The 72,089-nt window shown below is 38.3% G+C and overlaps 1 protein-coding gene across 12 annotated transcripts; it reads left to right on the top strand.

The window, feature by feature from the left end:
* Positions 1-14,316: 14,316 nt before the first annotated feature.
* On the top strand, positions 14,317-66,094 carry RBM46 (RNA binding motif protein 46). 12 transcript variants are annotated; one of them, XM_084973933.1, is made up of 6 exons: positions 14,317-14,817; positions 33,120-33,281; positions 34,159-34,626; positions 35,203-35,985; positions 57,459-57,518; positions 64,068-66,094. In XM_084973933.1, the coding sequence occupies exons 2-5, from the start codon at positions 33,131-33,133 to the stop codon at positions 57,512-57,514; spliced, it is 1,458 nt and encodes a 485-aa protein (XP_084830059.1). In that variant the 5' UTR covers positions 14,317-14,817; positions 33,120-33,130; the 3' UTR covers positions 57,515-57,518; positions 64,068-66,094. The 12 variants fall into 12 exon arrangements, 11 of the variants coding, with proteins under 11 accessions (XP_084830059.1, XP_084830062.1, XP_084830057.1 ...); XM_084973936.1 differs by having other exon boundaries at positions 14,323-14,817; positions 65,268-66,094; XM_084973934.1 differs by lacking the exon at positions 14,317-14,817 and adding an exon at positions 20,372-20,524 and having other exon boundaries at positions 65,268-66,094.
* Positions 66,095-72,089: the final 5,995 nt, after the last annotated feature.

The raw sequence follows: 72,089 nt of genomic DNA, 5'->3' as shown, positions 1-72,089 counted from the left end.
TTCTGCAGAACAAAAACCCCCAACAAATGGAGGAACTACTTGATGAAGCATTCTTCATTCCCGGAAGAAGCCAGAACCAGTTCTGGGGCCACTTCACACCAGCTTTGAGAAACAATGCAAGCTTGCCTCTACCCTGATCCTTATCTACAAGCCCTGATCCTTATTCCACTCCCTACACTAGAAAACCACCTCCTAACCCCTTCCAAAGGGGTCTTTAAGGCATCAGCCTGCTGTGACCTTCTTTTTCCCGGCAAAGCAATAAACCCATCTTTTTCTCCTTTATCCAAAACTCTGTCTCTGTGTTTCAATTTGGCACCGGCAGACAGAGGCCGAATTTCAGCCACAGTGGTCTCTCAACATGAGAAAGAAACACATTTACTTTCCTAAGTCCTTAATCTGTGCTTTCTGGCCTTAGAGATTGAACTTGAACGCAATATGATAAATAGTTCTTGCAGACTTGTTGATGCCGAGGGGGAGGGGGGAGGAGTGAGGGGGAGGGAAGGTTTGGGAGTTTGGGATGAACAGATGCAAACTAGTATACAGAGGATGGACAAACCACAAGGTCCTACTGTAGAGCCCAGAGAGCTATATTCAATATCCTGAGATAAACCATGATGGGAAAGGATCTGAAAAAGAATGTGTATATATGTACAACTGAGTCACTTTGCTGTACAGCAGAAATTAACACATTATTGGTATCAACTCTATTTCAATAAAATTGAAACAAACAAAAATATGATGTAACAATTCTTCAGATCTTAAATCTACCTGCCCCCCGCCCAAGGAAGTGCAAAGGAAAGGTAAGGTGGTGCCTGCCCCCCTGGGATGCGAAAATTTAGCAGACACGGTGGATGTCTGGTTTTAGTTTTGTTGAAGTATCGGTGTAAATTGTGCCCAGTTATGCCACTGTTGAAGCTCAGTGGTCCTCTGATGGAGTTTATTTATGGGCTGACACCAGAGAACACTTTATTCTCGAATAAACTTTTTGCAGAGCAGCCTCCTTTTGGAAGCAATGGATGCCAAGGTGGTATTAAGATGAAACCAAAGCCCATCATAAAAATACTAGGTGTACCCCGACCATCTGGTTGTTGCTGCACACACAGAGATGCACAGCAGCTCCTAAGCTGCTCCTCTAGGGATGTGGGGAGGCGTTTCTGGGCAGGGAAATTCACAATCCAAGCCACTCCCTTGAACGCAACCCAGTGACCAGCGAACGAGACATCCTGGCGCTCCGCCAAAGGGGAACAGTGTGCAAACAAAAAGTGTAGGACTACTGTGGGTAGAGAGCTCACAGTGAGGGGCCTGGTTACAGACCGGAGGATGGTATTTACATGTGTGATGGGGCCAACATTGCTGACTCAGCAAAACTCTGTCTTGGCCATTTTCTGAGGGCAGGCAGGATTGACTATCCTCCCATGTGTATATATAGCTCTAAACATTTCCCCTCTAGTCTCTACCACTTGTGAACCAGGCCGGAATCCCTGCTGACATGGAGAAGCCAAGGCAGAGATGACAGTCAAATCTGAAGGGTGAGGCCCCACCACGGAAATTAGCCTCAGAGATGGGACAGAAGGCCAAGGTGGATGCAGATGGGACAAGGACTCAGGAAGACGAGGGCCTTGGCCTTGTCTCACAAAGACAGGTTTCCTGGCTTCATGAGGCCTGGCCAGGTGTCTGTCAAGTGCCAGATAGACCAAATGTTGGCAGCAGCGTGAGGAAATAAATACGAAGCTCACACCTGGGTGCCCTCTCCTGAGTGGGGGTGAACTGGTGGACGCAGGTGGGCAGCTCCCTTTATCTGTGACCCTAAAATGGGGCCTGAGGTTGGGGTGAGCTCAAAGGCCGAAACACCTCACGCTTCGGGTTTGAAGTCCCTGCACTGGCCTTGCTGACAGCACGCTGGTCTCTCTTCCCAACTGAACAACAAGCTCTTTGAAAGTATTTCTAAGTACCCAGGACAGTGCTCAATAAACTAAAGAAAGAGTGCTGGTTCTTCCTTCTAGCCACAGGCAGCCAAAGTAAGAAAGGTCTCCTGTTTCTTTTTTCTTTTCTTCTTCTTTTTTTTTTTTTTTGGTCTTTTTGCCATTTTTAGGGCCGCTTCTGTGGCATATGGAGGTTCCCAGGCTAGGGGTCGAATCAGAGCTGTAGCCGCCGGCCTAAGCCACAGCCACAGCAACATGGGATCCAAGCCATGTCTGGGACCTACACCACAGCTCACAGCAGCACTGGATCCTTAACCCACTGAGCAAGGGCAGGGATCAAACCCACAACCTCATGGTTCCTAGTCGGATTCATTAACCCCGGAGCCACGACGGGAACTCCTCTCCTGTTTCTAGTTTCTCAGCAGACTCACATGCAAACGTCTAAGCAACCATTCTTTTACTTTTTTTCTTTTTATCTTACTCGCTTCAGCAAATAGACACAGAACCCCACTTGGTGCAAGACAGACGCAGCACCCTGTTTGCTAGGATGTCAGAGCTTCCTCACCACCAGGGGACGGCCAAGGGCGGCTCGGTGTTGTCTCCGGGCGCCCGCCTGACAGAAGTGGCAGAAGTCATAGTTTGAATAGGCACCAATTTGATTGTTTTTTAACTGGCTCTGACAACAGCCTTCCAGGGTGTGGTTCCGCTGCCCACTTGGCTGCCAGGGTAAGCTCCCCCAACCCCTGCCTCCATGTAGGGGCCACGAGAGGCTACGTGACTCACTTCCAGGAATGCAAAAGCAACCTGTTCTACCTCACATGTTTTCCATCTAATTTAATGGGAGGTGGCCAAAATAATTTTATTCCTAGATTTCATAGGGATAATATCTATGTATAGATGTTGGAAATGAGGCTCTTGTTTAATCTTCCACTTTTCCTGTCTTTTTGTAAACATTATTACCTTAATTTGCTGTTCCTCCTAATTTGACATTTCCTCTGCGAGTGTATTCAGTCTTCATTAGGGAGAACTTATGAGAAAATGAAGAAGTCTACCTTGGGTCTTCCCTGGACCTGTTGGAGTTTCTGGCCAATTCTCTCTCTCTCTCTCTCTCTTTTTTTTTTTTTTTTTTAAGGGCTGCACCTGCAGCATATGGAAGTCCCCAGGCTAGGGGTCAAATTGGAGCTGCAGCTGCAAGCCTACACCACAGCCAAGCAAAGCTGGATCCTTAGCCCACTGAGTGAGGCCAGGGATCAAATCTGTGTCCTTATGGATACTGGTTTCCAATGAGCCAGGACGGGAACCTCCCAACTCTCATTCGTAATCTCCTCACTTGTAAATGGGGAACATATTACCCTCTCAAGATTATCACTCAGGTTAGACTATGTGGAGCCCCCAGTGGGTTGGCACGTTGATATGCTTTATAAATGTTAACTAGGGAGAGTTCCGGTCTATCTCAGTGGAAATGGATCTGACTAGCATCCATGATGAAGATTCGATCCCTGGCCTCGCTCAGTGGGTTAAGGATCCGACGTTGCCATGAGCTGTGGTGTAGGTCATAGATGCTGCTTGGATCTGGCATTGCTGTGGCTGTGGTGTAGGCTGGCAGCTGCAGCTCTGATTTGACCCCTAGCCTGGGAACTTCCATATGCCAGAGGTGCTGCCCTGAAAAGACAAAATAAAAAAAAAGTTAACTGAAGGGTCTTATATTAGTTTTGCTTCTTCCACACTCTGGGCAGTATTTCTAGGAGGCTTACAGTTCCTTCTGGTATCTGCACATGTTCTTTCTGCTAAAAGGGATTCTTCTGTTTGCAGGCTTCTGCACCACAACGTAGCTGAGAAGCAAGGAGGTGCCTGGACCTTCTGCCGCCCTGCTTTCGTGTGGGTAGGCCCAAGGCCCAGAGGGCCGTTTAGGCAATTCACCCATTTGAATGATGTGCCCTGACCTTTTGGAAATCCCAGTGAATAGCCAGACTGGCTTGGCTTACAGCAACTGGTTGTGTTGGTGCCTTTGAAGCAAGGACTTTATGAAGAGAAGGGCGACGGGCAGTGAAGAGATATTGTCATGATGAGCCTGGGTAGTGGGAAAGTTTGTTTGAAAGCAGCCAGGGAAAAGAGGAGGGAGGGAAAATGGAAGTGTGCCCTCAACACCGAGGCTGGGAATAGGAGCCCGAACTTGTATGGTACACGAACACTTCTTTTTCTAAACTAGAGCCTAGGAAAGCTGAAATAGCTGTGCAGTTGTAATTAGTAATTATGTTGATAACTCTGGGGGCTTACAGCATTCAAGATGCCACTTGAGGGGTAGATTTGACTGTGGTCAATCTGGGGTGTGTGTTTATTCTAAGTTGGAATAACAATTCAATATAATAATTTGGCAATACTTATCCGGCTAAAGTCTTCTTCTTAACAACCACACCTCACTTTCTAGCATTCTTCAGAAATAAATTTTCTTTTCAAGATATGCATTTCATTAGGCTGGATTGCCTCCATCAGATGGGACTGCTTTTTTTTAAATGATTCTTTTCCCATTATAGTTGGTTTACAGTGTTCTGTCAATTTTCTACTGTACAGCAAAGTGACTCAGTCACACCCCTCCACATACACACACATTCTTTTTCTCACATTATCGTCCATCATGTTCCATCACCAGTGACTAGATATAATTCCCCGTGCTATACACAGCAGGACTTCATTGCTTATCCACTCCAAATGCAATAGTTTGCATCTATTAACCCCAGATTCCCTGTCCATCCCACTCCCTCCCCTTCCCCCTGCTTTTGTTTTAACTTTAATATCAGCCAATTATCATTTTCTCTTATTCAGATTTCCCATGGCATCACAATCCCCAGGGAACTGGTCAAAATGGTAGGTTCCTGGACAACTTTTCACATGCAGGGAGCCGAGGTTACTAGTTACAACACCATTATCTCTTTCCTCATTAGTAACATGATCCTTGTTGAGTTGGGGTTAAACAGTACACATATTAGCATACTTCATTTCCTGGCCCTCTTTTCCCTATGGCAGCACTCTGACCTGTGCAATGGAAGCAGAAGTGCTGCGTAGGAATTCCAGGAAGGCACCTTGCGAGGGACAAGGGACAGAGTGCATTTTTTCTTTTCCTTTTTCTCTTGCAGCCAGCCTCAAAATGAACACAATGGCTGGAGCGCCAGCAGCCATCCTGGGGCATGAGTTGACTTTGTGAATGGAAGCCAGGTACCCAGAGTAGTGACACAAGAAGAAGGAAGCTTGGGTCCCTGTGGTGACACCTTATCAGGTTTAGGCTATCTTCCTCCAGAGGAAATAAGGCACTAATTCACTTAGGCAATGTAGAATGTTCTCTTCTATGCAGCTGACCTAATCCTGCCTGCTAAATCTGCTGATTCAAAATCTCTTGAAAAGTTGCATTTTTTGTGCCTATAGATTTTTAAAAAATTTTTATTGAAGTGTATAGTTGATTTACAATATGTTGTTAATTTCTGCTGTACAGCAAAGTGACTCAGTTATATACATATTCTTTTTCATATTCTTTTCCATTGTGGTTTATTATTACAGGATATTGAATAGAGTTCCCTGTGTTCTACAGTAGGACCTTGTTTTTTTAATCCATCCTCTATCCTAGTTTGCATCTGCTCATCCCAAAGTCTCCCTACTTCCCTTTCCCACCCTCCCTCCTCCTTGGAAACCACAAGTCTGTTCTCTAATTCTGCGAGTCTGTTTCTGTTTTGTAGATGGGGCTCATTTGTGCCATATTTTAGATTCTTTTTTAAAATATTATTTTCCATAATGGTCTATCCCAGGAGATTTGATATAATTCCCTGTACTGTATAGTAGGCCCTCATCACTTACCCATTCTAAATGTAGTAGTTTGCATCTACTAACCCCAAATTCTCACTCCATCCCACTCTCCCCTCCTCCCCCTTGACAGCCACAAGTCCTTTCTCTGCATCTGTGAGTCTGTTTCTGTTTTGCCGATAGGTTCATTTGCGCCTATTTTAGATTCCACAGTGATATCATATGGTATTTGTCTTTCTCTTTCTGACTTACTTTGCTTAGTATGATAAGCTCTAGGTCCATCAAAAAGCTGCATATTTAACAACTCTCTAAGATAATTCTTGAATACATTGGGATTTAGGAACCACCTTTGTTTGTATTGCCAGGGTATGGTACCATGACAAGAGTGGGAGATAGTCCATCAGAACCCACAGACTATGAAAATGGGTAAGAAAAATCTCCTGCTTCACCCCTAATTTTCTTCTCTTAGCTACCTGAGAAAGTGTATCTTAACTGTGGGTAGTTTTAAGAAACACATTGAAGATAGATCTCTTTCTACTGCTTTGAAAGTCTTAAAGTACACCAGCATACCTCAGCGCACTGACCAGTGACTGCACTGACACTGTAGTTTCTCAAATGTGGTGCCTTTGGAGCGCCCTCCAGAGTCTGCTGCCCAGGCAGCAGGAGTCCAGTAGTCCTCAGTCCGTTCATGCTGCTGGCCTCCGGGGAGCAAATCCAGTTTCCTCCTTCCTTCCCTCCTTCCTTCTTTCCTTCCTCCCTCCCTTCCTTTCCTCCTTCCTTCCTTCTCTCTCCCTCTCTCTCTCTCTTTCTTTCCTTCCTTCCTTCTTTCTTTCCTCCCTCCCTTCTTCCTTCTTTCTTCCTTTCTTTTTACAGCCACACCTGTGGCATATCCAAGTTCCTGGGCCAGGAGTTGAATCAAAGCTGCAGCTGCAGCCTACACCACGGTCAAGGCAATACCAGATCTGAGCTGCATCTGTGACCTACACCACAGCTTTCGGCAACACCAGGTCCTTAACCCGCTGAGCGAAGCTAGGGATTGAACCCGCATCCTCACAGAGATAACACTGTGTCCTTAACGCACTGAACCACAAATGGAACTCCCACAAACCCATTTCTAAACGTAAAGCAATTAAATGCTCACTCTATTGCTTTAATGATCCATATCTATATTCGTGTGTGTGTGTGTGTGTAGAGACAATATGGACAAACATATCATTTTATGAACAAAGTAAACCTCCAAGTTCCTGGGCATTTATACATCCTTGAACATCATGCCCATTAATAACTATGATGATCATGCTATTGAAAATACCAGCTCCAGGAATGAAAAGATGTCACACTTTCCATTTAGAATCGTGATGCTCAAAAGTCCAGGATGACGCATGTGAATGATCCACCGGATTCTCACCAAGAAGTTTGGAAATAATCCAACTCTATGTGTCAAGACATTGATTATCCAATATTTATGAAAAGGTATTTAAAAACCAGCTCTTTGTGAGTATTGGCATATGTTACTGAGAACTTGTGATAGAGATTCTAGAATTAGTATCATAGGGCAATGTTGCAGATGAAGTGATTACTACATACTACATACTATGAGCATCAACAGTGCTGAAGTTAGAAAAACAAAATAATCTAAGGTTTTTCAGTGTTAGTTTTCTTCCCTGCAAAATGGAGATAAAAATAGTGCCTTTTCATCAAGTTGTAGTGAATAATAAAGATAAGGCATTCAGGGTACAATGCCTATGCAAATGTTAGCTCTGATAGGTCATCTATTCTTCTACTAAATGTTTCAGCTTCTTTATGTGTCTGACTAGATGATAAAACATTGGTGAAACTTTATTAAATATAGTCTTTCAAATTTATTCTTTGAGGAGTTTTTTGGTGGCAATCTCCAAAATTGGAAAACCAACCCATCTCACCCCCAAGGAGAGCACTGTTGACTCTTCTCTGAATTTGGATCCTTGGATCCAAAAGCACCTTGGATCATTCCCAAGGAAACTGGCTCCTGGGCTAGTCTTTCCTCTTTCATTCAAGGGCTTTCTGTTCAGTGAGTGGGTCCTTATTGGTAGGAATGTTAATTTGCTAGAAATTATTGGGTAATGCATTCCACATTAAAAAAATATTGGATTAAGTGTGTTTTCCTTCTCCTTGTTATTATCATTATTGGCAAGAGAATAAATTATCATTGAAACCTTTTTTTAATTAAAAAAAGCACCATGTACAAAAAGGCTGGGTCTTCTCAATTTTTATTCTTTTTGAAATGACTTCTCTAACTATAGTTGTAATATGTGCTCATGTAGAAGATCTAGAGGCTTCAGAAGTATGTAATGAAATTTAAAATCACCATAACTCCATCAACCTGGAATTTTTAGCATATTGCCAGCTAGGCTTAACTACCTCCTTAGCTAGGCTGGGCTAGTGTCTCGGCTGCGCTGTTGTATGAAGTGGCACAGAGTAGCCTAGTGACTGCTAGATTTACAAAGAACAGAGCTTCTGCTAGAGCTGTGCTCCCAGAGTCAGACCTTGCTTGGACTCTTCTCCACCTGATGACACAATGACTGATGTCTGGACAGGGACTTCATGAGACGAGGCAGGTGAGAGATGCCAGCTGGAAGCATGGAAGAAAAGGAGTAAAGAAAGCAGCAAGACCAGTCGTATGCATGAAGGACCCTGTGCAACTTCCCATTCAGAGGGAGCTTCATCCCTTCTCTTACTGTGCTGTGCCAGACTCATACTGTTTTGATTACTGTAGCTTTGTAGTATAGTTTGAAAGCAGAGTGTGTGATACATCCAGGCTTGTTCTTTTTCCTCAAGATTGTTTTGGCTATTCAGAGTCTTTTGATTTTATACAAAATTTTTAAACTATTTGTTCTAGTTCTGTAATGATGCCTGGTATTTTCACAGAGATTGCACTGAATCTGTAGATTACCTTGGGTAGTATGGCAACTTTAACAATATTAATTCTTCTAATTCATGAACATGATATATATTTCCATCCATTTGTGTCATCTCCAACTTACTTCATCAATATCTTATAGTTTTCTGAATGTAGCTCTTTAACTTCCTAAGTCAGATTTATTCCTAGTGTTTTAATTTTGGAGGTATGATGGTAAATGGGATTCTTTCCTTATCTTTTTTGATAGCTCATTGTTAAAGTATAAAATGCAACAGATTTATTTATATTAATTTTGTATCCTACAACTTTACTGAATTCTCTGACGAGCTCTAGTAGTGGTTTTTGTTTGTTTGTTTGTTTGTGGCATCTTGAGGATATTCTAGGTAGAGTATCATGTCATCCGCAAACAACAACAGTTTTACTTATCCATTTGGACTCCTTTTATTTCTTTTCTTTTTCTGGTTGCTATGGACTTCCAATACTATGCTGAATACAAGTGGTGAGAATGGGCATCTTTGTCTTGTTCCTGATCTTAGAGAAAATGCCTTTAGTTTTTCACCCTTGACTATGTTGTGTACAGTGTTAGCTGGGGCTTATCATAGATAGTCTTTAGTATGTTGCAGTCTTTTTTTTTTTTTTTCTTGTAGTTGATTTCTGGTCTAATAGTGTTAGTTTGATATAGTCCCCCCCCCTTTTTTATGTTTTGTTTTTGCTTTTGGTGTCTCAGAGTTTTACAATAAAGGAAAAAACAATCATTTTCTTCAAATTTGGTCATTTTTTAACATTAAACTTAACATCACTTCTGACATCAAAATTAATAACCAAATGACAACATTGCCTATGTTTTTCCTATGTTTTTCAGTTTTGGGGGGCTAGGATCACAAGCCCAAATTCATAGCTAGCCAACTATAGCTATCATGACCACGGCAATGGACATGAAGTTCCAAAGATTTTCTTTTTCCTTTGGTCACACCGGTGACATGTGCAAGTTCCCAGGTCAGGGATCAAACCCGAGCCACAGCTATGACAATGCAGGATCATTAACTGTTAGGCCACCAGGGAACTCCTCCAAAGACTTTCTTAGCAAAGAGATAACCATAGATAGTCACACACTCTTTATTACAAGTCAGACTTTATCCCTAATCTCTTATCTGGTGTTTAAAATTGGTGAGCAAGTAAACCTCATAGTCTTATCCTTCAAGCTGAAATCCTGGATGCCTGGACTAGCAACCAGGCCAGTAGAGGCAGCTCCATGCACTTATCACTTGAAACCCCAACATGTCTGTTTCCTGGTCCTCCAGAACACCCCAGTTACATAACTGGGAAAAGAGAAGTCAAAGAAAGAGTAACAGAAATGGTTACAGAAAGTTAGGTTCCATTTATAAACTATTTACTATATCCATTAAACTTCCTTCAAAGGGATGGAGCCATCAAGAAGGAAGCCTTGAGATCTTCCTATAGGCTGGTCTATACCATGAACAGTAAATGACAGAATTAACTTGCTTGACTGAATAAATTGAAAGGGTGATCTTCATATACATAACCAAATGAATATTTCTATTATATCAAGAAAATTTGTTTTCTTTTTTCTGTTTTTGATTGATGACTTAGTTCAGGGCTTCTGATTCCTCATAAGACGACTCCCTTGCCTTGGCTGAAGGCACTTTCCCAGGAAACCCTGGAAATGTCATAATAACGAGAGAAATGTCAAAGGATCTATAAAACTACAAATAAAAACCCTGAAAAGACAAACTGGGGAAAAAAAACAGTAGCCCGGATAAAACACGATACCTGAAGTCTTGGGAAGAGTTTGTGATATTTATTCCTTCAGCTTCTACTGGGTGGGATAGGACCTTCTGCCTTGGCACCGTGAGGAAGAAAAATGGTGCCACTATTTTTATTTTTATTTTATTTATTTATTTTTATTTTTTATTTTTTTGTCTTTTGTCTTTTGAGGGCCGCACCTGCGACATATGGAGGTTCCCAGGCTAGGGGTCTAATCAGAGCTGTAGCTGCTGGCCTACGCCACAGCCACAGCAGCGTCAGATCTGAGCTGCATCTGAGACCTACACCATAGCTCATGGCAATGCTGGATCCTTAACCCACTGAGTGATGCCAGGGATCAAACCCGCAACCTCATGGTTCCTAGTCAGATTCGTTTCCGCTGCGCCATGACGGGAACTCTGGTGTCACCATTTTTAGGCACCAAAAATGGTGCCTAGTGGCACCAGGGCTGGTGCTGCTGGTGGTGAAGAGGAGATAACAATGGTGACAGACCCTGGAGTTATCCCCCCTCCTCCTTCATTCTGAGAGCACTGGGTGTGTATAACCAAAACATTAGGAGACTCTCTAGCCCCTGCCCAGCTTTCAACTCTTTAAACTCACCAGGGAAGATTCAGTAGAGCAACTGGGCTCTGCCCGCCAACCCTGTTCTTTTTACTAATAAAGCTTGTGGAAGTGACCACGAGCTCACAGGAACGCTAGTTAGGTGAGGAGCCCAACCGCTACAAAACAAATAAACAAGCCAGAGCAGATGAAGTTTGTTCTTTTTTCATTAAGGAATAGATTACAAATTTAAAATAAGCATAATACATATTCTCCAAGAAAGACAAGGGCTAATGTTAACATGAAATAAGATCTAGGGGTTATAAAGTAAAATCAAGAATAAATAGCTGAGTGTGAAAAAAACTTCATAGGAGAGAGAAATAGCAGAATAGAAGCAACCAATAAATTAACTAGGAGCAGAAAGAAGAGGCCAATGAATTCCACCAGCAGCACAGCAATAAGTAAAGGGAAGCCACAAGGCATTGTGATTAAAGTATGAATTCTGGGAGTTCTCGCCGTGGTGCAGTGGATAAAGAATCCAACTGCCACTGCTCAGATCACTGCAGAGGTGCGGGTTTGATCCCTGGCCTGGCATAGTGGGTTAAAGGATATGGCATTGCTGCACTTGAGGCATGCTGCAGGTGCGGGCCTGAAAGGAAACAAATAAATAAATAAAGTGAAAATTCTGGATCCAGATGCCTGGGCTCAAATCCTAGCTCTATCACTTACCAGTTGAAAGACTCTGACACTCTGGGCAAGTCTCTGCAACCATTTTCTCATCTGCGAAATGGATGTAGTGACCGTACCTATCCTGCAGGTTTACAGTGAGGATTGAATCAGTTGCTACATGCAGACTGCACAGAAGTCTTAGGCACACAGCCAACACTATCTAAAAGAAGTTATCATTATGAAGACATAAGATACATAGAAGAACACTTTATAGAAGAGAAGGAGAGAAGTACCCATGTCATCATTCCACGGGTCCTTGGAGAGAGAAACGATCACGAGGAAAGAAGAAAATATTTGAAGATTGTGAATATTCCAGAACAAAAGAAAAATGAAATATCTTTGATTGAAGGAGCTCACGAGGGCTAAACAAAATGGATGAGAAAAAACACGTTACAATACAATACACATCACAATGAAACAGAAGATCAAAGAGAGAGACATCTTAGAGACCAGGGGTAAATGCTTCCAGGAAGAAAAAAATAGAAAACCTTCAAAAGAACAAGATTTGATAAACATCAAATTTCTCTACAATAACAGTAAATGCAAAAAGATAATTAAGTACTGGTTGAGGTGTTGAAGTAAAAGAAGTAAAAGAACTGGGAAAGTAGAATTTTGTATCCAGCAAAACTATTATTTAAATGTGGTGGACCCGAGTTCCCATTGTGGTGCAGAGGAAACAAATCCGACTAGGAACCATGAGGCTGTGGGTTCGATCCCTGGCCTCGCTCAGTGAGTTAAGGATCCAACATTGCCGTGAGTTGTGGTGTAGGTTTGGATCTGGCGTTGCCGTGGCTGTGGTGTAGGCCGGCAGCAACAGCTCTGATTAGACCCCTAGCCTGGGAACCTCCATATGCCAAGGGTGCAGCCCTAAAAAGCAAGCAAACACACAAACACACAAAAATATGGTGGACCAAGAACGAGAGTGTTAGACATTCAAGGCTCAGAGGGTTTATATTCAAAGGTCAGCTTTGAAAAGACTATTAGAGGGAATATTCTAAGCAAAATAGAAATAAATCTAGGCAGTCACAATGAGATTTATGGGACTAAGGGGTGAGTAAGTAACTTATTAAATAATTTATAAGAATAAAAGTGTGTATGTGATGTATGCCTGTGTATGATAATCCCAAACTAAAATTCCATGTAACAGCAACCAAACATGTGTGCAATCTGGCTGGGGGAGCAGGTGAAGGAAAGAGGGAGCTAAGAGAGTTCAAACTCCTTGACTTAGAGAGAAAATACAAATGTTGAGAAGTATAGGTCTTAGTAATTTAGGCATATAGAATACATAATTTTCATATCAGCAGAAAAATAATCAATCTATCATAGAAGGTGGGGAAGGGAAGAAATAAAAGAATCCTATTCCTCAGCTTCTCCCCTGGCGTTAAATCCCTCTTCCTTTATTCTTAATTTTGTCATCCACAAGTAGAGTTAACAATTGGCCACCTGCTCAGTTTGCTTATTCCATTATCAGTATTAGAGCTAGATAATATACACAGACTCTAAGTTAGATACTAGTACATATAAAACCTCCTTCAATCATAATTAATTTGCTTACAAATTATTTAATAATCCATTGTATTCTGTGACACTGCTGACAGGGATGGGTTGAGGCTTAATTCCACAACAACTTAAGAAACTTAGGAGTGCACCCAAGATTACAAGAGAGAATATTTAAATTATTCCAGACACCATTTTAAGGATCCCAGGTATTTCCAAAGCAGCCCCTTCCATCATTTGCTTGCGAGGATGTGCAGGTAAATCACTCTTATGTAGTCATTTGATCTGTTCTCAAAAGAATTCTTTCAGTCAGTATTTTGTCACTTAATTTTCTGTTTAAAAATAAATACTGTCAGCCTGGACATATGAAACATTTGAATTTTTCTTAAATTAAAATCAAAGCTCCTTTCTCCTTTTTGATCTGAATGAATGAAGTAAATTTCTTTTTTATTTTTTCCCCTTGTCTTTTTAGGGCCACACCCTCAGAATATGGAAGTTCCCAGGCTATGGGTCGATTCAGATATGTAGCTGCCGGCAGATGCCACAGCCACAGCAATATGGGTTCCCAGCCCGGTCTTCGACCTACACTACAGCTCACAGCAGCACCGGATTCTTAACCCACTGAGCGAGGCCAGGGATCGAACCTGTGTCCTCATGGATCCTAATCAGATTTGTTTCCGCTGAGCCACCACGGGAACTCCAACAGTAAATTTCTACAGTAAGGAGAAATCCAGTATTCAATCTTTACTAAGTGCAACACAACCCTGGGGCCAGCCTCACAGGAACCTTGGGGACAGTGTCACCCCATCCACCGTAATTGTAAACAAATTTTTACACTTGCATATACCAGAGGGATGCGTTCAGACAAGATAAATGGTGCATAACTAAGTAACACATGCCTTGTTAAAAGGAACTACAACGCGTATTTCTTTGTCTTATTACTGTGCCGTGTGTGTGTGTGTGTGTGTGTGTGTGTGTGTGTGTGTGTGTGTGTGTGTGTGTCTTCTACGGCAGATGAAGCCTTGCTTTACTGAGTAATTGATCTACACAACTGCAGAGGCCAAGGAGATGGAAGGAGGGGACACTTTATTTCGTGGCTATGCTAGGGCGGCCTCCCGGAGCCCCGCCTTGGCAGGGAGTGGTCCCCAGGGCGCCTGCGTGTTTCCGGGGTTCGCCCTGAGGTCTGAGGCTGCTCACCCCAGAGCTTCCTGCGGCTGTTGTCCGCTTCAGCTGGGGATGGAGAGTCCCCGTGCTCCTGGACATACTCCCGTTGGCTTGCAGGAACAGGCGGGGGTCCGGCGGCGGTCACTCGCCTTAACCTGCTGTGTCCGCTGAGCAGCAGGCAGAGGGTTCTCATCCCGGCTCATCCAGCTCACTCTCTCGGACCTTCGAGGGCCCTTGTGCTTCCTTTGGCCCACCTGCCTGCCCTTTTGTGGCATCGCACCTGGGAAGGGACAGTCACAGGCTCGCGGGTGATCGATCAGCCCATCTTTAATCTGCTCAGGGTCTCCCAATGGGAGCTGGCAGTGGTTCTTCCTCTAGTCTCCTTGGTGTCCAACCAGACCTTCTTCTTGACACAGCGAGGACGCTGGCGGTGAGCCTCTTCTGAAGTCTGGGCATTCTCCTCACTGCCAGTCAAGCACTGAAAGAAAAGTAAGTTATCTGATTTTTTTTTTTTCCTCTTAAAAAATATATTAACCTTATTTTCTTTTCATAAAACAATTATATCACAATTTCACCGTGGCAAAATACAGTATTACCTGTAATCCTTGTTAATATTACAGAGGCACATTTTACTGTTAATACCAATGGGACTCTCCTTTTTCCATCAAAATCAGAGTAAGGAGTGTTTCCCATGGCATGAATATTCTTTTGTAACAGAACATGTAAGGACTATCAAGTTCTCCCCTGCATAGATGCCTTACAATTTATTTAATCAATTCCAGGATTTTTAACATTATTCTAACTGTGCAACCTTTCTTTTTCACAATGGTAAGTGAGCACAATACTTGGTGCCAGCTTTAAGGGTTGTTATGAGAATTAAATGAATGAACACATGCAAAGTCTTAGAACAGTACTGACTGTGAGCTCGTGGTCACTTCCACAAGCTTTATTTCAGGATCATGGAAGGCAAGAGTAAGGTCCCTGAGGCAGAAATTTATCTTGTGTAGGCCAGGAAGATTCAGAAAGTCAGTGTAGCTGGAATAAAGTAAAGGCAAGGATTTTTTCAGTCTTGTTTATCATGAATAATAGTCGTGGAAATTAGTATTGTGCCCAGCACATTGTAGGCACTCCATAAATTTGTGTTGAAAAAATAAAATGACCAATGGGCAAAGGGTATAAATGGGATTAGCACTGGTGGCTGAAGGGATTCTAATTTTATCATTCATGCGTTTCTATATCCTTTTGGGCCCTCACTCTTTTTTTCTTGACGAGTCTTGCTAAATGTTTATCAATTTGATTTATCTTTTCAAAGAACCAGCACATAATTTCATCAATCTTTTCTATCATTTTTCCTTTTCCACAGTAAGTCTATTTAACGTCTACCACTATAGATAGTTACAAGTTTTTCCTTGTGACGAGCACTTTTAAGATCTGCTCCTAGCAACTTTCAAGTATGCCAAATAATATGCATTATTAACTAGAGTCACTTTCTGTATATTATTTATTACACCCCCAGGACTTATTTATTTATAACTGGAAGTTTGTGTCTTTTGACTCTCTTCATCCTTTGCCCACTCTTCATCCCTTGCCTTTAGGAACCATTAGTGTTTCCTGTATCTATGAGCTTTTTCAGTTTCTTTTTTTTCTTCCTTTTTTCTTTTCTTTCTTTCCATATATAAGTAAGAGCATACAATGTTTGACTTTCTCTGTGTGAATTATTCACTTAGAATAATGCCCTCAAGTTCCAACCATGTTGTCACAAATGGCAGGATTTCATTCTTTTTTTATGGCTGAGTAGTATTCCGTGTGTGTATGTGTACCACATTTTCTTTGTCCATTCACCCATCACAAACATTTAGGTGGTTCTGTGTCTCCAGGCCTTAGCTATGGATATATTCCCTGAATAGACCAACAACCTATGTACAGAAATCGCTATTGTGATTTGCTGCTTTGAAAAAATTAGGTTATATTCTGACTGGATGTAAAGATGGCTTTTGGTGACCTATCACCAAAACTGAAAAAAAACACTCTTTCTACTTTATAATCATCTTGGTGCTGACACTCACATTACAGAGTCATGGAAAGTTCAAATTAATCTGTCAGACAGAAAGCAACTAATCAGGGTGTGAAAGTAAGTGCCACTGACTTGGAATAAAAATAACTACTGTAAGCATAAAGGAAGTGCCTATACTTCTTAAAAGTGTTTGGAGATATTTAGATTGGAGAGTCACCAAATTAAAGGAGGGTCCCTGGCTTGAAAGCTGTGTCCTGTAGTTCATTAATTCTATAAACATGCAAGTAGTTGCCATGTTTTTGGTGGATCTGTGCTATCCTTGCCAGATATGGGTGGACAAGGGCCATAGTGTATAAATTACATCCTTCCATATTGTACATACAAGCTGTATCTATCTCTGCTTTATAGTGCTTCTCACCATCTAACTCTCTATATTGTATTTATCTCGTTATCTTGTCTTCAACACATGGAAAACAAAGCAGACCATGGCATGACGCTCTTTTATGAAACTGTTCACTTTACATTTCCTTTCTTAGGACCAAGTTGGATTTTAAACATTTATAGGGACTTCTCATTGATTTCCCCCCCACTTTTGAGGTTTTTGTATTTTGTAGAAGGTATGTGAAGACAACTTCATCCCAAAAGCTAGCATTCAATATGGGGAAAAACACATATATGCAGTACCCAGATCTCTTTAATCAGCTGTATTTTGCATACCCCTTCTGATTTTTTATCGGTAATTTTTTTTTTCCATGTCCCACACTTACAGAGCTCCTTTTCTCTTTCCCCCTCACCAACAAGTATCTTTCAACTCTGGGCTTCTTTTTGGTCAAAAACACGTCTGCGCAGCTTATCTTTTCTTACTATTCATTAGAATCACCTGTCCCATAATCTTGAAAATTTGAAATCTTGAAAAGTAATTCAAGTTGGTAAAAGTAAAAGATCCTCTTTTCTGGGAGGCTTGAAAATAAAGATAAAGGTCATTCCTTTAATTTTATATATAGAGGACATAGCATTTGAGAAATATACCTATTTTTAGGCTATGGGTAATAAAATATTTAGAAGGAATGTGACCAAAAGGACAGATAATGTAAGCATCAGAGGGGTCTTTAAGGAGCATCGTCTTAGCTAAAAAGCGAGGTTCTATGGCCTGACTCTAGTGATGAGTGGGAGTTTTTGTTTATTTGGTTTCCTTTAAAATGGGAGGAAAAGGAAAAGGAAAAAAGAAAGGTAGAAATATAAAACAACACTTCTGTCTACGGAACATCTTGGGCAGCTCACAAGATAACATCTCCACCTAGTGACATTTTAAGGATCCTTCAGCAACTCCTGATAAAAAGATTAAACTTTTCAGTTGGTGTTACCATGTCTAACACAATTTTAGTTAGTTTAACCTTAAACACATGTATTTAAAATTAAGTACTCATCATTGAGAAGGCCCCAACATGAAAATTAAGAATGTGGGGCATCTTTTTTTCAGAAAAATAAAAGAGCAGCCACAAATATCATCAATAAGATACAGCAATTTCCATCCTTGTAGTTCCCGGAGTGGAGAAATGACATGTTAAAAAACAAACAAACAAAGGAGATGTATTCTACCAGTTTAAGTTTTCTGGCTGCTATACTTTGTTTTTTAAATTTTTTAAATTACTTTTGAAATTAAAATATAGTTGGTTTACAATGTTGTGCCAATTTCTGCTGTACAGCAAAGTGTCATACATATAATGACATTCTTTTTCTCATACTATCTTTCATCATGTTCTGTCACAAAAGATTGAATATAGTTCCCTGTGCTATATAGCACGGCCTCATTACTTATCCATTCTACCATTCTAAAGGTAATACTAACCCCAAACTCCCAGTCCATCCCACTCCTTGCCCCTGGTTGCTGTACTTCGCTTTTTTTTTTTTTTCTTTTTTTTTTTTTAGGGTCACACCTGTGATATATGGAAGTTCCCAGGCTAGGGGTCAAATCAGAGCTGCAGCTGCCGGCCTACACCACAGCCACAGGAACACTGGATCTGAGCTGCGTCTGTGACCTACACCACAGCTCATGGCAACACTGGATCTTTAACCCACTGAGAGAGGCCAGGGTTTGAACGTGCATCCTCATGGATACTAGTCCGGTTAGTTAACCACTGAGCCACAATAGGAATTCCCTGGTTGCTGTACTTTGCATGCAGCCTATGTGAATGAGATTGGTATCCACTGAGTGAAGCTCACAGAGTTTAGGAAAGAGTATTTGTTGATATTCAGTGTGCACTGGGTTTTTTGTTTCTTTGGTTTGGTTTTTTTTTTTTTTTTTTTTTTGTCTTTTCTAGGGCTGCATCCGTGGCATATGGAGGTTCCCAGGCTAGGGGTCCAATCGGAGCTGTAGCCGCCAGCCTACGCCAGAGCCACAGCAACTTGGGATCCGAGCCACATCTGCAACCTACACCACAGCCCACGGCAATGCCGGACCCCCAACCCACTGAGCAAGGCCGGGGATGGAACCTGCAACCTCATGGTTCCTAGTCAGATTCGTGAACCACGGAGTCACGATGGGAACTCTTGCACTGGGTTTTATACCACTTGTTTCTGGACGCACTTTGAGACAGCATAACGTGGTGGTTATGTCTGCAGGTTACACAGCCAAATGGGGGCACTTACTTGCTAAATGACCTTGAGTAAGCCATTTAAGCTCTGTGTGTCTCTGTTTTCCCATCTGTAACAAGGGGCCGCATGGGGCCAGCACATTTGCCAAAGTTACTGGGAGAATTAAATGAACTCATATGTGAAAATCCCTTAGAGTTGTTTCTGGCACAAAATAACTGCTCATTATTTGTTAACATGATTTAAAGCTCACAATCCTCATTTTAAACTGAGCCTCAGAGAAGTTTTTTTGTCCAAAGTGTCACAATCACAAAACGGTAACATAAGGATTTGAACCCAGATCTGAATGGCTCCAAAGTTCTTGCTCCTTCCTCACAGCTGGAGTAGGTTAAAAAACATATATATATGAATAATAGAGAGACAAAGACAGACACACGCGGGCGTGATGCATTAACAAAGGAAACTAAGACATTTATTAGAGCCTCCAACATGGAGACAACAGACAAACTGAAATCACAAGTTAGAATAGAAGAAAGCTGCTTGAAGTTGGCAATCAGGGGGCCTGTGTTACTGTGTAACTCTGGATTATTCTGGGCATCAAGTTCCCCCTTTGTTAATAAAGCAGAAGCCACATGATCTAGGTTCTTTCCAGTTCTAATATTCTATTGAGTCTATGGAGTTGGTTCCTAAGTCGTCTTTTTCTTTGTCTATTTAATCCCAAACTCTATCTTTAATGGGGGCAAAATTCGGGGTTATGTATGCCGAACGCCACAGAACAGTATCAGTGAAAGCTGGTTTTACGCAAGCACAGAACCTGGTTCTTGAGCCCCGCCACCGCCCAGTCACTCTCCACACTGATTAGCCATAGAATCTGGCATATTACTAGGTCTCTTGATTCAAGAGATTTAAATGCCCATTCTCTTGTGCATTTAAACCATTCAATCTTTATAAGTCTAGTCTTATTACAAACCTGCCTTTTAGCCCGTTCCTCTCCCTCTCCCACCACTTTTAGCCTTATACCACTCCCACCCCAAGTTCTTATTTAAAGAGGTCCATAGTATTCATGACTGTCTTGGGTCAGAGTAGCAGTTTATGACTTGAAAACTCCCAGAAAAAGAACTTTTATAATGCACCCATATTCCCAAGAAAGAGAACACAGAGGTTCCAATCGCAGCCCTCGCTTTTGAACTCCTTAGCCAAACCTCCAGGAACCTTTTTCCGGGGGTATCAGTCTAAGCCCACCTGCGCCCTACAGCTCGCTCTTCTAGCTCCAATTGGCTAAAGTGTCTGTCACTCCAGCTACTTTCTTCTCCCTTCCTAAGAACTACCCACGAATTTAAACTTTGGTCCCTCCCACTCCCCCGGCCACTGATTGGTCGAGGCCCCGCTTTCCGTGGGGCTGCCTAGGCCACTGCGCGCGGCGCCAGCCGGGAGCCCAGCCGAGGCGCGAGGACCGCGCGAGCTTCTCCCGTGGGCTCCCCTCCCCCCTGCGGCGACCCCCGCTCCGGCCGACTGGTCCCCGAAACGGTGGCGGCGGTTTGTGGTCGTTGGTCCCAAGGATTTAGGACCAACATTTGAAGACCCGAAGGGGTGAGGAGGGAATGGGGGCCGCGGGGTCACCGCTAAACCGCTGGTAACGGTTGGAGAGCCTGCCTCCTGGCCGCACAAAGCCCTGCCAGCCTCCCTGCCCGGCGATTGCGAGCAGGGACCCACGCGCGGCCCGACGCGGTGTCCGCAGACTGCACCCTTCCTCCCGCCCGGGCCCGTCGAGCACCCACAGGGCAGGGACCCTCGGTGCGGCTGGCCGCCCCGGGGGCATCTTTGAAGCCGCCAGTGCCCGCCGTCGCCGCTCCCGCCGCGTGGCCCCGCCGGCTGTCTGGCCCCTTCCCGTGTCCCGTCGGGGCCCCTCGCGGCTCCTTCCGCCGGCGGCGCCCTGCCCTCTCTCCGCTCGATTTCCGCTCCCCTCGTCGCCTTCCGGCCGCTCCCCACCTGCTGCCTCCGTGTTCTCCTAACCTTCCTTCTCCTCCGTCGAGCACCGCGGTCCCGGCCGCCCGCTGGAGCCCTAAACTGCGGCCGTTGTCGCGCCCGCGTGTCCCCGCGGGAGGCTCTGGGACGACGCCCCGGGCGTCCGACTGCTGGGTGAGATTTGGCAATAATGTGATTCCTTCCGTCGAGTTGTAGCGGGGATAAGTCTCGAAGTTTCCTGGGTGCCTTGGCCTCGGTTCCGCTCTTTCCCAAGCGCCCTCTCGTGCGTCGGGTGTTGGCAGTGGGGGGCCGCGGGCGGAGGGGACGGTAACTGACCGCAGCGGGCAGCTGGCGACGGGCATCCACGCGCGGTGCCATCTTTGTTTCCTAATATCAGATAGTCTTAATGATTAGTTTTAAAAATATTTTCTTTGAGGCACTGGAAAGACCATTGAATCTGGAGCCAGGAACTTGGGTTTTATCCTGGCATTGATATGGTTTCTGAGATCCTTGTGAAGCTGCTTGGTTTATCTGGACACCAAGTTGCCTCATCTGTGAATGTAGTTTAGCTGATGTTGACGTTTCTATAGGCTCTCTCTTTACATCCTTGAAAAATACTCTATAGTTTTTATCGTAGATGGGGATACTAATATAGGCCAGTCTGATAGAACGTCAGCAGGTGCTTTTCAAGACTTAGCTTTTTTGACAAATCTCTCCCACTCTGTGTTTGAGGATGACTGTAGAACCAAGAAGCAGGATGTTTTGCGTGTGTAAGTAGACTAATATATAACATTCGCGTGTTGATAGGAGTTTACTTATTTAAATACTAGGAAGATATTTTCCTTTTAAGAGTCACTGCAATGTATAGTTGAGGAGTTCGGCAAACTTCAGCAAACTTCCGTTTAGATTCTTTCAGAACTAAAGCCCATCCTGGGCTCTAATGTAATGGTAATTAGACTCCTTTCCAGCGTCCGCATTTGAACCCTTCCATTTTAAAAATTAGGTTGTTTGCGGTTACGTGCCATTACACACATAAAGATGACTACTAGTGCTATAAGTATTGAATATTAGCAATGCCTTAGTTTCTGCTTAAGGCACTGATTTAATTGCTAATTTTCTCTTAAGAGGGTGGATGGAGTATTTGACTTGAACATTATTGACGATTATAATACATACCAACACTTGAAATATAAAGTGAAATGTAAATTATATATTTTATTGAAATATAAGGATGTAGCATTACTGGATATATTATGAGGTAAGAATCATTAATAAGAATATGACCAGTGGACAAGAGTTAAGGCTCATATTTTTAATGGTGTCATTTTTGTTAGGAAACTCAAAACATGCTGGCTTCAGGAGGGTCTGTGAATACAATCAAATAAAATCTGTCCAGATTTGCCTATTAATGCTGTTAATGTTTCTCATTTTGTTTTACTACCTGGTGGTTGGTGAAGCAAGAAAATATGATCTCTGTGTTCAAACTGTAACAGGTTTCAGGTGAGGGACTGTAGAAGATCTTAGGCAACCAATTATAGCGCCCAGTTTTGTAGTAGTATGCAAGAATTTTGGTTCTACTATGGATAGCTTTATCTCAAAGGGCTTATTAAACTTATTATTCAAGGCACCATTTAAAAACTTATTATTAGCCACAATTATCTTTTAAAGTAGTTCAGGTTTTAAGTCTTTTCTAAATGTAAACCTGCCCTCTACAGTATTACTAGAGGTTGTGAAATACTTAATACTAAAACTTTTTATACATCATATGTTTAACTTCTAGGAATAAAAATGTCCTTTTGTTCTTTAATAAAAGTAATTTATAATGGAATTGAACCAATCTGTCTATATCCTTTTATGTTGAAATAATGTTAGGCTTACATATCATACAGTTTTGATTAATCCTTCTCAGTTTTGAACCATGTTGCTGTAGTGCAGTCTGTCACTAAAATGAGTTGTTGCTAAAAAACTTCTATTGACCTGCCAGCTATGGTGTCAGTGTACTGCACTCAGTAGCAACTGAACTAACAAGTCAGGAAGTTAATGCCATGTAATTTAAGGGACGCCTTACAGATCAGATGTGCTTTCTGTAGATGTATTTTGATATCTTAGAAATTAATATTTTTTAATTTTAGTGAATAAAAAATTATTCAGGTTTTAAAATTCATATGTTCATTTTCAAAACTTCATAACTTTTTGTAGTAATTCAGAAGATGAAGTTTCAGTTTAAGTAGTTTGAACACAACTGACAAATTCCTTTAAATAAGTGATTAATTTTCATTTATACTTTGCTAAAATCGTGCTTGTCATTTTTTCATTAATACATTTTCTATTTTGCAAGGCAGTAGGAATTTGAAAATTTTATTTTTGTTAACTTATTAAAATGCTTAATACTAATGAAGATATAGTTAGCATCTCAAGCTAAGGTCTTGATTCAAATTGCTACTTGAATTATCTATCCTATGATTGGTTATGCTATTGTGGCCTTATGCTTTATAGCTTAGTGGATTTTTTCTTTTATTCTTTTTTTTCCTTCTTCTTTTGCTTTTGAAACTGATATGGAGAAGAATCTTTGAAAGTTCAAAGCTTAGGAAAAAAGATTTATCTGTGAAAATTAGAGTTTACATATACTACCTTTCCCACTTTTTTTGTTTGTTTGTTTGTTTTTTTTGTATGCTGTTCTCTGGCTCAGGACCCTTCTCTTACTCAGATTCCTTGAGTGAGGAGGGTAAGGAAAAACGTTTGTAAAATTTAGGACTGTGACTTCACAGTTGAAGGTGGCTGAGGACTAAATGAGCCTGAAACTTCAGGTGGTATGTCAATTTTATCATAATGTGTAGGACTGCTGTGCTTCCTTGGAATTTTGGTAATTTTCAGATTGATCTGGAACATTTTGGAATGAATGTAAAGATACTGTATGCCTGCTTTAGAGGTTCTTGAATTCTGGTCCTTTTAGAAATGTATTTTTGTTAAATTAAGTACAATTTTCATGTTAGCTATTTTTAAACTGTCTTAATTGTGAATTGGATAGATGTACATTTTACTGTTGTTTTGGAGGCTTTAAGATAACATATTCATTCTTAAAGAGAGGATGGGATTCTTCAGCATATCTTATACTTCTGTAATTTCAAGTTTTTATATTTTGATTGTACTAATGTAGTATATATTTCTAATATTTATCTAGTAAAAAGAGTCTTTAATGTGGAGTCTGGCCTGTTATTTCAACATGGGACTCTAGATATCTTTGAAAATATAACTTTAGGAGTTCCTGTCGTGGCGCAGTGGTTAACAAATCCGACTAGGAACCATGAGGTTGTGGGTTCGATCCCTGGCCTTGCTCAGTGGGTTGGGGATCCGGCGTTGCAGTGAGCTGCGGTGTGGATTGCAGACGTGGCTCGGATCCCGAGTTGCTGTGGCTGTGGTGTAGGCTGGTGGCTCCAGCTCCGATTGGACCCATAGCCTGGGAACCTCCATATGCCGTGGGAGTAGCCCTAGAAAAGGCAAAAAAAAAGACAAAAAAAAATAACTTTAGTGACATAGATTAACCCAAAATATGTATCTATAAAGCAGTTGTGAGAGGGGGAATGGGTTGCAGAAGTCAGCCATGTAGAGGAGGTGTTTTACAGTTTAAAAAAAAAAAAGTCCAAGACTTTTTTTGGATAAAATGAAAGCAGAAGCTATATTTATCTATTGCATTTATTATAGGCAATAAATTGCATGTTTAAGGTAGCATATTAGACTAGTCTTTTTTCCTCATCCATTTTCCTACAGCATGTTTTAAAACCAGAAATCTCAAAGTTTCCTGTTCTCCACCTTGTATGAACATGATGTCTTTTGTGTAAGGAGCCACTGTGATGTCCTGTGGAATGTCTAGTCCATTAAGGTCCCTCTAGACTAAATGATGAAAGAGAACTGGAGTTTATAAATCTATGAGGGTTTGAGCCCTAGGTCTTTTCATTTACTAGTTTTATGACCTTACTCAAGTTTCTTTACCTCATTTACTCTTGATTTTCCAGTGTATAAAATTGGAGGTGGTTTAAGGTCCACTTGCAATTGTAATATTTTCTTACTGTAAAGCCTTCAGTGATGATACAGTGGCAAAACATAGAATAAAAACAGTCTTAAGCGGAGAAGGGTAGTTACATCATTTAAAATGCTTTTAATTTTAAAGGACTGATGGTAGAAAAAATTGCATTAATTCAAAGACAAAAGGCTGGTTAATCTTTACGTCATTAATGATTCTGATTGTCAACAGAGTAAAATCTCTTTTATTAGAATCTATTAATATTACATTGATTTATTGGACTTGGGGTTATATTAATAAAATACATTACTGAAGTGTAGTGTAAAGTGTATGGTTATCTGAATATACAGACTTAAGACTTTTCTCTTGAAAGACTTCTTTTCTACTTCTGCCAATTAATAAATATATGAGGCCAGTAAATTAGAAGAATCTGAAAATTATATAAAGAGAAATGAGGCCAAACTGGCCATGGCAAAATGAACACAGAAGGAGGAACTGAGGAAGAGCTGAACAGCTTTTTACCTTTTCTGTAGATGGACCTTTACAATGTAGCTTTATTTATTTTTTTTTTTAAAAAGGTTTCTTTAGGATATCATGTATACCTGTTCTTCAAATGTAAATACATTTTTAAAATGAATTATCAGGACCCAAGTAATATTAATGACATTCTGTTTGATTACAAGGATGATGGATGTTGACTATTTAAGCCAGTGTTGAATTCTGTTACTATTCACTGGTCAGACTAGGGCAGTTTTAAGTTATTTTCTGTTTATATTTGGAAAGATAGCTCTTAATTAAGCTTGCAGATATAAAAGTTGTATTTTGGAAGAGTTAGGTCATTTCCTAGATGGAGCACAAGTGGGTAAAAATCAGAGTAGGGTGGGAAGACCTGGTGGGTTGAACCAAATAAGGTGAAATTCTGTATGACTAAATCCTTTGCTTGCCATAGGCTAGGGCAGATTTGTTTCTGTTGTTGTTTGTTTCTTGTTTTTGACAGTTTGCTTAATGTGAACTGTCAGGATCATACGTTATGTAAAACACTAATTTAATCCTTCTCTGTACTGATGGACTTTTCTGTTTGGGTCATCATGCTTTTAAAGGAAAAAGAAGATAATGAGGGAACATGAAACTATATTGTATAAGAAGCAGTTAATGCACCATTTTCCAAGTGGTTCTATAGAAAATTAATAAAGGTGCCAGGTAAAATTACGGTATCATATTGAAATGTTTGGGAAACCGTGAGTTAAAGATGAAAGGTTTGTTTTTACTAGAACTTTTCGTGGCCTTAAATATGTGTGTTCATTGTGATGCTCTTAAGAGAGAGGTATGGTGAGTTCAGATGAATTGAGGCATAGAACACATTTTTGAGGCCTGTTAATAGCTCCTGGAATACTATCTTAGGGACATCACTGTAGGAAATGTTGGGTTAAAGACACTGTTATTGTTTAGCCTGGGGAAGAGGATAATGGTTTTTCAAATGCAGTTATATGAAAGAAGCATGTTTAGTTTGGCCAGAGGGATCAAATCAGGACCTATGTGTGAAAGTTACAAGGAAAGAGATTATGATCCATCAAAAGAAAGAACTTTCTGAATGAGTTAACCACAGTTCTCTTGCTCAGGAAGATAGTGTGTTGTAAGATTTCAGGAATAAGGTGGATGACTGCTTGGCAGCAATATTATGAAGTTGGGAGAATCAGGTGAGTGGTTGAATTAGATGATTTTTAAGGTCTAATAAATTTGAAATTATTTTATTAGGGTTTTTTGAAAAAGTTTTTGTTGATAGATTTTTTTTTTTTGTCTTTAAGTTTGTGGGTTTTTTTTTAAAATCATGAATAATTGATTTATTATTTTATCTTTTTTTTTTTTTTTGCTTTTTGGAGCCGCACCAGGGCATGTGAAAGTTCCCAGGCTAGGGGTCAAATCAGAGCTACAGCTGCTGGCTTATGCCACAGGTACAGCCACAGCAATACCAGATCCAGGCTGTGTCTGCCACCTACAGCACAGCTCACTTGTTCAGTGGGTTAAGATCCTTAACCCACTGAACAAGGCCAGGGATTGAACCTGCATCCTCATGAATACTAGTCAGGTTCATTACCGATGAGCCACAGCAGGAACTCCTATTTTGACTTAAAAAAAAAAAAAAAACTATTGAGAAAAAAATCTGGATTCAGGTACTGGTGTTGTAGTGTACTATCTCAGGCAAATTATTATAACTCTTTGGAGACCTCAGATTATTAAACATCTAAAATGAGGATAATATAAAGTAGGGGCTTAGGAATCCAATATTTAGGCAGACAGGTGTCTAATTTAAATATCTACCCTACCAATTTATAAGCACTCTAACTTTATCTCAGTCTCAGTTTATTTGTCTTAAAATGGAAAAGAGTACAGGATCTCACAGGGTAAGTACTAAATGAGGTCATGGAAACAAAGTGCCTATCATTATGCATGGTTTTTAATGTGCTAAATAAATGAATGCAGAAATAAACATAGAATGGAATTGCACAGATTAGAAAAGTAAAGGTGAAAGTAAAGTCATTTGTCAAAGTTCTCTTGACTAAGAACTGCAACTCAGGTCTTTTCTCACCGAAGTCTGTTATTTATAGTTAAATTAGGGTGTCCCTCCCTCCCTGTGTCATTCATTGAGCATCAGTCGCAGGCCAAGGAATGTGCATTGTGGTAGAGACCTGCAAATCAAAGATTAGACCCTTCCTAACTTCTGTGGGAGGTTAGGGGAGGGGGACTCGAAGGGGCCTGACAGCCCAGCACTCTGGGATGGGTTCTGTCAGAGCAGCACAAACAAAGAAACCCAGTACTTAATTTAGCATTGAGAAGGGAGGGTCAAGGAGGTTTTTTGTTTGTTTGTTTTTTTGTGGGATTTGTTTTTTTTGTTTGTTTGTTTGTTTTTTTTTACAGCGCTTCTAAAGTGGGAAAGGCAAAGAAAGCAAGGAAGGACTGTGGGAGTGGCTTGTGCAAAGGCTGGCACATGAGCACAAGGCACATTTGCAAAACTGCAACTCAATAAGTATTGTTTCTGACATACAGTTAGAAGCGAGGTTGGCTGGGCCAGGATTTGAAAGGACCTTTATGACTTTTTAATGTAGATGTAGATTTTATCTCTTAAGGAAACCCCGAGGGCTTTTTGCTTTTCATACATGTAGCACATGGCCTAGGTATTCACAGAAAAGTAGTAAGTTAAGGTCCTTTTGATTTCTCGTTCCCACTCACCCTGAGAGCTGTTGTTCCTTATACATTTTTTTGGACTTTTTGTGTGCCTTAATTTTTGCATTCACAAGCATCTGGGAATGTAAACATATACATCTTTAAACGAAACACACATTTGGTATGTAGTAAATGTCTTGTTCTCCACCTTACTCTCATGTGATATTTCTTGAATATTTTTCCATATCAGCACACACAAATCTATGACATTCTTTAGGAACTGCATAACACAGTCCATTGTGTAGTTACACTATAATTTTTTGAGTCCCTTATTGGTAGACAGCTAGATCTTTTTTAGATTTGGGATTTGCATTACAGTATTTCAGTGGACATGCTTGTGCACATGTCTTTATGTACTTGCAGCAACTATATCTGTAGGTTAATTTCTTTGTAATAATTGAATTACTAAGTATCGGTATGTTTTAGATTTTGATAAATATTACCAAACAAATTTTCCTCAAAAAATTATTCCAATTTAATGCATACCTGCCAGAAGTGTATCAAGCAAGTCATGTTTAGGGTTTTTCTGAGCTTTTTGTTAGACTCTTCATCCAGCAAATGATTATTGAGTACCTATGGTGGATAATAGGAGAGTGTTCAGGCAGGCAGGATCTTTGCTCTTAGGCAGCCCAGAGCTTAAACCACAGAAAGTCTGCAGGTATTTTGTTTGGTCTGTGGAGTTTTTGTTGTTTTTACATTGAATTAATTCCCAGTCCTTTTTAACCCTGCAATATTCTGTTTTCAAGGAACTGTGAACCTCTTGTCGAGCTAATGCTCTCTAAAAGGCAGGCTTAAAACATAGAGGCACCCAGCTGGATGATGATCATCATGACGATGATATTACTCTTCCCTGGATTAAGTCCTTTTAAGGCAGAGCCTATGCTTGAACTCTCTTTGTACTAAATTTTGGAGGGGGTGTTGAAAGCCACATGGTCCAGCAGTGCTTTCTTTGCTGGAATCTCTATAGCATGTTCAGCCTGTGTTTGAATACTTCCACTTGGTGAGATGCTCCCTCCCATTCAGCCCTTTCCAACTTCGCAGTTCTCTCTGCTTAATTTAGTAGAGAGCTGGACTGAGGTGTGCTCTGTCCCTGGAACTGTCCCCTCAAGTTCTGCCTCTCAGGACCACCAGCACGAGCAGGATGTCCAACAGGGTGACTGGACATAGAAAACAGTCAGTATGTGTGTAGAGAATTGAAGGGTGAGACTTTGACTCATTCAGGTTTTGAATTGGCATTTGGATAAAGTATACCATGGATTAAGTTTGAATATAATTTTCCACCAGGGTACATTTCAGTCATGCTATTTTTTAAGCCTGGATTTGTACATGTAAATGGAAATGACATTTATGTAGCTTTATAGTTGTAATATGTAAATGCAGTACCTTGACTCTCAACTTTTAAAAATTGAGAGATTTCACAGGAAAAAATCTGCAGATTTCTGACTTCTCTTGAAGTTGGAAAATTTCGCGTAACTGGGCAAACTGGATTTCCTTGAGGTTAAAAGTTTGCTAGAACCAAGTAGCTGCTGCCTGTTTCTGATGGAGAAGGGGCTTTCTGGTTAAACATTGCCCACTGAACTTCTCAGAGTCTTGTACTAGACCTTTTTGCTTATTTAGCATTTCTTGCCATGGTCTTGCAGGCCTTTCAAGGATATGCAAACTTAGCGGGTGCAAAACTGAATGCTGCTCTTAGCCCTAAAATTCTGTCCTAGCTCAGCCTTCTCCACCTCCTGGCTTCTTGCTGCTCAGGCCAAAACTTTGGTGTTTTCCTTGACTTCTCTGTTTATCTCATACCCAGTCTGTGGGGAAATTCTATTGGATGGACCTTCAAATTACATCACACATCACAGACTCCTTCTCTCCCTCCCACCTCTGCCTTTCTGTCCACAACACCATCATCTCTCACCTGAATTTTAGCTGTCTTCTCACTGGTCTCCTTGCTTCCGCCTTTGCTCTCCTAAGGACTTCTCAATGCTGTAGCTAGACGATCCTTTAAAAATCAAAGATCATATTACTCTTGTGCTCAGAATCTCCAGCGGCTCCTCATTTACTCCGAAAAAAAGCCGAAGTCCTTTGTCACCTGACTTAGATGATCTGTGGATGTGGCAGCCGGTTTACTCGCTGGCTTCATCTCCTCTTCTCCTGGCTTTCCCAGGTCCCCTTGCTGTACCCTGTGTGTGTCATGCACATTTCTGTCTTTGGGCCTGTCCTCATTTTTCCATTTGTGTGCAGTGCTCTCCCCAAAGAACTGCACTGGCTACGGGTTCCTTCAGTCTTTGCTGAAATGGTATCGTCTCAGCGAGGCCTGTTGTGGTTATTTGTTTAAAATGTCACCCTGTCTTCTGCAAACCTCTTCCTCACCCATTTGCCCTATCCCTGTTCTTTTTCTTCCTACTGTTATCTTTTAACATATGTTATTTACATATTGCCTTTGTTATCATTTTTTTTTCCCCACTAGAGTGTAAGTTATGCAAAGGAGGAATTTTGGTCTTTTATTTACGGCTGCATCCCAGGCATAAGGAATAGTGCCTGGTACACAGTTGGTGCTTAATAAACACTTGTTGAATAAATGAATGAATTTGGGTTGACAGCCCCTGCTTAGCAGTTTGGCTTTTTAAAATTACAATAGTATTATTAAAATTGTTATTAACTATATATTGTATTAATTAGATAGTCAATACATTTATAGTGCTTATATGCAAAATACTACTTTAAGCCCTTCATACTTTTTTCCCCCCTCTTTTTTAGATGCACCTGAGGCATATGGAAGTTCCCTGCCTAGGAATCGCATCCATATCCACACCACATCTGCAAACGATCCCACAGCTGCAGCACTGGATCCTTAACCCACTGCACTGGGCCACGGATAAAACCTGCAGCGCTGCAGAGATGAGCCGGATCATTAACCCGTTGCACCACAATGAGAACTCAAAGCCCTTTATGCTTAATCTCCTAGTAATATTATGAGGTAGAAACTGTTATTATCTCCTTTTAAGAGACAGACTGAGGCCAAACCTGCCCCAAATTAATTAATATTTATGTAGTAAAAATAATCTAGCAATATTTTTCTGTGAGGCCTTTTTGTTTATTTTTTAGAAGGGCCTTCTTGATTCTAAGATTTTTTTTTTTTTTAATTTTACTCATTTTTTCCCCTTAGTTTGTATTTGTAGGAAAAGCTAAAGATAGTCAGATAGGTATTTTATATCACCTTGACAGCACTGAAGGGGACAAGGCTAAAACCTGAAAATGAAGGTTAGGAACCTATCATAGTTGGTCCTCTATATCCATGCTTCCACATCTGCGGATTCAGCCAATCTTCAATTGAAAACATTTGAAAAAAAATCCAAGTTCTCAAAATTTGAAATTGCCACGCATGCAGCAATGCTGGCAACTATTTTTATAGCATTCATATTGTATTTACAACTATTTATATAGCATTTACATTCTTTTAGGTATTATAAGTAATCTAGAGGTGATTTAAAGTATATGGGAGGATGTGCATAGGTTGTAGGTAAATACTGTGCTGTTTTTTGGGCCACACCCAGGGCATGTGGACATTCCCAGGCCAGGGATAAAACTGTCACCGCAGTGACAATGCCAGATTCCTTAGCCTGCTGTGCCACAAGGGAACTCCAGTACTATTTCATATAAGACCTGAGCATACTTGGGTTTCAGTATCGGTGGGACCACTGGGGCCAGTGCCCTGTGGATACTGAGTAACGAGAAACAACTATACTAGTTCAAGTAAGAAATTCAGTCTGGGAACAGACTGGGGATAGGCAGGAAAAGATTGACTTCAAGCAGTATTTAGGAGGAAAACTATGAAGGTCTTTGGGACTGATTAGCTATGAGTCAAAGGATGGACTCAGGATTAATTCCCAAGTTTCTGGTTGTGATAGTTTGGAGGAGTATGCATGTTATGGTGCCGTTTGTTTATTGAATGGATGAAATGATGGAGCTAGGGTAAAACAGAAAGGAACAGGTTTGGAAGATAAAATGACTTTCTCTTTTGGGTATGTTGAATTCTCATTCCCAATGCTTGGTTGGTGAGCTCAGTAGGCATTTGATAGATGACTTGTAGCTTAATAAACAACACAAATGTTGCATTTAAGGAAATAAGGTGGATGGCAGGTGGAAGCTGAGTGGGCCCATGAGCTACTCTTCTGCCTTTTATCTTTAGCATCACACCATTGGATGCAGTAACGTAGCTTGGATGGAGCTTTAAAGACTGTTGAAAGACTCTTTGGGGGTAGTGTTTATGAAACAGATGCATTTGTGGCTATATTCATCATCACTCAGAACAATTCAGATATTTTAAAAGTGAGCAAGGGAATTCCTGTCGTGGTGCAGTGGTTAATGAATCCGACTAGGAACCATGAGGTTGTGGGTTCAATCCCTGGCCTCGCTCAGTGGGTTAAGGATCCACCGTTGCTGTGAGCTGTGGTGTAGGTTGCAGATGCGTCTCGGATCCCATGTTGCTGTGGCTCCGGCGTAGGCCAGCAGCTACAGCTCTGATTAGACCCCTAGCCTGGGAACCTTCATGTGCGGGAGTGGCCCAAGTAATGGCAAAAAGATAAAAAGAAAAAAAAAAAAAGGAGCAGGACTTTCAAGGCCACCTAATTTTAGCTCTATCACTTTATAATTTCTGAACTCTTTGTAATTTCTTTTTGATTGCTTTTCTTCCTCCAACTCCCTTTCACTTGCATTTTCCTACTTTTGTTTTTGTTTTCTTTCTGTCCCATTTTTACCTTCCTATCTTATAGCTTAGGCTTTATTAAAGGAACCGCTTAATTGATCAGAGAGACATTAAAAGAGGTTTCCAGCTTCCACTCTAGGGAAGAGCTTTGGGGGCAGGGCTGTAGTGATCCCCAGATGTAGCTGCCAAAATTGCCCTTGGCTTTTGCAGCTTGAAGAGATGCTTCATAGATTCCTCCTGGTGTTCCATGGCATAAATACTTCTTTTAAACTTTGCTTTAGGAACGGCAACCATGAATGAAGAAAACATAGATGGAACAAATGGATGCAGTAAAGTCCGAACTGGTACTCAGAATGAAGCAGCGTTACTTGCTTTGATGGAAAAGACTGGTTACAACATGGTTCAAGAAAATGGGCAAAGGAAATTTGGTGGTCCTCCTCCAGGTGTGGATTTGTTTATGTTCAAACAGTTGAATCTTTTGTGTAGTCATTTACATTAGGTGTGTATCTCCCCACGTGTCCCAAGAGTAGCTCTTTCCTGGTGACCACGTTAGGACCTTAGCACTCAGTTTACTTTGTGTGGGAGAACAGGGGGACTGTGTACGTAGAACAGGTCTTGCCCTTCTATTTTTTCAGCTCTACTCTTGGTCTAAGAAGCAGTTGAGAAAGAAGTCAGCACTGGGTCCCTGGAAAAGGGTGCTCTAGTTATGACAGGGGAGGTCCCTTGGGGATGGATTTGAAAGAGTAGTGAGTGGTGTTTACACCAGATGCAAACCAGATCCACACGGGTTGTTAGGTGTACTATTTTGCCTGTCTGCCAATAGCCAGTACAATGTCTTGGCTCAAAACCCTCCAGTTAACTTTTTGTCAGAGTTAAAGTAAAGTCTTGGCCTCTCTTGACCTTGATGGCTGCATTGCCTGTCCCTTTACTCCTCCCTCAGGTGTGCATTTCCTGAGCAGACCTGCACGCTCTGTGTTGTTTGCTTTTCTTTTTTCTGATACATCCTCAAGGCTCATTCCCTCATTTCATTCAGGTCTCTGCTTCAACCTCATTTGCATAGAAAAGATTTACTCTGCCCAAGATATCAGCCTTTCTGTGGCTTTATTTTTCTTCCTAACACATATTACTCATTATCTTCTTTATTGAGTATGAGCTTCGTGAGGGAAGGAAGGGGCTGTGTTTTGTTGACTGTTGTATCCCTGACACCTTTAATAGTACCTGGCCCATAGGAGGCCCACAGCAAATGTGTGGGATGAAGGATTGTATAGGAACTTAAATATCTTACTAGAATTTATTTGTGTGTTTATTTTTGTCTTTCAGGTTGGGAAGGTCCACCTCCACCCAGAGGCTGTGAAGTTTTTGTAGGAAAAATACCTCGTGATATGTATGAAGATGAGTTAGTGCCTGTATTTGAAAGAGCTGGGAAGATATATGAATTTCGACTTATGATGGAATTTAGTGGTGAAAATCGAGGTTACGCTTTTGTGATGTATACTACGAAAGAAGAAGCCCAGTTAGCCATCAGAATTCTTAATAATTATGAGATTCGACCAGGGAAGTTTATTGGTGTATGTGTAAGCCTGGATAACTGCAGGTTATTTATTGGAGCTATTCCCAAGGAAAAGAAGAAAGAAGAAATCTTAGATGAAATGAAGAAAGTTACAGAAGGAGTGGTAGATGTCATTGTTTACCCCAGTGCAACTGATAAGACCAAAAATCGTGGTTTTGCATTTGTCGAATATGAATCTCACAGAGCTGCAGCTATGGCTAGGAGAAAACTAATTCCAGGTAACTTTTCCTTTTAAAATTTATTTTTCCACGTTAACCTTATTATACATGGAAAAAACAACAGTACCTCATAGTTCAATATTAGGAAAATATGTAGTGCCCTTGAAGAAGAATAGATGTTGTTTAGGGAAGTCAAATAATTGATTCTAAAAGACACAAAGTTGTTCCTATAAAATGAGTCATTATTTGTAACGATTTACTGATTTAACTTTTAGTAATTTACTGATTTTGCAGTATTTTAATAATTTAGAAAGTCACTTTAAAATAATTTACTGATAATAGCTCATTATTTATTACAATTTACTCTTATTGAGCTATTAGTTGTTTGGTAAAAATACTTATTCTTCTAATAAAGGTCTGTCTTTGAAGTGTATTTGTTCTTTTGCCTCTTCCAAAATTAATTTCACCATAAGTTCTGGCCGGGTTCACCTTAGTAAAAATTTTTGTGTGAGCAAGCTGATGTGTAGCAAATATAACAATATGTATTTGAGTTTCTGCTTCTTTGGAGAAACAGTTTTATTTAATGTTGACTTTGAGGTCTTAATTGTCTTCAGATTAATTTATTCTCTTTTACAGGGACTTTCCAACTATGGGGCCATACCATTCAAGTAGATTGGGCTGACCCAGAGAAGGAAGTTGATGAGGAGACCATGCAGAGAGTTAAAGTTCTCTACGTACGAAATCTGATGATTTCAACTACAGAGGAAACAATTAAAGCAGAATTCAACAAATTCAAACCCGGTGCGGTTGAACGAGTAAAGAAACTTCGAGATTATGCCTTCGTTCACTTTTTCAACCGAGAAGATGCAGTGGCTGCCATGTCTGTTATGAATGGAAAGTGCATTGATGGAGCAAGTATTGAGGTCACACTGGCAAAACCAGTGAATAAAGAAAACACTTGGAGGCAGCATCTTAATGGTCAGATTAGCCCCAATTCTGAAAACCTGATTGTGTTTGCTAACAAAGAGGAGAGCCACCCCAAAACTCTTGGCAAGCCACCGACACTTCAAGCTCGTCTCAATGGCCAGCATAGCCCAAGCCCTCCTGAAATCGAAAGATGCACTTACCCATTTTTTCCTGGAACAAAGCTTACTCCAATTAGTATGTATTCTTTAAAATCCAATCATTTCAATTCTGCAGTAATGCATTTGGATTATTACTGCAACAAAAATAATTGGGCACCACCAGAATATTATTTATATTCAGCAACCAGTCAGGACGGGAAAGTACTCTTGGTGTATAAAATCGTTATTCCTGCAATTGCAAATGGATCCCAGAGTTACTTCATGCCGGACAAACTCTGTACTACGTTAGAAGATGCCAAGGAACTGGCAGCCCAGTTTACGTTACTTCATTTGGGTAAGTTTAAAAATACTTTAAATAATCTTGTGGAATGGGAAGTTAGCAAGTATTATTATAGATTATTTATAAGTCATTTCTTTTGAACTCAACATTAGTGGTGAGTACTTAATTTAAATTTTACCTTAATCTTAGGACTTCATGGTAAATTTTGTTGAGACTTCTCTTCTGTATAATCTTCCTGGATTTAGCTTTTTAAACATGACTTCCTTGGCAGGGAACTTTGGTTTTGATTTATTTTAGAGTTCATGATACTGTTCCATCAGTTTATTTTTGATAATTTCTGCAGAAGTTATAGGATTTGTTACTTAAACAAATGTATAAGACAGTTCCCGAGTCCTTGGTGATGTCTACACAGTCACCTTTTGAGGGCAGGGATAGGGAGCAGTTAAAATCAGAGGCATTTCAGACGGGTCATGTGTAGACACGGCCTTATGCTCACCAATCTGGAAATTTGTCATTATGACTCAAGAAAGACAAAAAGCATCATTAAGAGCTGTTAATGACCATTCTCTTTAATTTCATGCTTTTTTTAAAAAAAAGTAAGTTCCTCTAAAGCATTTGAAGGTAATTAAGAAAAGCTTTGGGCCATATGCTGACTAAATATTTGGCATTGTGAGTGAAGGAAGAGATGTAATATCGCCGGTATTTTTCTACCCCCTGTTTTTGTCTTTTTGCCATTTCTTGGGCTGCTCCTGCGGCATATGGACATTCGCAGGCTAGGGGTCGAATCGGAGCTGTAGACACCAGCCTACACCAGAGCCACAGCAACTCGGGATCCGAGCCGTGTATGCAACCCACACCACAGCTCACGGCAACTCAGGATCATTAACCCACTGAGCAAGGTCAGGGACCGAACCCGCAACCTCATGGTTCCTAGTCGGATTCGCCAACCACTGCGCCACAACGGGAACTCCTCTACCCCCTGTTTTTTACTGTTGGGTTCGCCTTGCCCCTCCCCCTCTCTCCCTTGTACCAGTTTGTCTCTCTCTCTCTTTTTTTTTTTTGTCTTTAGGACCACACCTGCAGCATACGGAGGTTCCCAGGCTAGGCCTTGAATGGGAGCTGTAGCCGCTGGCCTACACCACAGCTCATGGCAACGCTGGATTCTTAACTGACTGAGTGAGGCCAGGGATCAAGCCTGTGTCCTAATGGATCCTAGTCAGATTCATTTCTGCTGAGCCAAGATGGAAACTCCTAGTTTGTCTCATTTTTTTAATGCAGCTATCAATTTCGGTTGGTTATTACTACTTTGTGCCCCAAATAATATTTATTAGAAGAATAGTGGCTTCTTAAAAATAACAGTAGAAGGGAAAAGGTGTCTGATTATAATCATTCTTGATTGTAATTGTCAAATTTGTAGCTTGAAATTATTGTTATCTAGTTGCAGAATTGTACTACTAAAGCATACATCTATTTAAAATTGATTTTCTCAAATTGGTTAAGAAAAGGCAAGGAAAAAGGAAAGCCATTTTCAAAAGTAAGAGCAATTTTTTATGCATTGTAGACTTGCTTGTCTGCCCTGGCCACTCCATGGTGTTAGGAATATTTTTAGGAGATTTTGATTTGGAGATGCTGCCAGAATGTTAGAGCTGAAGGGTCAGGTCCCTAGAAAAAGCTTTCCAGCAGTGTCCTCAATTATTAGTTTGGCAATATTTGGGAATTTTTCAGTCACCTAAGTTATTGATAAATTCTTAGGTATGGCTTCCATTAATGTACAAAATAGAAGCCTTCCATTTTTCTTTTAATAAGACACTCTAAAGATAAAATTAGGTGGATAGAAAATGATTCACATTAGGGTTCTTAGAGAAAAATGGATCAAATTATTCTCTTGGAGTGGAATATTAGGTGTTTAGTTGCTGAGCAAGATAGTTGTCTGACTAACAGAGTAATACTGACACATTTTATTTCTCTCTTCACTCTTGTCCCTTACAAATTTATCTTAAATTTCTAAGATTCCCTAAAGCAGTTTAGTTTTTGTCAGATTTTTTATGTAGACATGGTTTACCCATCTGCTTTTAATTCCATTAGTCAGATGTTTTTATATATTTATTTTATTTTATTTTTTGCTTTTTTAGGGCGCCACCCGAGGCATGTGGAGGTTCCCAGGCTAGGGTCAAATCGGAGCTATAGCTGCCAGCCTACACCACAGCCATAGCAGCGCAGGATCCAAGCGGTGTCTGTGACCTACACCACAGCTCACGGCAACGCCGGAGGATCCTTAACCAACTGAGCGAGGCCAGGGATTGAACCTACATCCTCATTCGTTTCTGCTGAGCCATGATGGAAACTCCAAGAAGTTATTACCTAAGTCCTAGGTCCATAGTTACCTCTTACTCACCCAGAGTTCCCAAAGAAAACCCCTGCCCAGTTATAGTATTCCAACTGGATTATGCTCATTAGAGATATAATTAGCTTCAACAAGTGAAGTTTTTAGAAGATACAGTTTGCGTTGGTCCATGTTCCAGATTTTATCAATCTTATATCAAAACTGCTTATGATCAAAAAATTAACAGTTTATGTTTTATGTATTTTTTCAGTTTCAGTTCACCATCAGAGACAAGAGCTAAGATCCAAATTTAAGCCAAAAATTTCAGTTAAATACTAGGGCTTATAAACACAAAGCCTGAGGCCTTGTCTACAGACAGTAACACAGATGTCCCTGATGGTGACTAGAAATGGGAGGGAAGGTTAAGAAGCAGCTGAGGAGAAAAGGGGAGAGGGTTCAAGGGAGGGGAAGAATCAGAGGGTCTAGGAGTCTTTGATCAAAAAACAAATGTCTGACCCTCAGAGGTTGTTACGGTAGGTGTGGATGACCAGGAGATTCCATTTTGTCACAGGGCAGGTGAAGGATGATTAAACCCTGTGGCAATATTCTGGCCTGGTTGTGTGAGCAGAGCCTCTCGCTTTAAAGAGCTGAAGCCTTTTCAGGAGCGGTTTCCTTCAGATGAAGGTTGAGGGTTTCATTGGATGGCTCGCTCAGGGCCGAGGTCAGTTGGTGGTGATGTGTTCTTCGAGGGGGAGAGGTGCTGTGTTATTGATAATCATGCACGTTTCAGGCACTGGATTCTTCTGAGATCTTGTACTGGTTCCTGGAGTCCCTCAAATGGGGTTTATTAAGTCTTAATCATCTTTTGGCTCTATTTTCTTGAAGAATTTGAATCTAATTTTCTAGATCGTGAATTTAACTGCTATTTTAAGGTTTTTTTTTTTTTTTTTTTTTGAGTGGAATAATTTTTTAAATGTGCTTTGACATCCTTTTATTACCCTTTCAGTTTTGATGCTGTTTTGGGCATTGCCTTGATCCTTGACTATTATACATGATATAAGCACTCATTTACCTTCTTATTTCAGAGCTCTTTAAGAATGTGCTTTTACTGCCCACATTGTTTTGGCATCACCACACCCATTTTTCAAGTTTGAAGAATAAAAGAAAAAAAAAACAAACGAGACTATATTTAGTTAAATAACTATTGTTGGTGTTGAGGAAAAAGTTTTGTCAATGGATAGCAGGCGTCTACATGAGTACTAAAATCAGAGTACTTCTGGTGACCATTTAGTGGTCTTGGCAGAATCCCAGATGTTCCTGTTGCGTAGAAATTTAAAATCAAGTTTTAAAATATTTTGGTGTTTTTTTGGTCCTATTTATAGTGGGTTATATTTTAAGGAAAATATTTTTTTAAGAAAAGCTGGAAGCTGAGGTTAATACCAAAATTGAAACCTCATTTTTTTTTTTTTTTAAACTCTCATCTTTGAATCAGAGAATAATCTTCCTAACCTCACTGGCAACTCATCACCGATCCAGCAGGATAAGACATGATCTATCACCTGGTTGTATTAGGAGCCGTAATCAATGGGATACTCAGTGAGTTTATAGGGTAGAATACAGATGTGGGGTAGGAGATAGGTTCTCTTTGATGTATGGAAACTTACTGGGTCATTCACCATCACGTCTTTTTAAATAATCCTTTTCTAGTTTCATAAATTTGTATCTGTTTAATAATGAATCAGACTCTCAGTGTGAATAATCGTGCTTTTACTAAAACTTCACCTCTGTTTTGAATCTGAGCCTTCCAGTATTGCCACTGCTTTCTGCTGGAGGATTCTTGGGCATCTAGGAGTGGAGTAAGCAAAATCAAGGAGATAAAGGAAAGTCGAGGAGAGTTACAGTTTTGAAGAGGAAAGTCCTGGAGGGTACTTAGTGGAAGGAGGGAGGTAGCCTCAGGGTGTGACGATAATTCATCCTGTTAGATAATTTATTAACAGATAACTATAGGCAAGGCATTTTTTCCCTTGTTTCTATGTTAAATCTTTATGCAGAGGGTAGTTTTTTTACTTGAATGATCACCTAAAACTTCTAAAACAGGAGTGAAGAACCTCTGTCACAAACCAGCTTGTGCCATTGATTTAATTTCATCTGAATTTTTTATACTTTTGTTTCGGCCATGACTGATGAAATTTAATTAAATAAAAAATTTTTTTTGAATGCTCCTCATGTGTTAATTGTCAGAGTCTGCTGAGGAAGGCAGAGACAGACTCTACACAGGTCGAGGAGTAGAGAGAGAGAGGGCCCACCTCCCAGGGGATCTGAGTTATAAATCTTGAGTTTATGAGCAGAAAGGGGCATAACACAAGCAAACACCTGTTAGAGAAACATCCTCATGGTGGCTTAATGGCAAATAGTTCTGTGTAGCATTTGCTTTGGTGATTTTAGTCAGATTTTAGGAATTAGAAATTGAATAGATGTAAACTTTAGTTAATTGAAATTTCATCAGTTGTGCTTTTTAAAATTTTGCAGGTATTTTCTCTTTAGTATAGTTATGTTGACTGTGCTTGCTTTTCCTCTGAGCAAGTAATATTTTTTCTAGATGAAGTCATTCTGCTTTGTGTGGACCAATTTTTGTGTGAATATTCATTTTTTAAAAATATCTTCTGTACTTTTTTCGGTACTCATTTTGTGGCTAACTTGCATGTTGCTTCTCATATTTGACTTCGTAATGACATACAACATCAGAATCTTTCATTTTCTCTGGTCATTGTGTGCTAAAGTATTTAGTAGATATATATAAGCATGATAGCTATATTATGTTTGCTGTCCCTTTAATATTACTTAAAGATTAGGGGATTAGGTTTTGATTTCTGTTATCACTTGTAACTTTGTTGAAAGTTATTTAGAAGACAGAGCAGAATGAAGGTATACTATTCTGAGAAGTTTTAATCTGAAAAATAATTTGTGCTTTTTTTTCTTATGAGCTGTCATTTCCAGATTGATGGGCAGAAATGCAGAGATAGAATTTTGATTTTAAAAATTTTCCAAAAAATTACTTTGAAACAAAGAGAAACCTTCTCTAGTTTATTTTTTTTTTTAATTTAGGAAATAATTTGAGGAGACACTTAAGCTAAATATAATGTAAAGGTTATAATGAAGTTTTACTGTAAATAATTAGAAGAAAAATAATATTTTTAGAAGGTCTTCCAATTTTAATTATAGATCTAATTTTCATACTATTTTAAACTAATTAAAGAACAAAAGTAATTGGCTGAATTTGATTTTAAATTCACCTAATTAACTAGGATCAACATCAACATTTTATACATTGGTTTGTGTTCGTATGACCAAGTGTTGAGATAGAAATTCCATTAACTCAACTATGTGTCTTTGACCCTCTGAGAGGGCCGGGTGTTCATGTGTTTCTGTTCTTCTTGAACATAATTTTTTTTCAAAAGATCATCATCTGGTATAACTCATAATTCTTATCTTAGTGACACTTCTACTAATGGACCATAATTGTTATGGAGTTGTTACTGAAAGAAGCAGCTTAATAGAGTAATGAGTAAGCAAGTAAAAGGACATATAGTCTCAGCTGCCTACAAACTGTGACCTTCAAATGGGCAGTGAGTCATTCCTCTTTGTGGACCACAGAGCCTTCATCTCTAAAATAGCAGGTCTTACTTGGTGACCTCTAAAGACACTTCCGGCTTATGGTTTTGTTTAAATTATTATTAAAAATACTCTTATGAAGGACCAAGAATCATATTTTTTATGTGTACCGAGATAGAGATTTGAATTCAAATAGTTTAAAATCACAAGCTGCTTTTGTAGGAATTAACTCTCTTTTCAGTTTATTGTTCCTTGATTCAAAGCTTAGATCTGTCTATTCATAGGAGAACAAACTAAATGAATCAATTACCTGTTTCTTTTTTTCTTTTCTTTTCTTTTTTTTTTTTTTTTTTGTCTTTTGTCTTTTTAGAGTTGCACCCGTGGCATATGGAGGTTCCCAGACTAGGGGTCCAATCGGAGCTACAGCTGCCGGCCTTCGCCAGAGCCACAGCAACCTGGGATCCGAGCCTTGCCTGCAACCTATACCACAGCTCATGGCAAGGCCAGATCCTTAGCCCACTGAGTGAGGCCAGGGATTGAACCCCCAACCTCATGGTTACTAGTTGCGTTCGTTAACCACTGAGCCACTACGGGAACTCCCCCCCCCTTTTTTTTGTCTTTTGTCTTTTTAGAGCCACAGCAGTGGCCTTTATATTATACCCGTTTCATTTTCATGATGACAAGTAATTGCTTTTTGCTTACTTCTTTCCCTGAATTTGTCAATTAATTATAATCAGAACCAACCTAATTACTTAATTTGAAAATCATTTTCTTTTTATAACAGAGAATCTAGGAAAATAGTGATTTATATTAAAACAGCATGTGCCCAATATTTGTTCCAGTTATGTCATTAACTAATGTAATCATGTGATTTTATTTACTTTAATACATTTATTTAGTCACACTTGATCCTTTATCCTATAGTTTCTTAGTATCTTTGGCTAACACATTCCTAAAATACTTGTTCTAATACAGTAGTTTCTAATATAATAGTTACTGCTTTCTAATTTATACATTTAATATATGGTATTTTTTAATATTTAGAAAAATTCATGGTTTATAAATTTTCCCTTCTAATATCAAAGGCCACAGTACATCTTGCATATGTGTTGCATTCTTTGATGTCAGCAGTAGTTTTTAATTTTGCCACAAGGTGTCAGCTAAATATATTTTTTAATGTGGCTTTAAAAGGCATTTCAATGTTGTATTAATTTTTCTCTCCTCTAAGGCTTATTTATTTGGGAGGGGTTTAGAATCAGTGAAGTCTGCGTAGGAAGCTTCACTTAGTCTTGAGCCTATCATGCTTTTATTTCTGCTTCCTATGTAATATTTAGTAGGCAGTAACTTCTTATGCTATGGTATGAATGAACTAGTGAATGGAGACCGAAGATGTTTTAGAAAAATGGTTTTACTGTGATGAATTTTATTCAAGTGATCATCTTTGCTTTTAGCCACTTTAAAATTATGCAGTGTCAGTGCTTCCAGGCCTTTTGTTTAAAGATTAAATATCATATCTACCCTTATTAATTGGTTTCAGAAATATTATCTATCCTAGAGCAGTCCATCCTCCAACCTAGAGTAAGACATCCTCTATCCAGGACCTGATGGCACCCCCTCCTGAGACGAGTGCACGTCCCTCTGGAGAGTTAAAACAAAAGAAAAAACTCTAGTTTCCCTACTAATTAGAACCTCTAAATCATCAAAATGTTAGGAACAACTTGGATTTTCTTTCCCTTAGATTTGTAATAGTTGGTTAAAGATATATTAGTTACATGTTGGCCACTACTTATGGCAAGTGACATTTGAGCTACAAAAATGGCCTTTATATAGATTTTTATATACACAATAATTCATATTTTAAGATGATTTGGCTCACTATATACCTTCTTGCATTTCTTTTAGTAAATATAATCTTATATAGCATGCTGATAGTGATTTCTGTTATAAATGTATCTATAACTTTAGGTTAAAAAGCAAATAGGGAGTTCCTGTTGTGGCTCAGTTGTTAACGAAGCCGACTGGTATCCTTGAGGCCGCAGGTTCGATCCCTGGCCTCACTCAGTGGGTTAAGGATCCGGTGTTGCCGTTAGCTGTGGTGTAGGTCGAAGATGCAGCTTGGATCCCAAGTGCTGTGGTGTAGGCCAGCAGCTGCAGCTCCAGTTCGAACCCTAGCCTGGGAACTTCCATGTATTGCAGGGTGGGGGGTAGCCCTAAGGAAAAAAAAAAAAAAGTAGATAGGAATGCAGTCATTACAAAACATTAGTCTGTTGTAATTGTATTACCTAATAGTTTGGTGAGTGTATTCTGAATGCCTTTTCTTCTGTGTTTAAACAGTATAGCTTGATTTTTATATACAAATTAACCAAGAGTAAAGTTGAATAAACAAATTATAAACTAGGATGTATAATGCCAGCTTCTTTTATGTATTTGTTATCTGTGTTGACCTTTATGTAAACCCTTTTTCTTTTGCATGTTTTGATTTTCTTTTGTTGTATTTTCTAAGGATGTTATTTATAGAGATACTTTACTTTTTGTTTCTTTTTGTTTTTTTTTTTTTCACTTTTTTTTTTTGTAGTCCTGTTTTGTAGATGGGTTGTTGTAAGCCTATGAAATTAATTATTTTCTCATTACCTTTGTTTCAGCTTACATGTTCCAGTCTGCTTGTTAGGGGTGAACACATAAATTTGCAACACATGAGCCATATTGTGTGTGTGGCTTTTTTTTCCTCCCACTGATATGTTAATTTTGGGTCCAAAGGTGACCAGATAATGTAATTACAGGTTTATTAAAGTACAGTTTTCTTCCACTATCCAAAGTAGAGTGTTCCTGTGAAACCTTTTATAAGTGGAAATGGCATAAAGTGAAGAAGAGTTACCTTAAGACACGTCTTGCTAATGGAGGCACAGAGTAACTCAAGGTAAAGCACAGATGTGCATCCAGTTGAAAGCTCTAAGGGCTTGATGCTGAGACACTGATGTAGCTCTGGGGAAGGAGCTTGGCCATAGTATTCAGGCCAAAAATTTTATTCTGCTCAGCCTATATCTGGAATGTTTTGTTTAATTAAACCTTGACAACTCAGGAAGACTTGGAGACTCTGAACAGACCGTGAACAGCTGAAGTATTTAGGTCTGTTTAGTCTGTAAATATTAATACAGTCTTTACAGGGGGAATAAGGTTGCTGTCTTCAAATGCTTGAAGATCTGGCACGTGGGAGAGAGACTTCAATATGAAGTTCTATGGATTGGAATTAGGTCTAATAGAGGAGAATTTCAGGGAACAGATTACGATTTGATATAATCCAGAACCATGTGAGCATTTAAACAGCTGATATTTTAGAGGTTATACTCCATACTAAATTGTTATAAAATATTGCTGTATTCCCTGTGCTATATGTTACATTTTTTTATTTTTTTAGGTCTTTTGTCTTTTTAGGGCTGCACCCTCGGCATATGGAGGTTTCCAGGCTAGGAGTCTAATCAGAGATGCAGCTGCTGACCTACGCCAGAGCCACAGCAACACAGAATCCGAGCTGTGTCTGCGACCTACACCACAGCTCATGGCAGTGCCAGATCCTTAACCCACTGAGCAAGACCAGGGATCAAACCTGCAACCTCATGGTTCCCAGTTGGATTCATTTCCACTGCGCCAGGATGGGAACTCCTACATTACATTTTTAAAAACTTAATTTATTTTATATCTAGTAGTTTGCACCTCTCAAGTCTGTTTGTATTATTGAACAAATGTATGGAGGAAGGCAGAATTCTTACTAGACTATTTTAATTCAGGTTTATCTTCTTTAACACACTTGGAGTATATTAGCCTTACTATTTTGATGCCCACTACAAAATTTGCCCTTCTGCAAACTTTGATTTAGAAAGTTTATTTTTAAAGTCTTTATTCTTATCATGTGAATAGCTTTTTTGTTTATTATTCTTCAGTCCTTTAGGCTTTTTGTTTTCGTTTTCATTTTATTAGCTAGCAGCTGGCTGATTGTTAGTCCTTGTTAATATGTATGTTTGTGCAACAAATACTTATTGAACACTGTTTTGTATGAAGTCCTGAGGATCACTAGAGTGAATCAGACACAGTTGCTGCCTCCCTAGAGTTTACATTCTATTGAGGGAGATAGCTGTTTGATTACAATTCTGATAAACACTTTAAAGAAGCATGGAGGGTTATGAGAAAGTGTAATTGGATGACCTGACCTAATCTGAGGTGAGAGGATCAGGAAATGTACATTTGCATTTTAGAGAGAATTTCAGCAAAAAGAAATTCAGTATTTTAAATTTAATATAAAAAAATAAATTTAGTGTAGCACATAGGCCAAATAGAATAAAAGAGCATGGCATTCAGAGCCAGATTTCCTGGATTCACATCCCAGCTTCATTACTCTTGGAAAAGTTACTTTAACTTGGCCATACTTTCTGTAAAATGGGAATGCATTTATCTCGTATATATTAAATGAGTTAAAATTGTAAAGGGCCCACAGCAATGCCTTTTGTAAATTAAAACACACCATATAAGTACTGAAGAATAATATTTATTCTGAAAACAAATCTAAGACAACAGATTTTCCAATCATTTATAATAATGAATATTGTTAGTAATAGTAATAGTTAAGGTTCTCTGAGCACTCACTGTATGTAGGTAAGTGTTAAATGCTTTTACATGATATTGCATTATTCTGTCAATTCTTTGAGATATGTATTATTTTAATGTCTACACTTCCTCTTGTGAATAAATGAAGAAACCAAGGCTTCAATTATTCAGATTGAATAATTTGCCCAAGATCCCCCAATTGCCTATGAGGTTATGCTCTTTACTGCTGTTCTTTGTAAGTTAACTTGATTCCAGCAGAAAACCGAGCTTAGCTTTGTCTAATGTTATTATGCATTTGATATCAGACTGTGAACTTGTGGGATATAACTGGGAAGTTGTTCTTCTACAACTTGAAATATTGTGAGATGGGCTTTTGTATCCTTTTTAGAGACAATTTTATCTTCACTAGTTCTGCAAGCCCATATTCCTGCTCACTCCACTGTAGTGTGGGCCTAGGACACCTCACAGAATCCTAAATGAACCTTTCTAAGTTACAGGCAGCTTGAGAACATATCTTATATACAAGGTAGCTTTGAGATGTTTAAGTTTACCCTAGGATAAGCATTGCCAACTGATGGCATATGTTTCAAGGTGGCAGATGATATGCTTTTTATTCCATCAGATGCTAGACAGAGTTTCAAGTAGGCAGAGTTTGTTTATGTCTACTTTATGGTCCCTTGTTGCTTGGCACTCTTCATTTTGCTTTATGATTGTACTCCAAACATCTCAGTACATAATTCAGTGATATAATTTATCACTTCAGTTATTCTCTTTCATTGTTATCTCCTTGCTCAGGAACCTACAGTGGCTTGCTGCTGGAATGTAGTTAGGTCCTCTGAACTCCACATTCTCCTATTTCACATGCTCTGTTGTTTGGCCCCATTGTGCCTAACCATAGACACTACCTCTTGCTTTGACTGTCTGAACTTGGCTTGCTTATTGGTGTTTCTAAGTGCTTTCAAGTGCTGTTTACTCTGCTTGGAATATTCTTCTACTTTTATTTACTTAATCTTTTATACTAAGTTCTTAGACATTGTAACTGAGAATGACTTGTTCTTTATATTCTCAACAGTTTATTAATGTTTAGATAATTGTTTATTTACTGTTGTAGAGTTTTGATCCATCAGTATTATAAAGCCAAGGGACTTTGTACATATGTATATAGTTGTTACTATTGTTCTGCATTATATAGGTCAGGCCTGTTTCCTCTTTTAATACTCAGCATATAGTGCTTTTCAAACAAATGAAAAAGATCTACATGCCATAAGTTTAAAAGATAAAATTTTGGCAAAAGTTAAAGTTTGGCTGTGCTCGGAGCAGAAAGAAGAAAGGATTGAGAAAGAAATCTCTGAGTATGGAGTTGGTAGGTACAGACACAGTACAATTAAAGTGTAAGTGGTGGTTAACAGCATGGTACATATGTATAGTCCACTGAAGTAGAAATGAACAGTAAATAAGTTTTAAAATGCTGATGAAATGAGTGTTTTAAAATAATGAAACCCTTGGAATATAGACTGAGTCACATGGGTTACTTTACATTGAATGTGTAGATATGTAGTGCGTGTGTAGGAAATTTGGACAGTGAGATTATGGTTGTAGTACTTGCTTTTAAATATCTGAGAAAACCTTCATGTTTTTATCTTGGTCAACAAAATGTAGTGTAGAATATAATGGCTCATATTATGTATAGTATTGTTATTTTATTGAACATTAAGATAGCTTCTTAAGTTCATTACATAAGCCACAGTTGTATTTAGTGCCCACTAGAACATTTATTAGGACTTCATAAATGGAAAATAATTGGCAGTAGCTTATTGTGTGTTATTTCTAAACTGAGTTTATACTAGTATTGCATTTCTTCATTTTTCTACACAGGTATAGACTGAGAAGATGGTGTTACTCCTTTCAGTTTAGATATGTTATGTCTTCACGAATATAATGAAAATTAGAGTCCTAATTAGTTGAATTATATCTAGTTTATCTTTCTTTTGGCTCTTATTCCTATCTAGCAGAAGACTAAAATAACACATCTGATGATTTCAGTGTTCAGAAAATAAGATCCTGTCTCTGATCTTTGAAGTTTAATGTAGCTTTTTTTTTTTTTTTTTTTTTTTTTTTTGTCTTTTTGCCTTTTCTAGGGCTGCTCCCATGGCATATGGAGGTTCCCAGGCTAGGGGTCTAATCGGAGCTGTAGCCACCGGCCTACACCACAGCCACAGGCAACGTAGGATCCAAGCCGCGTCTGCAACCTACACCACAGCTCACGGCAATGCCAGATCCTTAACCCACTGAGCATGGCCAGGAATTGAACCCGCAACCTCATGGTTCCTAGTCGGATTCGTTAACCACTGCACCATGACAGGAACTCCTAATGTCGTTTATTCTTATTCTTGACTTTCAGTATGTCTTTTCTCTGGTCTCTCTCTGTGTCTTGATACTGAATAGTCCCATTTGATATAATTTATTGGAATATATTAGTTTTTGGTATTTTTTTTTTTTTTTTAAGAAATGACACTATAAGTGGCAAATTAAAATGGACTTAAAGCACAGTAGTCACCTTGTGTTTGACATAAATTAAGAGTCTGCTGAAAGGTTTTCTTTTGCTTGGAGGGTCGTCACCATCTCTTTTATATTTATCAACAGAAATATTGTCCTAGATCAGTAATTTAAATCCCAGCATTTTTTCACTCTTGAAATTGATTTCATTCATATTAAAGATTAGCAAAAAACGAATTCTAAACTCCAGGTCCAGGTGGTAGTATGTGAAGGTGGTAGTATGTGAAGGTGTTATGTAGGGAAGACTTGTTCCGTATTTAATATTAATTCCATTTGACATGTCTACTGAAAATCATCATTACAGTTTTAAAAAAGTACACTCTGAATCATTTTCCTTTTATATGTTATTCTATCTTGATAGTAGATTTATTAAGTGGTTTTATTTTATTTTTTTTTTGACTTTTTGCCTTTTCTAAGGCTGCTCCCGTGGCATATGGAGGTTCCCAGGCTGGGGGTCTAATCGGAGCTGTAGCCGCCGGCCTACACCACAGCTACAGCAACGTGGGATCCAAGCCGCATCTGCGACCTATACCACAGCTCATGGCAATGCCGGGTCCTTAACCCACTGAGCAAGGCCAGGGAGCGAACCCGCAACCTCATGGTTCCTAGTAGGATTCGCTAACCACTGTGCCATGACAGGAACTCCCAGGGGGCTTATTTTTTATAATTACAAATAATCAACTCATTTATGTGTATCACTATGATAGCTGTTATGATTCCTCTTTTTTTATATTTTCTTTTTTTTATTACTCAATGAGTTTATCACATCTGTCGTTGTAGAATGATCATCACAATCCAATTTCACAGGATTTGCATCTCACAGCCCAAGCACATCCCCCCATCCCCCAAACTGCCTCCTCTGGAGACCATAAGTTTTTCAGTCTGTGAATCAGCATCTGTTCTGCAAAGAAGTTCAGTCTGTCCTTTTTTCAGATTCCAAATGTCAGTGAAAGCATTTGATGTTGGTGTCTCATTGTATGGCTGACTTCATGTAGTATGATAATTTCTAGGTCCATCCATGTGGCTAAAAATGCCGGTATTTCGTTCATTTTAATGGCTGAGTAATATTCCATTGTGTATATGTACCACATCTTCTTGATCCACTCCTCTGTCAGTGGACATTTATGTTGTTTCCATGTCTTGGCTATTGCAAATAGTGCTGCAGTGAACATCGGAGTACATGTGTGTTTGTGAGTCATGGTTTTCTCTGGATAGATGCCCAGGAGTGGGATTGCTGGATCAAATGGTTGTTCTATTTTTAGTTTTCTGAGGCATCTCCATACTGTTTTCCACAGTGGTTGTACCAATGTACAATCCTACCAACAGTGTACTAGGGTTCCTTTTTATCCACACTCTCTCCAGCACTTAATGTTTGTAAACTTTTTGATGATGGCCATTCTGTCTGGTGTAAGGTGGTAGGTACTTAGTAGTGGTTTTGATTTGCATTTATCTAACAATGAGTGATGTTGAACATCTTTTCATGTGTTTTTTGGCTAGTTCTTTGGAGAACTGTCTGTTTAGTATTAATTCCATTTGGCATGTCTACTGAAAATCATCATTATAGTTTTAAAAAATTACACTCTGAATCATTTTCCTTTTATATGTTATTCTATCTTGATAGTAAATTTATTTTATTAAGTGGTTTTATTTTTTATAATTATAAATAATCAACTCATTTATGTGTATCACTATGATAGCTATTATGATTCCTCTTTTTTAAAAAAAACTTCATTACATTACATAACAACCGAAAAATGCACAATTCGTGACTGAAAGCTCTGTGAATTACCACAGAGGGACCATATCTGTGTAACCACCAACTGAAGACATAAAATATTAATACCCTAGAAGATTACTTTGTAGCTCCACACAATATTACTCTGTCTCTTCCCAAAGGAAACCAGTCTGCTAACTACTTCTGTTTTTCAAATTTGTACAACATTTTGTATGCTTTCATCTGGCTTGTTTTGACATTATGACACTGGCCCATATTGTTGCATGTAGCAGTCTGTTCATTCACTGTCATTGATGTAAGCATTCCATCCAAATGATAGAATTTATTTGCTAGTTGTATTGTTAAAAATTTGAGTGCTTTCAGTTTGGCTTGTTTGATAGTGATGCTGTGAAGAGAAGATTCTTGTATAATTTTTTTTCTTCTTCTTTTGCATGCATTTCTGTTGAATAAATAGGAGTAAAAGTGGTGGGTCATAGTGTTAAAACTTGAGTGAGTAGATAATACCGAACAATTTTCATAGTTATTATACCAGTTTATACTGTACTAGCTGAACGTAGGTTTCAGTTGTTCCATATTCCTGCTAACACCTTTCTGCTCTCTTCATGGTACGTTTTGAGAAAGACGGAAGTTCTTAATTTTAGTATGGTTCGGGTTCTCAGTCTTTGAAGTTAATACTGTTTGTGTTCTGCTTAAGAAATCTTTGCTTAGCTCAAGGTGATGAAGTATTCTCCTATATCATCTTTTAGAAGCTTTTTTTATCTTGCAAATTCAGTGAGGTGTGAAGTATGTACATATGTAGTGTGTATCCACATGTGTACACACATACCAATATACATTGACATACAAGCCTTATTCTCTATTCTCTTCCATTGGTCTATTTTACTGCAGTGTCTTAATTATGAAAAGTCTTGAGATATATATATATATATATATACATATATATATATATGTGTAATATTTTCTGTTTTGATTTCTTATACATGTTTGGTTATCATACTTTCTTCCTTCTTTTTACTCTTTCTAGGGCTGCACCTGCAGCATTTGGAAGTTCCCAGGCTAGAGGTTGAATCAGAGCTACGGCTGCCAGCCTACACCACAGCCACAGCAACACCAGATCTGAGCCCTGTCTGTGACCTACACTGCAGCTCATGTTAATGCCGGATCCTTAACCCACTGAGTGAGGCCAGGGATCAAACCCACATCCTCATGGATCCTAGTCATGTTCGTTAACTGCTGAGCCACAAAGGGAACTCCAGAAAGTCTTGATATTTGGTAGAGAATATCTTCCCAGTCTTTTCTTCTTCTTCACAATTATCTTGACCCTTCTCAGCCCTTATATTTCCATATGAATTTTTGAATCAGATTGTAAATTTTTACTAAAAAATTCTGCTAGGAATTTGATACAAATTGAATTGAATCTTTAGATCAATTTGTGAAGAAACGACATTTTTTATAGTATTGGGCCTTCTGGTCCATGAAAACTTTATGGATCTATCCATTTATTTAGGCTATCTTTAATTTTTCCACAAACATTCAGTAGTTTACTGTGTAAATATTTCCTACATCTTTTATTAGATTTATTCCTAGGTATTTAATGTTTTTCAATGCCATTGTAAAAGGTGCTTCTTAATTTCTGATGGTTCCTATCTATATCAATATATTTATTTTTTATCTCGAATAAAACTATATGAGTCTAATGGTCTGACTCTACATTATTTAAATTTTTCTGCATACACAGTTATGTTAATGGTAAATAATGAGCTTTTTTCTTCTTTTCTATCCTTTTCTTTTTTCTCTTGTATTATTGCACTGGCTAGAACCACTTGTCCAGCATTGAATGTAGATAATAATAGAAGGCATCCTTGTAAACTTGGAACATTTCTCCATTAACGTGTGATGCTTGCTGTGGTTTTTACTATAGAAACGCTTTGTCACTCTAAGGATAGTTCCTTCTATTCCTAGTTGCTAAGAGGTTTTATCACAAGTGGATGATGGATTTTTTTCTGCATCTATTTAGATAGTTATATCTTTTTTGTCTATTACTTTAACATGGTGATTGATGTTTAAATGTGACATCTGAAATAAACCCAGTTTGGGCATGGTACATTATTCTTTTATGTATTGCTAAATTTGTCTTTTGATATTTTCTTCAGGATTTTTACCTCTGTGTCTGTGCTCATTAGTGAGATTGGCCCATAATTTTCCTCATAAAAACATTTGGGAACTTTTTTCTCTTTTACTGTTTGTGTAAGATTGGTGTTATATATTTTTTGGATCTGTGGAGTATCATTTAAGAAGCCATCTTAGTTTAGAGTTTTCAGCCTTTTATTTTACTGCATTCATTCCTAGACTATGAATTTCCCTCTTAAGTATTATTATGGCTGTATCACATATGTTTTGATGTACTTTATTTTTATCATCATTTATTTGAAAATATTTTCTGTTTTGATTTCTTTTAACATGTGCATACATTTCTAAACATGCGGATATTTTTGTAGTTAAATTTTACTATGATTAGAAAGTATATATATAGATATAGATATAGGTATATACATAATCTTTTTAGGGCCGCACCCTCAGCATATGGAGATTCCTAGGCTAGGGGTCAAATCAGAGCTGTAGCTACCAGCCTACACCACAGCCACAGCAGCGTGGGATCCTTAACCCAGTGAGCCAGGCCAGGGATTGAACCTGCATCCTCATGGATACTGGTCAGATTTGTTTCCACGAACCACAACTGGGAACTTCCAGAAAGTATATTATATATCCAGAAAGTATATCATATATAATTTTAGTCCTTTGTCTTTTGTTTTTTAATGACCAATTAAAGTAAGTATTTCATGCCTGCTTAAAAAGAATGTGTTTGTAGTTGTTAATTCAAGGGTATTAGCTTGCTAGGGTTGCTGTGGCAAAGTACCACTATCCAGGTGGCTTCAGCAACAGAAATTTATTCTCTCACTGTTCTGGGGGCTAGAAATCAGAAATCGAGTCTTGGTAGGGGAGAACTTCCTTCCTCTTTTAGCTCCTGGTGTTTGCCAGCAGTCCCTTAGTTCATTACTCTGTCTCTGCCTCTGTTGGATATAATCATCTTCTCCCTGTGTGTGTGTCTTTATGTGGCACTGTCCTCTCCGTGTTTCTCTGTTCCTATAAGGCTATCAGTCATATCAGGTTAAGGGTCCTCCCTACTCCATTATGACACTCTTAACTAAATACATCGGCACTTAGTCTTTTTCCAGATAAGGCCATATTCTAAGGCACTGGGGTTAGGACTTCAGCATATCTTTTTTGGGTACATGGGTCTCACTCATAATGTAAATTAGGCCAAGCTTATCATTCATATTTAAATTTCTGTATCTTTCATGTTTCTTTGTCTGATTACTCTGTTACTTACTGTGGGAGAGTTAAGAAAATTACCCACCATGTCTATAGATTTATCTGTTCCTTCTTTTGGTTCTGTCAATTTTTGCTTTTTGTATTTTGAGGTTATGTATTAGGTACATAAAAAATCTAGAATTGTTACTTTTTCTGATAAAGCATATACCTTTTATCATTATACTGTGTCATTCTATCTGTCTTGGCATTCCTGCCTTAAAGGATACTTTTTGATATTAACATATACTTAAGCTTTCTTTTGATCAGAGTTGCATGCATATATTTTTCCATTTTTCAGCTTTTACTTTTCTTTTATCTGAGCCTTAAAATGAGCCCAATATATAGTTAGGTTTTGTTGATGCTGTTGCTGTTGTTTGTTTTTGTTAAAAGTCTGTGTTTTGAGTGTTTGATTAGCTTGCATTGACTGTACCTTTTGGTATAGATAGAATTCAGTCTCTGGTCATGCCATTTGCTTTCTGTTCCTTGTTCTCTGTCTCTATTCTAGTTTTCTTTTCTCCTTTCTTGCTTTCCTTTGATGGGATGTTTATTTGCCCTTTGTTCTCTTCTAGCTGTTAATCATAGGTTCTATTATTCTTTTAGTTACTACCCTGTAGACTTCAACATGTATTATTAACTTTTTGAAATCTAATGATTTTATTCCATTCCAGATAAGGCACTTGGTACACTTTAACTTTTTAAATTTTCACTTCATTTTATGGAGTGTCTTTATATTTCCAAATATCATAAAACCTGTATGTTTTGGTCTCCTACATACCTAATTATAATAGTTTTTAATATATATTTGTTTCCATTTATCATTTACATATGTTTGTTTCCTCCTCTATTATCCAGCTTCAACTATGATTATTTCTTTATTCTGCTAAAAGAACATTCATTTGTGTTTTCTTTGGTATGAATTGTTTATGACATTTTACCCCAGTTTTATTTACCTGAATATGTCTTTAATTTACCTGCCTTTTGAAAAGGGTATTTTTACTAGATGAGCAGTTATTTTCCTTTAATTCTGTTAGGTATATTAATTCCACTCACTGTCCTCTGATTTCTTTTGTTTCTTTTTTTTTTTTTTTGTCTTTTGTCTTTTTTGTCTTTTTTTGTTTGTTGTTGTTGTTGTTGTTGTTGCTATTTCTTGGGCCGCTCCCGCCGGCATATGGAGGTTCCCAGGCTAGGGGTTGAATCAGAGCTGTAGCCACCAGCCTACGCCAGAGCCACAGCAACGCAGGATCCGAGCCGCGTCTGCGACCTACACCACAGCTCACGGCAACGCCGGATCGTTAACCCACTGAGCAAGGGCAGGGACCGAACCCGCAACCTCATGGTTCCTAGTCGGATTTGTTAACCACTGCGCCATGACGGGAACTCCCTTAGTTTTTATCTTAATTGGGGCCTGAACCACCTAATTGGTACTTGAATCAATGTTTTTCATTTTTTTTTAGAAAATTCTACCTTATTTTGTTTTCATATATTGCTTTTGTCCCATTTTCGCTTTCCTTCTGTGTAGTGCTCCAATTACATGTATGTTAGACCATCTTTTACTGTATCCCATTTATGTATCATGTTCTGTCTGTACTTTTCTATTCTTTTGTATTTCTGCATATTTGCTTCAGACCTATTTTTTGTTCATGAATTCTTTTTTCATTGGTGTCTAACATGATAAAACCATTCATTTTAATTTATTTCTCAGTTCTGAAATTTCATTTGATGCTTTTTTCTGATTTCCACTTTTCTTCCAAAATTTTTAGTCCTGTTTTTTATTTCCTTGACTATATTAGTCATAATTATTTTAATATGCACTTCTGCAAACTTTACATTTCCCATAGGTATGTTACTGCCGATTTGTTTCTGGTGGTTTTAAGTCTTATTGTTTTAGTCGAACTATTTTGTTGTTGTTGTTGTTGTTTGTTTTGTTTTTGTTTAATGGCTGAACCTGAAGCATATGAATGTTCTTGGGCCAGGAACTGAACCTCAGCCACAGCTGTGAGCTGGATCCTTTAACTCACAGGGATCAAACCTGCACCTCTGCAGTACCCAAGCTGCTGCAGTTGAAGTCTTAACTCACTGCACCATGGCAGGAACTCCAGGACTGGTAATTTTTGCTTGAATACCAGATATTATATATGAAAAAATGTGGAGATAATTGGAAGCTAACATGCTGTTAACTTTATTCAGAGAGAATTTATTTTTGCTTCAGAAAGTTGACCCCAGGCAGGGATTGAGAAGATTTGGATTTCAATTTAGTCATCATTAAAGTTGGTCTACTTCTAGTTCAGTTTTATTCAGGCTTCCAGATGTACCTCACCAGTAGCTCCTCAGCTCCAGTTTTTGTCCTCTTATCCTCAGAAATTTGTCTTTCTCTTGCTGTCTTCCCTTGCCTCTCAGATCCCTCTGTAGAATGGGCCAGTCCTTCTAGGGGAAACACACCTCCAGGAGATGTGCATACCTTTTTGGATTTCCTTCTTGTCTAAGATCACAGTCCCAGAGTTCTTCAGTCTTGGCCATTCTCAATGGTTTTGGAAAGTTAGCTTTGCTTTTAATAATTGTCTGCGTATCCTGTATCCTCGTTCTCACTGGGAGGGTTTATTAAAGTTACCTATTTCATTATGGAAAAAAGACTCTTTTTTTCTGCTGGGTTATAGTCTTTAAGATGGCTGTTTTAAAATCTGCAGTTTCATGTGGCTCATCAAACATTTTTCATTTGTTTATACTCTCATTTCTTAGCATGTATTTGAATATATATCCTTACCAGAAGCTTTAAGGCATATGAAGAGAGATCCACTAAAATGGATAGATATCTAAAGTTGTAATGTATATGGTTAAATTTGACAAGTAGATAGTTTAGTTTGTTAATAAGCAAATGTTTTTTTAAGATTAGTATTATTTTGGCTATTTCTTTCTTTCTTCCAGAAAGAAAGTATGTTCGTATTTTTCAAACTCACCTAGGTTCATTGGCTCTCCGCTTGTCAAAAATTGTGCCCTCTCATTTGTTTTTAAAGTCCTTTTCTTAATGTATTGGTAGAGTAGTACTTCTTGGAAAAACCAACTATTAGGACTTAATTTGTATAGAAAGATTTGTTTTTCTTTAAAGTATTTAACTCATAATATTCATTCTAAAATCAAAATATTGTTGTCTTTGTTCATCTTTGCAGAACTTCATAGTAATATTTATCACTTGTTTCTTTTCCTCTAAATTTATATTCATATTTTACTGATCAAATAGTTTTTAACCAGAGTTATCAAGGATTCCATGCACTTCCAAGATAGGGATAACATCAGTCTAAAGACTCAATTCTTTTCTGTCTTCACTGCTTACAGACAGGGAACACAATCTCTTCAGCCTGGACCTTTATAGAAGAATTTGGAGAAAATAAACAGGTAAGAGAAAGTCTCTTAGGAATATTAAGTGATATATTTAGTTTTCAGAAATCCAGTTATAAATTATTCTTTTTAGGGTTTTAAGAAGAAATATTTAAAACTGTCCAGTGAAACCTAGTGTAAATTTCTGCTTATTATAGCTTTGTTAATTACAGACTCATTAAGCAAAGTTTTAGAAAGTTAAACTGGTTTCCATATTTCAGGTCTTCTAAAACCTTTTAACATGCCAAACCAAAATTATTAGTGATACAACTTAGAATAAAAGTTATAGAGTTCCCTTTTGGTGCAGCAGGTTAAGGGTCTGGCGTTGTCACTGAAGGAGCTTGGGTTGCTGCTATGGTGTGGGTTTGATCCCTGGCCTGGGAATTTTCACAAGCTATGGGCACAGCCAGGAATAAAAAAACAGCATAGTTATTAGGAGTCAATGTTTAGTTTTTGCAACATGGTACTGAGCAGGACAAGTTTTAGTAGGAAGTTAAAGGCAGTTTATAGTTTGAGTAAAGATTCTTATTATCCAGATTCGGTTTTACATGTAGAGGCAAAAAGAATGTTGTAGTTCTCTGGGTAGCAAACCATGTGTTTGTGAGTAAGTTGCTTTACCTTTCTGTGCAGTTTTCTCCTTGTTAAAAAGAAATATAATAATACTTACCTTGTAAGGCTATGTAAGGGTTAAATAATCCCAATCTTATATAATTATTTTTTGAAAGTAAGTGCTCAATAAATGTTAGCTTTTATTAATAATAATTCATACTTCAGATACAAAGAAATATTTATTATGCTTGAGACTTAAAACTATTTAGATCTTAATCTTAGCACAAAAATTCAAGTATGTGATGCTAGTCTCAGAACTGCCTTTCCTACAGGTTTTTATGGTTCAAATTTTAAATTATGAGGACTGTTTTTACTGATGGAAATGAAACTTGAAAAGAGTTACTATATTTCCTAAGGCTTTTATCTTCACTTTTGCTCAGGTTTTTTCCTCATGGTTTTTCTAGTGAGCTGCAATTTTCAAGCTGTACTGAAGCCTAGTTTGCTAAGCTCAGATCATAGTTTTCCTGCTCATAAGCTCTTATGTTACTCTCTTTCCAGTGGTATAGAAACTAGCATTAAAATAATTAGACATAATTAATCTCTTGTTACAAAGGTAGCAGACTGGAAGCTCTGGATATAGTTCGTTTGGTATCGTCAGTTTTTTGAAAGGAAAAGCACCTAGGCTTCATTTCAGTAAAAATGGCTTGATACCTTTTGTTTTATATTTGGTCGTTTTTGAGTTCTTTTTTTGTTTGTTTTGTTACATCTTGGCCTCTAAAGGGAAGGCATTTGAGTTTGCAATCACTATGTTTAAAGTATTTTGAGAAAATTTTTCAGATTTGTTTTTAATGTTTTCCCATTCCATAGTATCCTTATTAAAAGTTCTTCCTTCCCAAACTGATTTGCAGTTATTCACTGAATTAACTGTTTCTGTGGTCAAGTTTGGAAAGAACCACATACTTTATACTCCCCTTGAAAATGATACTGCATGTTAACAGCTTAAATAATTGTAGTAGCAGTCTCTTTAGCTGTTAAATCCATCTCTTCTAAAAATTTCCCAAGGTGTTTTTTGGCCTAAGGAATTCTTGATTGTATGGGATGTAGTTTGGAAAACACTTAAACTAGCCCAAAGAAACACTTAGGATTCCTTTTTTGATGTATAATTGAAGTACAGTAAAATGCATATATTTAAATTGCACACTTTGGTCAGTTTTGCTTTGTGTAAACATCTGGGAGGTGACATCACAATCAAGATAAGAAACATTTCCATCACCTCCACTCTAATCCATTCTTCCCCCTACCCTCTTTCCCAGGTGACCACTGGACTGATTGCTGTCACTATAGTGACATCAGTTTGCATTTTCTAGGATTCCAAACCTTTTTTTTTGAAGGCTTAAATTATAATCTTTAGAAAATTTAGACTGAAACAGCTGTAATTTCTTAAAAATGAAAATACAGTTATCTGGCAAAGCATATGTTTCTGATAATTGTTATACAGGGTCAGAGTTTCACAGTAAGAGTTTAAAACCCAAATCACTTTTTCAGATTTATATGATAAAATAGTTGTAAATGTAGAAAATAATTTAGTTAAAAACAAAAACTGATGATTTCCCCCAAAATCGAATCTGAAAAATATAATTACCCTAGTAAAAAATAGAGAACTAATTAACCAGAATTTTATAAGGAAATGGTTATAGACAATAGCTTTCTTTTTTAATCCAGCCATCTGTTAGTAAGATTAGCCTACTCAAAGCCTCCTATAAATCATCTTAAAACAGAAATATTGACCTAAGTTTACTCTGTGGGCCTAGTCTTAGAAAAAGCATTGACCACTGCAAGTCTACTTTACCTTTTTTGTAAATTTGGTTTTACTAGTCAATTCCAGCCAAAAGTATCATTTAACAATAGTTAATGATTTTAAACTATTTCATAGGTTATAAGTTGCTTTTTATAATGCTATTATAAAAACTTTGTTCTGTAGATGAAATGGTTCAGTAAAAGTTCTTGAGTGATTACAGTTACAACTATTTGAACATTAGAAATTGAAATAAAACGGTAAAATGAAAAATTTTCAACTGTTTTATTGAGATCTCATAGAAATCTAAAGAAATGCTTAAAACGCATATTAAAGGTATGAGGAATGCATTTCATAGATCAGAATGTCAGGTGCTTCGTCCTCATACATGGCTGTTGGTAGTGTTAAGATGCTATAGCTCCCTTGGAAACTAGTTGACAGTATCTCAAAAAGTTAAACATAGAGTTTACCATATGACCTAGCAATGCCATTCCTAGTTATTTACTCAAGAGAATTGAGAACATATGCCCATGTGAAATATACAGCCAAAAGGTGGAAGCAGCATGGATTTCCCTTGACTGCTGTGTGGATGAACAAACTACAGTAACTCTATACAATGGTTATAAAATGGAATGAAGTTCTGATACATTCTCCATGATTGAGACCTGAAAACATTGTGCTAAGAAGCCAGTTAAAAAGGACCACATAAATTATGCTCTTCCATTAATATGAAACATCCCCAAAAGGCACATCTGTAGAAACAGAAAAATTAGTGGTTACTGGGGCTGGAGGAGAGGGAATGGGGAGAAATGCTAGGAGACACAGAGGTTCTGATGAGGGTGATGAGAATGTTCTGGATAGAGGTGTTGGTTGCACAACTCTGTGAATATACTAAAAACCATTGAATCATACACTTTTAAAAGGTGCATCATAAAGAGGGGGTTGTGAAGGTGGACCTCATGGAGCTAAGAAGAAGAAAACAATTATGAGGACTTTGCTTTTTAATGGAAAAGTAGTTCAGAGTATCTGCTCAGAGAAAAACTAAAAGAAAAGATAGCCAAAATTAATGTGAGAAGATTCTTTCACCAAACTCACTTTAAAGCTCTATGCAGGTTTCCCTTAGATTATCTGCCTGAAACAAATGCAACTAGAGAACCTCTGATGTTTGGTCAGGACGTGTAAGAGAATTAGAAACAAAAATGCAAGACACAAATAGAAGAAAACATCAGTGTATATCCATTGCTTAGATTTTCTCTGAGGAGCGTGTTGGTGGTATTCGTCTCTCCTGTGGGAGACCAGTTTGTAGTTGCTACGGTGGCGGGGCTGGCGAGCCGCTGGTGATGTGCTGCCAGGCTTGGCCCTGGCTCCCATGTCTGATGTGAGGTCACAGTTATTACCCACTTTGCTGCTCGTTCCAGACACAGCTTTGTGAGCCAGGGTCCTTTCAGCAATTACTGCTTGATTAGAATTGGCACTTAAGGTTAAGCCTGTTTACTAGTCTTCACATAGATCAAAGTTATTCTGTGAAACTGTGTTCATTCGAGATGTAAATATGAAATTCAGAGAATTTGATCAAAATTCGAATCACTATATTGAAGCATTATGTTAGAGTAAGTTATTCTCATCCATTTTTCATTTATTTTTGTGCAAAAGGGCCTTTGTCTTCAAATAAATTACTACATAAAGTTTAGCATCTAAAGCAAGGGACTTCAGAGCTGCGTGGACTGAGGTGGGAGAGTGAGGGTCGGTAGGAGTGGGCAGAAGCCAGACAGCTTAGGCATCCTATGCCGTGTTCCCCTCCCCCTGCCCACAACAGCCATTCGAGACGCTTTCCCTCAAACCTGTTCTGAGAAGATTGCCAGAGTAAGAAAGCTTGATCAAGGGGAATAATACTAGGTATTGGGAGGCCTACTTTTTAACTTGTTCTTTCTCCATTTATCTGTAGGAATATGAAACAGATACTTAATGGTTATCTTTTGTCTGTAATCTTCTTCAGTGAAAGAGGCGACTTGAATTAAAGACTTCTGAGGACTCAACCTAGTCCTAATTTATTATTTTGATTTAGTGAATCCTATTGGTCAGAAACTTTATTGTTATCAATGATAAAAAGACAAAACCAGTAAGGAATCCACAGACTTGATCAGATGCTCTACTACAGATGTTCAAATGGTCACTAAACCATAATAATAGTCATTATTAGTCCTAAGGGAAATCCAAATTAAAGTCAAAACGGGACCCCATTTCACATCACTGGATAGTGATGTTTCACAGCACTGGCAGTACCGAGCATATGTCGCTGAGGCTGTGGAGCAGCTGGAGCTCTCCATTTCATTGATGTGAGTGTCAAAATGCTCACGTTGGAGCACTGCTCAGCCATATCTTTCTCTCCTGTGTGACCCGGCAATTCTACTCCTAGTTATTTACCCCCAAAGAAATGAAAATATGTATTCACAAAAAGACTTGTATAAGAATGTGTATAACTGCTTTATCCATAATAGTCAGAATTTAGAAATAACACACGTCTTTATCAAAGGTGAATGGGTAAAGAAATTGTGTATCATACACTGGACTGCTGTACTCAGCAATAAAAAGAGCAGAGCACTGATATATGCAACATGAGTGAATCTTAGAAATTATCTTGAAAGAAAGAAGCTAGATATAAAAAAATACTTTAAGAACACATTTTCTCTGAAGTCCAAGAACAGGCAAAGCTAAGCTGTCGTTGAAAGGAATCAGAAAGTGGTTGCCTCCAGCGGAAGGGCTCTTGACAGGAAAGGATAATGAGAACTTGTAGACCGATGGTTATGTTCTATATCTTGCTGTGGGTGTTGGTTACATGGGTTTATACAGTTGTCAAACTCATTGAAATGAACACATAGAATGTGTGCATTTTATTGTATGTAAATTGTACCCCAATTTAAAAGGTGTTGGGACAGTTGAATAATTCTCAGTGTAAAACGTACATTCTGAAATTGGCTCCGTATCATTCCCCTAAGAAGGAAAAAGGGGAGTATAGATCCCAGTCTGAGGGATTAAAGAGCTAAGGATGTTCATTGGGACTAAAAAGCAGGGGTGGGCAAGTAAATATATGCTAGGAGTTTTCATTCATTTATTAATTGGTGGTTTCATAGAAATCAGTGATGTTTTCTGAGTTTTACTGTCTCAGATAAATTGTATGTTAGAGGAAAACATGGTTCATCTAGGTTTATCATTACTAATTATTTATCTTAAGTTTGATATGCCTTGTCTTTTCGAATCATCCAGATATTTTTCCAAATATATTTAGATCATTAGATTGTAATAAAATTAGTTTTGAAGTGCTTATAAACATCTAAAGCTTTTCATCTCCTAATCTTTATAGTATTGGTGAGGAAATTTTTTTCTTATCCTTTATAAATAAAGTCATCAAAGTGAACTTTTAATTTTGTATTTTAATTTAGTCTTCTTAAAAGTGTGAGAGTACAGTTATTGGTTAGTGTATTTTTAAATTGCAGGTTTACAGTAGGGGAATATCAGAAATGCAAATTTGCACACCCAAGAAGCACTCTGCCAGTAGCTAATTGTCTGTCTTACGTGTGAAGCCCTTCGCCTGAAGAACTCTTTGATCCACATTTCATAAATATGCTGCATTAGCTCTTGAATGGCTGTAAACCTAAAGTGAGAGTGATTTCTCTAAAAACTACATTTCCTCAGGGCAGAAATGTAGCTAATTAAAGATCCACTCTTGTAAATCATGTTGTCTCTGACCACATTGTTACAATTTGAAGGATCTAGATGTGTCACATATACGGGACTAATAGGGAATTGACCGTATCTGTGTGATAATCTTTAGAAGGAAATAATCAGAACTTTTTTTTTTTTTTAATGCAAGTATTTGAATTATCAGGAGCACTAAGTTTTCCGTTTATACTCAATACCATAATGATTCAGGCAAAGTGAATACTTTAAGAAAAAAGTTCTATAATACCTGGAAGTATCCTACTTTGGATATTAGAAAAGCAAATGGTATCAAAGTGATTCCTTATCTGATTTCAAAATACAAAAATAGAACTGCATGCCTTAAGTGTATTTATGTCTTCTTGGAATGAACTGCTTTTATTGCTCTTATGGTACCATTAATAAAAATTACAAGGTTATAAAATCATTCTAACTAGAGTTTTACAGTATTAGAAATTAAACCTATATTTAACTGATTTTTATTTTTCTATTTTTTTCTTAACTAGGTCCTTTCTGATGTTGCTTGAACTTATTCTCCCTGCAGTTGATCTCATTCCTGTTGGCTTAATATTAAGACCCATGACAACACTAAGTTAACGTTCATCTTTTAGCTCTCACTTATAGTACCAGGAAAATACAGAAAGAACTTTACCTGGAACATTCAATGACCTAATTTTTTCCATTCCTAGAAGCACCATAACTTTTATAAGGAATCATCTTACAGTCATTTGCACACCCTTGGCTTATCTCTGCACTAAAGAACATAGTTGAGTTTTTGGGAAGTACAGGATTTACAGATTTGGTCTTTACTAGTCACACACATCTATACACATTATAATTAATGAAGCAGGACATTATTGATAAATAAGATGAATGTTCATTGTGGAACAATAATGCTTCAAACGTTGGCTTTTTAAAAAATAATTTGGTTTAATTTTTGGATTTTTCTATCCTATAAGTTGATAATGTTTCTTGAAGTTTATTTGATTCATTTTATTATTTTATGATACCAGTAGAATTCTAATGTTAAATTGGTTTGTTGAGTTGTATAAATGTTTACAGTAGTATTTAAATAATGAAATATAGACAGTTTTTGCAACCCAGGGGTGAATGTTTCTGCTCCTTGATACCTACCTAATACAATTTCAAAAAAGAAGTAAATATGAATTCACTGTTTTTTATCTTTTCTTCATGACCCCTTAGTGTTAGTACCAAATTTAAAAGGAGCTTCATTATGGATGGAGCAAAGAGAAATCAGAGGTTCTCTTTTTTGGTGAACATAAAGATACACAACAATTAATAGGTAACCAGGAAATAGATAATCCAAGAATGCATTTTAGGAAGAGCTCTGAAGCATTGTGTCGCTGAAAGCTTACATGATACCGACCGATGACACTTTCGGTATTTGCAATGCAGTGAGTACTGACAGTCTTTACCAGCAGTATAATATTATCAGGCTTTTGAATGTTCGAACATTATGTTAAACTGTGATTATAGTTTTTATGCTTTGTCTCTTTGAATTAAATTTGTAACCATAAAGATGTGCAGCATAATTGTTATGTATTTATTTACAGACTACAATTTTCGTCGCAGCTCAATAAATAGCCTTTCCCCTGTTAGTGCTACCCTCTCTTCTGGGACACCCAGCGTGCTTCCTTACACTTCAAGGCTTTACTCTTATCCGAGCTATTCCTTGTCACCAACAGTGTCACTTGCTAATGGCAGCCATGTTGGACAGCGACTGTATATCTCCAATCAGGCCTCGTTCTTCTGAAGAAAATACTGTAAACAGGAGTATGAAAGTTTCTTTGTAAAGCCTGCAAATTAAAATACTCTTTTATTTTAGAATCGGGTTTGCACATTTGGTTTTAAAATGATAATTATATATTTATTTCAACATAGTAAAACATCACAATTCAGAATAACTTACACTTGTAAAACTTGTAAAAATGCTAAGTTTAAAAAGTTACTCAGTGATTTCTCTTGATAAAGGCATAACAAACTACTATTCTTTTTAAACTTTCGGGATTTTAAATAACTTCTAATTCCTGAGTGGTCAGTAGAACCTAGAAGTTTACGTTAAATTTTTTCATTATAACTTTGCTAGAGTTTCACAAACATTAAAGCACTTGCAGACAGTGGTTACACTAGATTTGATTACCAAGGATCACCATCTGTATTAGAGATTAGAACAATTCTGTAACCAGAAGCATCTAACTATTATGTAGAAAGAAATGAAGGGCAAAAAGATTAAGATGCAAATTTTATGCAGTACTAAAGAAAAAGCAGTCTACCATTGTCCTTGAAAATAACTATAAATATTTCAGTTGATGATTATTTGTTATAGAAATAAATTATAATTTTGCTGTTAATGTATTTAAGGTTTTTATAGTTATGCTTCATTTGTGTTTGATATTCACTGTATAGTTGTTTGAGTAATAAGTGTTAGAGTTTTTTAATGTTGAAATCATGTGTTGTTTAATTTTTGTACTTGAATTCAAATTCTTGGACATTAAATATGCGATGCTTCTAATATGCATGTGTTTTTACTTTTGTTTATTAGTATGCACCCAAAATTTAGCACTTAACCATCGCCTTGACATTCTGAGAACAACTCCCCCTACTTCGTATATAATCATAGGCTCAGTGTTTTCACTGGGACCAAAGCAAAAGATACTGCAGAAAGAAAATTAATAGTTTTGTAAAACATAGTAACAAAAATCCTTTTCATAGACCAATAGGAATATTTTGTTGATGAACCTGGTGATGTTTCCCCTTTTTCTGGTGAATAATTACTGAATCTAGGTCATTTTGACTATGTTACTTACTATTTTAGTAGGATATAATGAATGAAATAATGAGTCTATAATGAATTTTTTTATTGTTTTTTAGGGCCACACCTGCAGCATATGAAAGTTCCCAGGCTAGGGGTCGAATCAGAGCTATGGCTGCCAGCCTACACCACAGCCACAGCAGTGCGGGATCCTTAACCCACTGAATGAGGCCAGGGATCAAACCCGAGTCCTTATGGATACTAGTTGGGTTTGTTACCCCTGAGCCACAACGGGAGCTCCTATATTGCATTACTAATGAAGGTCTACAGAGACAAAAATCTTTCCACTCTTAGATACCAGACGTTAACTTTGAGATCAACTCGTTGTAGGGGACATAGGATTTTCATAAATAGAATGTGAAATAGTTGCAAATATTCTGCTAAAGTTTTTTTTTTTTTCTAGCAGAAGTTATTGGAGAGAAAATTAGTCTCACTTTTTTCATTTCTAAAGGTTCATTCCACCTAACCACATGCAATGCTTAACTTTCCAGTTTACTGCCTTAGATTAACCTCTAATTGAAATGAGCATAGCACCATGCATAATTAGCATTAATTTTTCTCTGACATCTGATTTTACAATTTAATTACCATGACTCATAGGTTCCTATCACTCTTCAGCAAACATATAATGAGTATTATTATTTTGTCAGCTGCTGTGGAAATACCCTTGGGAGGCAGCAGTGACTCAGATTCCAAACCAGAAAAGTTAATAGACACATGAATTTTGTTTTTCATAGAAACATTTCAGATGGCCAAAATCATCGCAATTGTAAGTTCCCACATAACTTTTTCACTTAAGTTATAGAGTTAAACTGCACATTTGAACTGCACAGGTCCTCTTGTACATGGATTTTTTTTTTTTAATGAATACATGTTGCAGAAGCACACCCTCTGTGCTTACCTGAATCCACCAGTAAAGAACCGCGGATACTGGACTGTGGACACCCCTAACTCCCGTGTTGTTCAAGGGTCGGAGCTTCCCCGCCTCTCAGTGTATTTGGCTATCTATAGTCACATGATGGGAAATCAGGTTTGATGACCATTTCTGCCAAGTTGCAGCTCTTTGAACTTGTGCACAGCTTTTAATCTCTCTGAGCCATACTTTCACATCTGGAAAAGCAGGATTATAAATAAATCTTCTAATGTTAAAGGTAAAACACGTGCAAATAGAAGACACTCAGATGGTAGCCCATGTTCTTTAGGTATAATTCTGTAGAGGGTATAATATTCATTTATTTGTACTAATTTTTCATTCCTTCCACCCCCTTCAACCAGAAATATGTAAATCAGTGCATTCATATCAAGCACTGTCCTTTTCTATGATGTTATGGTTGAGCAGTTAATTTTGTTCATACTATATGTGAAATTTTATTTGACCATCTGTACATCTTCTTTGGAAAAATGTCTTTTCAGGTCTTTTGCCCGTTTTTCTATTGGGTTGTTGGGGTTTTTTGCTGTTGAGTTGTATAATTTGTTTGCATATTTTAGAGATTAAGCCCTTGTCAGTTGCATCGTTTGAAACTATTTTCTCCCATTCTGTAAGTTGTCTTTTTGCTGTGCAAAAGCTTGTCAATTGGATTAGGTCCCATTGGTTTATTTTTGCTTTTATTTCTGTTGCTTTGGGAGACAGACCTGAGAAAACATTTGTAAGGTTGATGTCAGAGAATGTTTTGCCTATATTCTCTTCCAGGAGTTTGGTGGTGTCTTGTCTTATATTTAAGTTTTTAAGCCATTTTGAGTTTATTTTTTTGCGCATGGTGGGAAGGTGTATTCTAGTTTCATTGATTTACATGCGGCTGTCCAGGTTTCCCAGCAATTCTTGCTGAATAGACTGTCTTTTTCCCATTTTATGTTCTTGCCTCCTTTGTCAGAGATTAATTGGCCATAGGTGTCAGGTTTTATTTCTGCGTTCTCTATTCTGTTCCATTGTTCTATATGTCTGTTTTGGTACCAGTACCACACTGTCTTGATGACTGTGGCTTTGTAATATTGCTTGAGGTCTGGGAGAGTTATACCTCCTGCTTGGTTTTTGTTTCTCAGGATTGCTTTGGCAATTCTGGGTCTTTTGTGTGTTCCATATAAATTTTTGGATTGTTTGCTCTAGTTCTGTGAAAAATGTCATGGGTGATTTGATAGGAGTTGCATTGAAATTGTAGATTGCTTTGGGTTCTATGGCCATTTTTGCAATATTAATTTTTCCGATCCAAGAGCATGGAATATCTTTCCATTTCTTTACATCTTCTTTAATTTCCTTGATTAATGTTTTATAGTTCTCGGTACATAGATCCTTTGCCTCCTTGGTCAGGTTTATTCCCAGGTATTTGATTTTTTGGGGCGCAATTTTAAAAGGTATTGTGTTTTTGTATTCCTTTTCTAAAGTTTCATTGTTAGTATACAGAAATGTGACTTATTTCTGAATGTTAATCTTATATCCTGCTACTTTGCCGAATTTTTTGATCAGTTCAAGTAGTTTTTGGGTTGAGTCTTTGGGTTTTTCTGTATATAGTATCATGTTGTCTGCATACAGTGACAGGTTTATCTCTTATCTTCCTATTTGGACGCCCTTTATTCTTTTGTTTGTCTGATTGCTGTGGCTAGGACTTTCAATACTATGTTGAATAGCAGTGGTGAGAGTGGGCGTCCCTGTCTTGTTCCAGATTTTAGTGGGAAGCTTTCAGCTTTTCTCCATTGAGTATTATATTTGCTGTAGGTTTGTCATATATGGCTTTTGTTATGTTAAGGTATGTTCCCTCTATACCTACTTTGGTGAGAGTTTTTATCATAAATGGATGTTGGGCTTTGTCGAGCACATGAAAAAATGCTCAACATCCCTGATTATTAGAGAAATGCAAATCAAAACTACCATGAGATACCACCTCACACCAGTCAGAATGACCATCATTAATAAGTCCAGAAATAACAAATGCTGGCGGGGGTGTGGAGAAAAGGGAGCCCTCCTGCACTGTTGGTGGGAATGTAAACTGATACAGCCACTATGGAGAACAGTATGGAGGTACCTTAGAAATATATACATAGAACTACCATATGACCCAACAATCCCCCTCTTGAGCATATATCTGGACAAAACTCTCCTTAAAAAAGACACATGCAGCCACATGTTCATTGCCACACTATTCACAATAGCCAAGACATGGAAACAACCCAAATGTCCATTGACAGATGATTGGATTAGGAAGATGTGGTATATATACACAATGGAATACTACTCAGCCATAAAAAAGAACGACATAATGCCATTTGCAGCAACATGTTTGGAACTAGAGACTCTCATACTGAGTGAAGTCAGAAATGAAAGACAAATATCATATGATATCACTCATATCTGGTATCTAATATAGAGCACAAATGAACCTTTCCACAGAAAAGAAAATCATGGACTTGGAGAATAGACTTGTGCTTGTCCGGGGGGGAGGGGGAGGGAGTGGGATGGACTGGGAGCTTGGGGTTAATGGATGCAAACTATTGCTTTTGGAATGGAATAACAATGAGATCCTGCTGTGTAGCACTGAGAACTACTTCTAGATACTTACAACAGAGCATGATAATGGGAGAAAAAAGTATGTATACATACATGTATGTGTAACTTGGTCCCCATGCTATACAGTGGGAAAAAAAATTGTATTGGGGGAAATAACAATAAAATACAAAAAATTTCTTTGACTTAAGAACATAACTACTAATTATTTGCCACTTTAATTCTTATGACGCAGGTAGCTATTGATCACAAGCCATTATTGCTAAGTTTTGTAGCTATATATATTATCTCATTGGGCAGAGCCACACCTGTGGCCTATGAAAGTGCCCGGATTAAGGGTTGAGACAGAGCTGCAGCTGCCAGCCTACACCACAGCCACAGAACACCAGATCTGAGCTGTATCTGCGACCTACGCTGCAGCTCATGGCAATGCTGAATCCTTAACCTGAGTGAGGCCAGGGATTGAACCCACATCTTCATGGATGCTAGTCGGATTTATTACCACTGAGCCACAGCAGGAACTCCAGGGAAATATTTCTAAAGACAGTCCTTTATCAAATTCTTTGTGCAACTTTGTGCAAGGGACTATGGCAGAGATGTGGAGTATGTTGTAAGTAGCCATGATCCCTTGGCTTGCATAAAATCCCTTGTATGCAGAAAGGTCATGCAGAAAATTTCACCTTACCTCTCTTCTCTCTCTCTTTTTTAAAACGATACTGGAGTGGGAAGATTTCCCAAACTATGAGTCAAATTCTAGAGGCCGGAATTCCCCTTGTGGCTCAATGGATGAAGAACCCAACTAGTATCCATGAGGATGAAGGTTCGATCCCTGGCCTCGCTCAGCGGGTTAAAGATCTGATGTTGCTGTGAGCGGTGGTGTAAGTTGCAGACACGGCTTGGGTCCTGCGTTGCTGTGGCTGTGGCGTAGGCCAGTGGCCTGCGGCTCCAATTCAACCCCCAGCCTGGAAACTTTCATATGCTGTGGGTGCGGCCCTAAAAAGGGGGGAAAAGAAATCTAGAGGCCATAATAGAAAAGGTTAATAAGTCCCATTTGAAAAGGAAAGTCTGGGGTTCCCCTGTGGCCTAAGGAGAGCCCTGGTGCCTTAGTGGGTTGGTCACTGCTGTGGCATAGGATCAGTGCCTGGCCCAGGAAGCTCTGCATGCCACGTGTGGGCACAGCAAATTAATTGATTAAAAAAAGGAAAGCAGGCATAGCAAAAAAGTGCCATGAGCTATCTCAAAAGGCAAATGATAAACTTGAACAATAATTATGAATCATTTGAAGAGGGCTAAACTCCAATAATTCTGAGTATCAATGAAAAGATAATCCCATCAAGAGAACAATGATAAAATGTATGAAGGCAGATGTCCCTTAAGATGTATTAAGAAGTATTACAGCTTCTTAAGATGAAATATATCTTAAGATGTACTAAGAGGTACTTTATCTTATAAGAAGGATCCAAACTAAAAAACTCAGATTTGCAGAAATTAAAAAGGTTAATAAACCTTTGGTAAACATTGAAGGAAATGAGCATTCTTATACACTGCTGGAGGGATTATAAATTGGTTTAGTTCACATAGAGAGCAATTTTGCAGCCATCATCCAAAATTGTAAATACTTAAGGGCCTTGATCCAGCAATCCTGTTTCTGGGATAGTCTTACATATGTGCGTGAAATGGCTCATGTAAAACACTATTTACTGAAATAGTTTGGAACCCAAATACCCATCCTTAGGGGACTGATTAAAATAATATCTTAGTTGGTACATAGAGGTTGTACAAAAGAGAATAAGAATACCCTTTATTCCTAATATAGAAAGAGAATAGTGAAAAAGAGCAAGATTCAAAATATGTGGGTAAGCTCCTTGATGTATTTAGAGTGAGAAGGAAGAAAACATTTGTTTGTGTTTATATTTGCATACCCAAACTGGAAGGATACGCAAAAAAGTAAATAATTATGAGAAAAGCATATGAGAGCACAGGTTCCCTTTACTCCAGACTCAGTGCAATGGTAAATCTGTCTACCTATTTATCTAATTTTTTAAAGTAAAAAGACATGTAACCGTTCTCAGAAACAAAATGAAGACCTTTAGTAAACTGTAATCTGAAGAGAACACATTAGGAAAAGCTACACTGATTTACTGAGGGGCCAGAAGTTAATGGGTTTTGACTAGAGTAATCTAGGGCCATATAAACCCA

The sequence above is a fragment of the Sus scrofa genome, chromosome 8 (genome assembly GCF_054392235.1).
Source record: "Sus scrofa isolate SSC_HxYL_T2T_F1_AM1 chromosome 8, Sscrofa_HxYL_maternal_Yorkshire_Landrace_v2.0, whole genome shotgun sequence".
In the NCBI taxonomy this organism is placed as follows: domain Eukaryota; kingdom Metazoa; phylum Chordata; class Mammalia; order Artiodactyla; family Suidae; genus Sus; species Sus scrofa.
The sequence above is the reverse complement of the archived record's forward strand: the minus strand, read 5'-3'. Positions and strand labels throughout refer to the sequence as shown.

Excerpts from the sequence above, each read along its gene's own strand:
- RBM46 (XM_084973931.1), top strand. The coding sequence starts at position 33,131 with ATGAATGAAGAAAACATAGATGGAACAAATGGATGCAGTAAAGTCCGA. Across the intron at positions 33,282-34,158 it reads ATTTGGTGGTCCTCCTCCAG|GTTGGGAAGGTCCACCTCCA; the intron begins GTGTGGATTTGT and ends TTTGTCTTTCAG. Across the intron at positions 35,986-65,135 it reads GTTTACGTTACTTCATTTGG|ACTACAATTTTCGTCGCAGC; the intron begins GTAAGTTTAAAA and ends ATTTATTTACAG.